At 41.1% G+C, this 69,198-nt stretch overlaps 6 protein-coding genes and 1 long non-coding RNA gene across 11 annotated transcripts; 3 read left to right on the plus strand and 4 right to left on the minus strand.

Moving 5' to 3' along the window:
• Window positions 1-713: 713 nt before the first annotated feature.
• LOC141045697 (uncharacterized) lies at window positions 714-3,097 on the minus strand. Of its 2 annotated transcripts, none has more exons than XR_016504592.1 (3): window positions 2,486-3,097; window positions 2,300-2,349; window positions 714-1,875 (listed from the first exon to the last, which is right to left on the minus strand). It is a non-coding gene; the product is annotated as an uncharacterized LOC141045697 (long non-coding RNA). The 2 variants fall into 2 exon arrangements; XR_012218042.2 differs by having other exon boundaries at window positions 714-1,859; window positions 2,486-2,956.
• A 379-nt stretch (window positions 3,098-3,476) lies between these two features.
• Window positions 3,477-7,350, plus strand: LOC112286150 (phosphoinositide phospholipase C 4). The gene is made up of 9 exons (XM_024527784.3): window positions 3,477-4,030; window positions 4,220-4,413; window positions 4,790-4,925; window positions 5,074-5,412; window positions 5,534-5,790; window positions 5,919-6,036; window positions 6,278-6,430; window positions 6,595-6,681; window positions 6,801-7,350. The coding sequence occupies exons 1-9, from the start codon at window positions 3,722-3,724 to the stop codon at window positions 7,110-7,112; spliced, it is 1,905 nt and encodes a 634-aa protein (XP_024383552.1). The 5' UTR covers window positions 3,477-3,721; the 3' UTR covers window positions 7,113-7,350.
• Window positions 7,351-8,631: 1,281 nt separating this feature from the next.
• LOC112286149 (DNA mismatch repair protein MSH1, mitochondrial) lies at window positions 8,632-14,677 on the plus strand. Of its 2 annotated transcripts, none has more exons than XM_090252699.1 (9): window positions 8,632-9,417; window positions 9,573-9,742; window positions 9,895-10,400; window positions 10,524-10,821; window positions 11,002-11,237; window positions 11,357-12,164; window positions 12,377-12,653; window positions 12,883-14,106; window positions 14,279-14,677. In XM_090252699.1, the coding sequence occupies exons 1-8, from the start codon at window positions 9,001-9,003 to the stop codon at window positions 13,906-13,908; spliced, it is 3,738 nt and encodes a 1,245-aa protein (XP_090108825.1). In that variant the 5' UTR covers window positions 8,632-9,000; the 3' UTR covers window positions 13,909-14,106; window positions 14,279-14,677. The 2 variants fall into 2 exon arrangements, with proteins under 2 accessions (XP_090108825.1, XP_024383551.1); XM_024527783.3 differs by having other exon boundaries at window positions 11,357-12,083.
• A 1,381-nt stretch (window positions 14,678-16,058) lies between these two features.
• LOC112285552 (vacuolar lysine transporter YPQ1) lies at window positions 16,059-19,877 on the minus strand. 2 transcript variants are annotated; one of them, XM_024526467.3, is made up of 11 exons: window positions 19,460-19,877; window positions 19,049-19,353; window positions 18,659-18,701; window positions 18,434-18,494; window positions 18,162-18,272; window positions 17,771-17,937; window positions 17,459-17,657; window positions 17,118-17,339; window positions 16,917-16,996; window positions 16,584-16,677; window positions 16,059-16,452 (listed from the first exon to the last, which is right to left on the minus strand). In XM_024526467.3, exons 3-11 carry the CDS (start codon window positions 18,697-18,699, stop codon window positions 16,360-16,362), a joined length of 1,068 nt encoding a protein of 355 aa, XP_024382235.1. In that variant the 5' UTR covers window positions 18,700-18,701; window positions 19,049-19,353; window positions 19,460-19,877; the 3' UTR covers window positions 16,059-16,359. The 2 variants fall into 2 exon arrangements, with proteins under 2 accessions (XP_024382235.1, XP_024382232.1); XM_024526464.3 differs by having other exon boundaries at window positions 18,434-18,460; window positions 19,460-19,864.
• Window positions 19,878-23,504: 3,627 nt separating this feature from the next.
• Window positions 23,505-28,243, minus strand: LOC112285375 (putative N-acetyl-gamma-glutamyl-phosphate reductase, chloroplastic). 2 transcript variants are annotated; one of them, XM_024526134.3, is made up of 14 exons: window positions 27,987-28,243; window positions 27,777-27,863; window positions 27,209-27,409; window positions 26,993-27,100; window positions 26,798-26,884; window positions 26,475-26,525; window positions 26,086-26,157; window positions 25,552-25,671; window positions 25,346-25,406; window positions 25,142-25,222; window positions 24,871-24,950; window positions 24,609-24,698; window positions 24,279-24,407; window positions 23,505-23,992 (listed from the first exon to the last, which is right to left on the minus strand). In XM_024526134.3, exons 2-14 carry the CDS (start codon window positions 27,831-27,833, stop codon window positions 23,885-23,887), a joined length of 1,245 nt encoding a protein of 414 aa, XP_024381902.1. In that variant the 5' UTR covers window positions 27,834-27,863; window positions 27,987-28,243; the 3' UTR covers window positions 23,505-23,884. The 2 variants fall into 2 exon arrangements, with proteins under 2 accessions (XP_024381902.1, XP_090108826.1); XM_090252700.1 differs by lacking the exon at window positions 27,987-28,243 and having other exon boundaries at window positions 27,777-27,986.
• Window positions 28,244-30,447: 2,204 nt separating this feature from the next.
• On the plus strand, window positions 30,448-51,070 carry LOC112285727 (midasin-like). The gene is made up of 13 exons (XM_024526781.3): window positions 30,448-31,152; window positions 31,460-32,050; window positions 32,218-34,548; window positions 34,750-36,032; window positions 36,401-36,642; window positions 36,845-37,750; window positions 37,982-38,706; window positions 38,927-39,195; window positions 39,440-39,819; window positions 40,218-46,470; window positions 46,566-47,321; window positions 47,578-50,705; window positions 50,829-51,070. The coding sequence occupies exons 1-12, from the start codon at window positions 30,746-30,748 to the stop codon at window positions 50,631-50,633; spliced, it is 17,199 nt and encodes a 5,732-aa protein (XP_024382549.2). The 5' UTR covers window positions 30,448-30,745; the 3' UTR covers window positions 50,634-50,705; window positions 50,829-51,070.
• Window positions 51,071-51,409: 339 nt separating this feature from the next.
• LOC112285541 (uncharacterized) lies at window positions 51,410-55,578 on the minus strand. Its single transcript, XM_024526446.3, has 7 exons — window positions 55,383-55,578; window positions 54,912-55,048; window positions 54,653-54,805; window positions 54,111-54,310; window positions 53,319-53,542; window positions 53,058-53,163; window positions 51,410-52,678 (listed from the first exon to the last, which is right to left on the minus strand). Exons 1-7 carry the CDS (start codon window positions 55,491-55,493, stop codon window positions 52,320-52,322), a joined length of 1,290 nt encoding a protein of 429 aa, XP_024382214.2. The 5' UTR covers window positions 55,494-55,578; the 3' UTR covers window positions 51,410-52,319.
• Window positions 55,579-69,198: the final 13,620 nt, after the last annotated feature.

Here is a 69,198-nt window from a genome sequence, read left to right on the forward strand (position 1 = left end):
GAGATGTTGTTTAACAATATCCGATTTCGTAGTAGGTATTCTGGTTTCCCTAATTAACTAAGCCAGGTTAGTGCTATGTGTACACATGTCATATCCATAGCAGTATTTTTCTCTCCACAACCATCATGTAAAAAGCCGCCAGGTATGTTGACAAACTGCAACACACACAACACAAAAAAAAAAAAAAAAAAAAAAAAAAAAACGAGGCATGAGATTTTTTTTTACTATTATTTTTATTTTTGGGACACTAAGGGTTTTTAGTTCCTGCCAAGAGGCCGAAGTGGAAAGGCATGAGATTTTGTGCTTTCTCCGGATAGGATTCTCCTTTCTTCCTCTCAATGCAAATTGCTATGCTTTAAAGGGATTCTAAGAAGCTGTTCCAGAACGAACACATGTATATGTAAATATACAAATACATATATAGGGCACCGTCCCAAGTGCATTGCGTCATCCTGTTTGGTGGTTCAAGATTCATTTCGGAAGCCTTTTACAAGTCAAGACAAACAATAAAAAAGAATTCAGAAAGCGACACTACGTACCACGGATCGTGACAAATAAAGGTTGTACCGAGTTTGTGTGTGGAAATCTATAGCGAGATGTCATTTCTGAGTCAAAGTTCATCCTCAAGCAAAAAAGATGAATATTATAATAATAATAATAATAATAAGAATAATATATATATATATATATATATATAAAAAAAAAAACATCCATGTCGTGCGAGTTGTGTGCAAAGAGTCGATGTTTCAAGAGATGAGGGCCCACGCATTAGTGATGGGACCCATGACCGGTTTGAAAGGAGCCCAGTCCAGGTGGAGCCGTATCCAACGCTTTTAAAGCGGGTCATGCCGAAACTACATCATTGTAAGTAGCTATTTGTGTTACCTCTGTAAAGCTGAGACACTTCACTGTTGTTAAGAATAAGCTTCAGAAACTTCTTCTCCGGGCTTAGGTCACGGGGTGATTATACTCCCAAGGTTTCGGCATGACTGACAGGCAAGATGAATATCAGTATGTGGCAAGTTTCTAGTAATCGCTGTTTTTCTTTGAGATCTCTGTGAGAAGATGGAGAAATTCTTGTATCTGCAGGAAATACACCATACTTTTTGTTTTTACGTTTTGTGAAGTGGGTTTGTGGTGGCTTCACTGTAAAGTGACACTTCAATATTTTTCCTTTGTTCATGCCATGCCATTTTCGTAATTGATCTAATTCAGGAATTTTTCATTTTCTTCAAAAATCCAGCTCAGATGTGCCACATGATTGGAGGATTGGCGTCATATGGGATAGAAACCTACGTGTCTCCTTTTACTTCCAGTACAGCTGGAGATGCAGCGACAAACCCTTCTCAACCAGAAGTATAAACATATAAATAAAACCCCGAAATAATGTTTGAAGGTAACACTACCTTAAGCTCAGGAAACATGTTTCGTGAATTTCACCAACTGCATTAAGCCTTTGAATATTCTTCACTCATTTGATCTTCACATGCCTTCTGTATTTTCTCCCCCCCCCCCTTTTTCTCTTTTTCTTCCTTTGTAAAATACTTCTTTTAAGGGGAATATTATGTAGCCTTGTTCTGCAACTATGCGTGTGTGGTACAAAGCCATTGTCAGAGTCCCCAATGACAAAGTTGTATGGCTTTTGCATATTATTCTCATTGTCGTTTTCTGAATCCTAAACGATCTTTTGAATTTAGATGATTTTTGTTATTATTATCATTATTATTATGATTCAAGTTTTAAATCGTAAATTGATATGTTGCTTCAGACTTTAAACAAGTACTGTGGGGTTTCAAGTTGTGGATACCCCAAAAGTATTCCAATAGTTTCAATTTCACCAGATGCATATATTTTTATGGCTAAAATAAGCCAGTGCTTGCACAATCAATACAGCAAAAGTTTTAGTTTTTGGAACTATGAAGCACCAAGATGAATAACTGTGAATTACTTACTTCCATTCACAGATCTCTCCCTACCTTCTAGCACACTAAGAAAGATCAAGGACTCCTCTTTCTTTTCACAAGGAGACTATGAATTGCAAGTCTTTAAGATCTTCTAATGGTGTTAAGTTATTTTCATTATATCTGACTCATAACTTTTAATCAATATCTTCAAGGACAAAAACACAATTTAATATTTCAAGCACAAGTAGAAAACAACATGCTGGCAATAGAAATAATTGTAATGTAACATATCAATGTAACAAAAGAATAATGTCAAAAGATTTTAAAAAATCTAAGTTACAAATTAAATAGTACTTAAGGAGAATTGATAAAATATAACTTTGAATTGTGCATACCTTAACTTAAGTACTATTCAAACTTAACTGGGGTCAAAGCTTGGTGTTCACTGTTGAAAAATGCATAGCAGTTTGTTATCTCAAGCCAGATTGAAGGTGTGAAGGCAAAAGAACCCTCCCCCTATTTTTATTATGGGATGTGAGCCCTCAATTTCAGAGCTTGGAGTTGAGTTTCTAAAGCCATACCATAAGAGATGATTTGTTATATTTGCTCCAAATGAAGCATGCAACAATGAAGTGTTCTTGCACGTATTGCTCCTCAATTGCAACCACCTCCTCTGATATGTGGATGTGTTTCTGTTGTGTCTTGATTAGAAAACTTCAATAGGTTCTCGCATACCCTATTAGAAGACCTCCACCTATTGTTGATTTGGTTGAATTAATCTTTGCATGGCCTCCTTGTGTGTGACTCAACAATGTGAGGTCTACTTTGGATGCATCAGTCATAGTCTTGTTTCTCTGGGTATTTGATAATTCACTAGTCATTGCATTACAGTTTGCCCCAATACATGGGGGGGGGGGGGTACATTTGCATAACTGGTTGGACCCATAACACAGTTTGAACCCTAGCCCTAAATAACATGTCTCTGATGACTATTCACATCCTACTCTAGGGTGAATTAAAATGGGGGCTTATCCTCATTAACAATCAAAGCACAGGTTTTTAATTAATGAGAAAGTTTTATCTAAACTATGCCAGAGTTAGCTGGTCGTTCCTATGGCACTAATTAGAGCTTGCAAAACACCATTGATCAGCAACATTGCACTCTCACCAAAAATGCAGAGCTCACTATGTGACCTGCTTGCTACTAATACTGTGCACCTCCAAAGGCCCAACTTCCATGTAGGACTTTCTCCACATAAATAGTAGTAAACAGTGTTTGGATGTGCCTAGGTGGACACAGAAAAATCCACCTCAGGAAGGAGGATGGCTTTTTCCTTTCGAGCCTCTATTCCAAACCTCCTCCTACCCTCGGTTCGGAGTCTCCGACCTGCCTATCTCCGACCTAGTAACGGACCCACCCACTCCGGCAGGGGACCCGCCTGTAGCGTGAGGGGACGCGGGAACATTCATCCACGGCGGGGGTCCTGAGCAGCGAGTGAGCGAGCGAGGGTTTTGATCGCGTTTGCCTACACCTCTAGTTGCGCCTCGGTCTCTACTCCTGGATCAGTGCGTTGGTCTCACTCCGCCCTCCCTCCCTCCCTCGCATCGGCAATCGTCGGGTGACATTCCTGTTCCTACTGCTGTTTGGCCCATTCGTCCACTCGGCCCATCTCCACTGACTTCCCCAATTGAGATCAGATGGTCTTGTAAGGCAGAGAGCGAGCGAGAGAGAGAGAGAGAGAGAGAGAGAGATTGGGAGTTGAGGCGAAGGGGAGGTGTCGGAGGGGATTTATTGTGCCGTAGCTGGGTTTGCAAAAATGTGTTCTATTCCGTTCGGTCGGAAGAAGTCCAAGAAGGGGGATTTGGCGCAGGATCTATTGGGGGATGTGTTCTCGACTTACAGCGAGAATGGGAAGCTGGACGCCGAGGGGTTGCTGAAGTTCTTGCAGACAGAGCAAGGGGATAGCAAGTCCTCTCTAGATGACGCCAAGCATTTAGTGGAGTTGATTCGGAATGAGAGACATAAGTCGAAATTCCCTGGGTTCATCGTCAGCTCGGACCTGTCGAAGGGTGATTTTAAAAACTATGTACTGAGCCCGGATTTGAATGGGGTTCTTGAAAGCACTGTACGTCTCTTTTTTCTCTCTCCTTTCTGATCACCTTTGTAATCGTCATGGCAATGCACTCGCACTCACCACCCATGCATGAGTGGCCGGTAATGTTGTGATCTGATAAATTTCCCACATTCTGCTCTAGTTTCTTTTTTCTCGTGCGAGGGTGAGTATGATAGCCGTCGGTTACACTGTGTTCTACAGGTGCATCAAGACATGACGCAGCCGTTATCGCACTACTTCATATTCACTGGTCACAACTCGTACTTGACGGGTAACCAGCTTAGCAGCGACAGTAGCGACGTTCCCATTGCTGCTGCACTGCAACGTGGCGTGCGGGTGGTGGAACTGGATTTGTGGCCTGACGATAAAGGCGGCATCAAGGTCACTCACGGGAAGTAAGTGTTGCCCCATTTAGTGTCTGGTGTTTTATTCAGTACTATTCCGAAAGTAGTGTTTTTCAGAGTCAGGATATTGGTGATATTATATGGCTATTGCAACGAATGGCCCTAGAATTCCCACTTCTATGACTGGTTTGCCAAATTAAACTGTAGGAACTTTATCACTTTGACAACTATCAAAGTTGGGAATAGCTGATCGTGTCGGCACTCTATAAACTGTTGAAGGTATCAGTAATCCGAATGCCAAGTTATATTGTAGGCTATTCATTATCGTATTGTGTTGGACTGGCTTAGAGCTGTTGTTTTTCGTAATTTTGAAAAATTTCACGGAAACTCTTGGATACGTCTAACATACTAGTAATTTTTTGTTCAGCACACTCACCAGTCCAGTTGCTTTCGAGAAGTGCATAAAAGCCATCAAGGCCAACGCGTTCGTCTCCTCGAAATATCCTGTAGTTATCACTCTTGAGGATCATCTTTCAAGTCCTTTACAGGCCCTTGCTGCAGAGGTTTGTAATTTTCCTCAACATGGCTTTTTCCCTCAATTTTGGATGGTGGATGTTACTCCGATAGTATTACCCCTTGCGTGTGGGACGACGACAGGCAAAGTTAATTGAGGAAGTCATAATCTGACAGTGCGGCATCTCATTTCTACAGACTTTGACGAACATTTTGGGAGAGGACTTGTACTATCCACCCTCATCCGATGGGTTTAAAGAACTGCCTTCTCCGGAATCATTGAAAGGGAAAATTCTAATATCTACCAAACCGCCGAAAGAATACCTTGAAGCCGCTGTCGCACAGAAGTCGGCGTTGAAAGATGAAAAGATTTTGAATGAGCTCAAGAAGGCAGATAAGTTGCAGGAGCAGTCAACTGCTCCTGTTAAAAGCCCCGTTGAGAAAAAGATTGCAGTTCCACCATCAGAGAAGACAAAATCCATTTCCGAAGAGAAGGACTTGAGTGAAAAAGTTGGAAATTTACGTGTTGATTCAGAGGTACTGTAATCCGACTTTTATGGCATGTCTATTTACCCATTTCTTGGAAGAGTTAAGTTTCTACCGCCTCTAATAGCTTCCAATGCGGTACCTAAAGAGATTTCCTAATTGTTTTCATCAGGGTGAATCAGCTGATCCTGCCCCTGCAAGTTCCCCCGACGGTAAGAAAGCAACATTGACAGCGGATAGTGAAAGTGACGATGACGACAATAAGAAGAATCCTGAGTATGCTCGGCTTATCACTATCCACCAATCGAAGCCTTCGAAAGGAACTACCGTGGAAGACAGACTGAAAGTTGAAGGGACAGTGGTACGGATTAGTCTTTCAGAGACTAAGCTGGAGAAGGTCACTGAAGAGTTTCCTGAACTTGTGGTCAAGTAAGGCAGCAGCTTCTCTTTCTTTCTCAATTTTGTTTTCACTTTGAACTGTGGCACATGTTCAATGATAGTGAGAACAACACCAAGCTAGTTGTTGCTGTTTCTAAGATGATTACACTGTTCTATAGGTTCACGCAGAGGAACATTCTACGTGTGTATCCTGCTGGTAACCGAGTAAACTCGTCCAACTATGATCCTACTGCGGCTTGGATTCACGGAGCTCAAATGGTGGCTCAAAATATGCAAGTAAGGCCTGTTGTTGAGTTAGGGGGGAAGTTTGTTGGATAGTTTGGTGGTTGTATGCTAAGTAGAACGTGTCTTTTGCGTTATACATATTGGTATTTGATCTTCAATTTTTTTGAGTAAATAATTGCCATGAATATTCATAATTTAGAACCAAAGTGAACAACCACTGGAAGGAGCTACTTAGTGATCAGAAACTGACTCTGGATTCTGATCAACGTGTGCTTATTGTGACATAATCCAGGGTTATGGCAAAGAGCTCTGGCAAGCCCACGGCAAGTTCAGGGGAAATGGTGGCTGTGGATACATCCTTAAGCCAAAGTATCTATTGGAAGATTTGCCCAATGGTAAACCTTTTAACCCTTCAGCTCCTGGAGATACGAAGATGATCTTGAAGGTAAGCTTTTCTTGACCACTTTCTGGATATCGTCGATGACAACAGTCATGAGTTATTTGGAGTTCAATCTTTGACGCGTGCTTGTTAAGTTTCCCTACCCGATCAAACTTCTTTTGATAGTTGATGGTACTTCCTGGACCTTATTTAGTTTTGCTGGGTTACAGGTAAAGGTAATGACAACCATGGGATGGGACAAAGCGTTCCCCAAATACCATTTCGACCTTTTCTCGCCTCCAGATTTCTTCACTAGGGTGAGACTCACAATTCAAAAGTTTATGCCTTATTTGTCATATTTCCATGACTTCTTCATAGTGCCTTCTAGGTGACTTTTCCTCCGACACGTTCTCACGATTTACATTAAACCTTGCAGCTGCTTGTGACTGGAGTGCCTGCCGATGTGGCAAAGTGGAAAACTTCCGTTATAGATGACGTTTGGGAACCCCACTGGAACGAGGATCACGAGTTTTACCTTAAATGCCCTGAACTTGCACTGCTCCGAATTGAAGTTAGAGATCACGACGAGGAAAGTCAAGATGAGTTCGAAGGGCAGGCGTGCCTTCCAATGCATGAAATTAAAGACGGCTATCGATGCGTGCAGATGTATGACAAAAAGGGCAGTGTGTTGAAGGGCGTGAAAATGTTGTTCCATTTTCAAAAACGTTCGTTTTCTCCGGTCCAGTAATTCATCGTTTTCAAAAACATTTCTGTCTCAATCCTGCAACGAGTAATTTTAGAGAAGGAAGGCTAACGCACTCGAGATGTCTGAAAGGTGAAGAGTTGGAGGGAAGAAGGGTAGCTCGCTGTATCACCGAGCTCTAGTGAACTTCAGGTGTCATTCTTTGAGGGCAGCTCATCTTTCTCATGCATGTGGAACGCTGAGGTGTTGGAAATTAAATTAGTCTATGACAGAGCATTGATCACGTTCATAGAGCAATGTACCAACTAGTAAGATGTCTTGTTGATGGCCTTAGCAAAATTCATAATCAATTAATATTAAAAATTGTATAAAAGCAGTGCAAAACATTCAAAAATCCAAAACTGTGCATGTCTCTTCCACCAAAAAGTAGCAACTGTGAGCGATTTGTGGAAGATGTATCTTGTGCCCCCGACGGTACATGAAGGTACCTAATATCAGGAGTAGTTCAACAGCGTAGATAGCAATTTCCATTTGCGATGTCAGTATAATTCCAGTTGACTTGAATGATGTGAAATAATGAATAGTCCCCTTGATCTGGTTAAGAAATTTTGTAAAAAAATGATTACACATTCAACACATCATCAGATTCAGTGCAGTTCTAAATTGGATTTTGATTACTACCTGGAGAGAATTTGAGATAAACTTGTAAGCACCCAATTGTTCTCTCTGCTCCATTCCATGTAGTGGACGTTCTCTACTTGTGAGTGTTACTATTCGTCATCACGAAGGTTTTTATTTTCTTATCTCAGCAGCTTGGCGGTATTGACTGGAGTGGATATTGACTTAGCGGTATTGACTTAGTGGTCGTTGGTATCAGCGACAGTGTCCTGCTTGTATTTTTTTGATGGCATGGAGCCTAGCGCCATTGTATGTAACCTTACAAAAGCAACATGATAAACACACAGTCATATTTGAAGATTTCGTTAGTGATAGAGCACACGCTTTGTTCATCGTTCCTGTTAGATAATTGATTATCTAACGCTGATTGTACACTTTCTTTGTCACGGGATGACGATACTGGTGAAGTGACAGAAAAATTGTTTCTGGTGTCAGATGCCCGAAGAGGACACAACTCTCAAAGCGAATTCCTTCACTTGATTTTTCTTCATCAGTAGGAGATGCATCTTTTGTTTGTTTTTTTTTTGGTTTTTTTGTTTTATGTTCGAAATACGAAATTTTTCGGTGTTTGCTTCCACGATGATATATTCTTAGATTGTGAGAATATTCACTCCGATACCCAAAAACTGCGGAGCTCTGTTTAGAACACCGAAATCGTGTATTTCAATTTCTAATCATTTGCTTCTGTTTAAATTATCATAGCTAGACAACATTTCTCACTAACGGAACGAAAAAAGGTGCATAATCCGAATGATGACACAGCCAGCTTGAAATATCTTGACCTTGCCACGGAGGACTCAAACCTTGAACGTATTCAATCCACATGCACCTCATATTTCGATCTATAAACAGACGCCTTAAACCCTAAACCCTCCTCTCGGTATGCTTCTGTGAACTGGCCATACCCAGCCGGATGCGTCTCACCGCTTTGCGGTACGCAACTCCAGGATCCACATGAATGGGAATTTGAACAGTTTATGCGGTGCGGGTCTGTGCAATTGAGGGCAGGAGGCTGAGAGAGATCTCAAAACAATGTAGCATCTGCGAGGTGTAGAATTTGTGCTGCCTGGGTGCACGTCATTGCTTTTGGATGTGCATGGACTCGGAAGTAGTGGGCCGGTGATTAGAAAATAGGAAAAACATGGAGGAGTTAAGGGATAATCGAGTTTCTTTGTGCGGAAAATTGTAGCATTGTTTGCGATGAAGCGAAGATTTTCTCCTTTCTGATTCTTGGAGAGTATCGAGAGGGGGAAGTATGCGTGGAGTTATTGCGGGTTTAAGTGCAACTCCTGGCCAGCGGTCAACGATGGCTGCGCGGGCTGTGCATTCGTGGATGTCTCCAAGAAGGGATGACGGTCTTCATGATACGCACGCTCTTGGTGCGTTCAGAAGTAGCCTATACTCTCCGTTGGTGAATTGCAGTCCCTCGAATAGGGCAAGACTTTCCAGTTTTAGAGAGAGAACTTCGGTGAACCCGTGGCCTATGGGATTCCTTTCCCCTCGCTATCAAGTTTATATGCATCAAACGTCTTCTTCGCGGCAACTTTGTCCTCGTAGTTTTCAGGCTGCGAAGAAGACTCCAGTCAGATCTATCTCTAAAGGGCGTAAATCCAAGGAATTTAAGACTTTGCAGAGCTCTGATTTGAAGTACATAGAATGGTGGCGGCTCAAGGTAATGTAATGACCTCCCTTCTTTCAATTACCCTTCTCATTAAGCGGCTATCTTGAGAGCCGTGTCTTCCACCTATCCACACTGAAATCATTTCACTGAAGAGCCAGTTTATGTGTTACCCATGTTTACAAATTGTGGAAACTATTGATTGGAAGGTGGAGAACTGTACTAAACCTGTAACGAGGGAGTTGATGAAGAAATTGAAGTACTCCAATCTTCTTGGTTTGGACGAGAACCTCCGCAATGGGAACTTGAAGACTGGGAAGATGAATGCAGAAATACTAGAGACGAAAAGGCAGTTTCCTCATGAAATCCTTATGTACAGGTACGGGACTTGAAGTATCTGAGAACTTGAGTCTAGTCAGTTGGGGCATTTGGCAGATAGAAAACCTTCTATGTCTTTCGTCAACATGAAACACTTGTTAAGCCCTTTACAAACGGCACTCGTATATTTATTTTTATGACCCGTACGTGTAGGTGTGGGGAGTTCTACGAAGCCGTTGGGTTCGATGCATGCATGTTAGTAGAATATGCGAATCTGAATCCCATGGCACCGAGGTCCGACACAGTTCCAAGAGCAGGTTGTCCAATTATGAATCTTCGGCAAACTCTGGATCAGCTTACTTACCAGGGCTTCTCAGTGTGTATAGTGGAGGAGGTCCAAGGCCCCCAAGCCAAAGGCCATCTAAAGGAAAGGTTTGTTGCAGGGCATGCTCACCCAGGAAGTCCCTACGTATATGGCTTAGTTAGTGCCGATGTGGACTTAGAATTTCCCGAGCCCGTGCCTGTCATGGGAATCTCACGCTCCCGGCGAGGTTACTGCCTGATTTCTGTGCTAGAGATGATGCACTCTTTCTCTGTAGAAGATGCACTTACTGAGGAGGCTGTGGTTGCAAAGCTGCGCTCTCGACAATGTCAGCAGCTTTTCATGCATCGCTCCCTCAGAAGGGACACAGCAGGCATTGCCCAGTGGGGTGAAGGAGGTAACGTATGGTATCAATAATTATTTTCCTAATGCTATTTTTGTTCATACGTCAAGGAATGCGAAATAGTTGTAGCATCCGTGTTAAATCACCTTAGTAGCAGTTCGGGTACGGGTATTGCAGGTTTGTTGTATGGGGAGTGCCAGAAAAAGCAACAAGAGTGGTATGACGACGATCCGGTAGATGGCCTAATTTCGAAGGTTAGGGAGCTTTTCGATCTTGACGACGACCAAGAATTTCGGGAAATAGTTGTGCCTCCTGGAGAAAGGCCTCGACCTCTCTACGTGAGCACAGCTTCACAGATTGGGATCCTCCCAACAGCAGGTGTTCCCAGTTTGTTGATGGTATTATTACCACCAGAAGCGAACTCTCTTTGTACTTCTTATGTAAGAAACTTGCTTCTGCATCCCCCCCCTCACAGGTGAGCAAGGTACCTTACATTAAACGGTAATGCATGTACATCGTCCTATGAATTATTGGGAACTCTTCCTTCTTCGATGAGGGGTTTTGAAGTTCTTTTTCTTAGTTGAATGCGTACCTGAAACCATGTTTGTACATCATGTATAATAGCTAAATGCTCATGGATTTCTCTTTCGTGCAGGGTGGCCGATTGCATACAAGCTGCATGTCGGAAATTGGCAGAAACAACAAGCTCTATTCCTGATTTCACGTGTGTTTCAGCCGCTAAACTTATGAAGCTGATAGAGACACATGAAGCGAACCATATTGAATTTGCTCGTATGCGAAACGTAGCGGAAGATATTCTCCTGATGGCAAATGACCCTCAGCTTAGCGATGTCTTGGACCTCCTTTTGGATCCAACGTGGCTTGCCACAGGTATATTTTCATGTGAAACATATGGCTTAATTTGTGCAATCTTTCACCAGTACAAGTTGTTAAGGTAAGTTGTTGAAATTTCTAAAAAGTTGAATCTGAATTGTTTGGTGCCCTTTTAGGTATCCACATTGAGCAAAAGCAATTAGTGGATGATTGCACATTCTTGACAAGTAGGATTGGCAATGTGCTTGCCAGCGACAGTGACATTGACCAAACTGTAAGCAGTGACGAGAATATTCCCGATGATTTTTTCCGGGATCTGGAGGAGTCTTGGAGGGGTAGAGTGAAGCGACCACATTTTGAGAAAGAATTTGTTGAAGTAAATGAAGCAGCAACTGAGCTTATAGACGCTGTATTTTCTGATTTTCTCCCCATAGTTAATTGTGTGAAAGCGTACCAGAAGCCACTTGGGGGAGGACTAGGGAGCCGGAAAGGAGAAATCTGCTACAGTCGTGACAGTCAAGCTGTGTGGTTCAAAGGTAAGAACTTTCGACCCGCCGTGTGGGGCGACTCTCCAGGAGAATTAGAAATGAAGAAGTTGACCCCAGCTTACGATGGGAAGGGGAAAAAGATGGGTGAAGAATGGTGGACAACCACTCGGGTAGAAGATGCGCTGATCAGGTACAGGGCGGCCGTTGAGAAAGCAAGTAATGCGGTTGTGCAGCTTCTCCGGGACTTGGCCGCAGAGGTGAAGGTGAAACTGAATGCGCTCATTTTTATATCCGTGCTGTCGGTCATCGCCAAGTCTCTGTGCTTGCATGTGAGCGAAGGAAAGAGACGGAGCTGGGTGTTCCCCACACTAGACTTGTCATCGGAAAATTCCAACAACCAGGATGTAGGCCCAGGGTATTCTATCTTTTGTTCCACTTATTGGTCATTTCAACTGTTTAAGGGTTCAAGTTGTGCCCAGGCTGTTGTCGCCAATAGGTTTGTATGCTCTTATCACATTGGAGTAGTTCGAGGGTAATGCTTACTTTTATATTGAACATAATGCAGTATGTCCGAGATTCCTCCTACAGTCGCGCATTATCATTGCAACCGAACATAATTTATCTGGAGTTGAATTGTTCGGCTGAATTTGTTCTCTATTTACTGTAATTTTATTTTCTTTTGTTTTTTGGTTGTCTGGGATGTTACAGGCATATGGTGCTTGAGGATCTGATTCCTTACTGGAAAGACCCAGTCTGCGAGCAAGCGGAGCCAAATACAATTGAATTAAACTCCATGTTCTTGCTTACGGGTCCAAATGGTGGTGGAAAATCGAGCATCTTGCGTTCAATTTGTGCAGCTGCTTTGTTGTCAGTGTGCGGTCTAATGGTTCCAGCCCGCAACGCGGTGGTGCCTAGGTTGGACGCTGTTATGCTTCGAATGATGTCCACGGACAGTCCAGCGGACAACAAGAGTTCTTTCCAGATGGTAAGTAGAGAATTTTATCCGGAGCCCTATCCTTGAATCACAAATTTGTAGGCTTGTCGATTTATACCTACAAAACACCTCTTGTTCTCTTGACATTTTGTGCAATCAATATTGAATCAATTTTTCTACATGGACGAAATCTTGTGTGACTTCTATTGAATGAATTGAACCAAAGGCATTGAGCTACTTATGTTAATTGTTGCTATTCCACGGGTTGATATGTTTTCAGGAAATGTCAGAGCTACGAACGATTTTAGCCGAGGCAACGTCTAGAAGTTTGGTCTTGATCGATGAGTTGTGTAGGGGAACGGAGGTCCAAAAGGGCACCGCAATCGCTGCCAGCGTAATCGAATCTCTTGATCACATTGGGTGCCGTGGCGTGCTCTCAACTCATTTACATGACCTTCTGGATATGAAGCTACGAGTACGCAATGTTGTCCAAAAATCCATGGGCGTCAAACAAATTGACGGACGCATTGAACCCACATGGAAGCTAGTGGACGGTGCTTGTCGTGAGAGTCTGGCATTTGAAGTGGCAAAGAAAGAAGGTGTTCCTGAAAGTGTTGTACAGCGAGCCATGGAGCTTTACAAAGAAGCTTTAGAGTCCAGGAATAGTTTATCGAAGGAGTCAACACTTACAAGCACTTCACCGCGCTGCAGCAACTTGGTGAATGGGGCTACAAATGGAGCAGTTGATGGCTTAGACAACGTAACGACTGGAGTGCTTACCTTTCAGGCTCAAAGTCTCAACGTTGAAGGAGCAACTGAGCCAAATGAATCTGATGAGGAAAGTCGTGACCGATCACGAGCTGTGGGGAATGGATCTCATCCTGCTGCCAAGTCCAAAAAGGATTTATTGGATTGCATGGATGCTTTTAGTAGAATTTGCGAGAAGAAGCTGCAGGAGCTGGGAGATGCAAACTCTTATAGTAGTGCTTGCTCGTTCATCGGTCCTCGGCAACTGCCTCCTCCCGCGACCACGATGCACTCATGTATTTATATGTTGCAGAGACCAGATGGTAGATTTTACGTGGGTCAGTCCGATAATCTCACAAGTAGGGTGCGACGGCATCGGACAATTTTAATTGATGCTCCATTTTTATATCTAATTGTGGCCAACAAAAGTGTGGCCTCTGAGTTGGAAACGACTTTAATACATCAACTGCCTTCATTCGGAATAATGCTTGTCAACAAAGGGGATCAGAACCATCGGCACTTTGGAACGGCCCCCCTTGCAGATGCTCCTCCTTTCTAGATTGATTCGAGGAGCATATTAAGATTTTGAAACCTATGACCACTGTCGGCTTCCGGTTATGCAGCAGTTTCGATTTGTGGGTGCAGTAACGTTGGAGAAGATAATCCGTTACTCAATTTTGGCTTTCAAGACGCTTCTATTTTGGAGACAGGTGTGCTGAAGGCAATCTTACAGCATGGGCGGCCGGACATATCTAAGGTACAATCGACTGGCGTTTTAGTTTATAATTGCGTTGCACTTTGTTGAAATCATGAGTGTACAAAAGATGCCTAAGAATCATTTTGTATGCGTATGTTTTTTTTCTTTTCGTGATGGTAGAATGTATGCTTGAATTTATGAGGGTTGATTTGGGGGGGGGGGGGGGGGACAGGTGCTACGAAGTGGCAGTGTTGTTGAACAATCACCCTGCAATATCACATCAGCACATTTAAACTAGCTCGTTTCAGGGTGCAATCGGCTTCTGTTCATGTAGCATATTTTGATCATGCCCTAAATGCACCGCGGTTTTAACTGTTGAAGTTTTTCAGGGTTCAATGGATCAGCCCTTTGAACTTGATTCAGAGTTCAAGTAATTTACCTTCACAAGTGCAGCAGTTTTTTCATACCACCAGCTTTTGATCATTTACATGCATAGGATCCGTGCTAAGAAGAGTGTCCGAAGTGAATTGAGATTTCCTTGTAGCCCAGATTTGCTTATTGACACTCTTCCTGACTCTGCTCCTACTCGAGTGAAAATGACAGTAAAGAGAATGAATGCTATTTTTGCTTACGTCTTTTCATGGTGAAGATACTAGCAATTAGTATGCATGAACTTATTTTCCTACGCAGTGTACCTGACTTTAGTACCCGGCGTTACCAGAATCATCCACAGCTTGCACGTACGCTTTTCTATTGGCGTTGCAGATGTTTCCACAAATTGTTTCATTTCGAAAATAATTACTGAAATTCTGTTAGACCTAAATTATAAACAACAAATGTTAGTCCCCGACTCTGCTTGGAGATATGTGTGCCACACTATTTTGACCATGAAATCAAACTATGATTGATAAATGAATAGTTGTCTACAATTGATAAATGATTAGTTGTCTACAATTGATAAATTGTTGGAGTTATTTAAAATATTTTTACGTATTATATAACAATAAATTAGGCAATAATGCTTTTTTCCTAAAATTCCTAGAATATATTTATTGGTTAAAAAATATTATGAAAAATCTTTGGAAGATTAAAGAGTATGTCTCTTTTTGAAGCTTCTTCAAAACAAGTCTTCAAATAAATGTATCGATAGGAAGCACTTTTAAGAAGCATGGATTAAAACAAAAATAAAAATCTTATACATCGAACATCAAATAAGTTGGACTAGAAAAATTATGTAATATTTGTTGGATAATTTAAAGAAGCAATCCTATTTTAGTCATATAAGATACATGATATACTTAAATTAGAAAAAAGATAACGGTAGTGGATGGTGTGTAGAGAAGTGATAAACAGTGAGTTTAGTTGATAACAAAATTAGAAACTACCGCATGTGGTGAAGTGTTAATCTTGTACATATAGCAATCAGAAATGATGTGTAAACGACAATCTTTAATGTAAATTTCCTTTATGGTATCAGAGCAAGTAGAAGAGAGGTCGTCATTCACTGATGGTGACATGTTTTTGAGAAACACAGGAGAGTCACGTAGGAACTATTCCGCAGTACCTCTATAGCTTTGTTTCGAGAGTAAAGATTGAAAAACTAGGGTTGAGGGAGAGTGTTGGATAATATAAAGAAGCAACCCTATTTTACTCAAGTCGACTGTAAGATACATTGTAGACTTCAAATAGAAAAAAGGAGATTGCAATACTGGATAGCATGTATAGAAGTGAAAAACAGTGAGTTTAGTTGATAACAAAATTAGAAACTATCGCATGCGGTGAAGTGTTAATCTTGTATGTATAGCGATCGTAAAATGATGTATAAACAATAATCTTTAATGTAAATTTCCTTTAATATTAGGTTGTTTGCATTTTTTTATCTAATTTTATTCTAATAATTGGTACACGGGAACTTTTACACTGTGTGCAGAGTGGACTGCCTTCGAAACATAAGTATTTCAGAGGTCCGATCACAATTCTAGCTTACACTCTAATAAATGAAAATTAGAAAGTACAGAACTCTTTTAAGAGATTACGCTTCAGAAAAAAGCCCAGTTTACAGAAGAGCAAAATTTTCAAGTGTTTGTGGTAAAGATCTGGCATTTCAAAAAACATGAGCTATACAAGCCGTTGCTCTGAGTGCAGATCAAAAGATATTCGTCAACAGGTCATCTGAACTTCACTCGATGTCATTGATCTCTATGCTCTAGAAATCTAATATTAAGAGTTTCAAGTTCTACACCTCATTTCATATTGAATTTATTCTACTAAAGCAAAAACTTTGAGTCGTTACAAAGCTGCAACATAATTGAGCTAGTTGAGGGGCTTGTAGGGCCATGACTCTTCTTCTGATGATGATTTATCATCCTCCATCTTCGAGTAATAGTATATGAATTGGCACAATATCTGAGTTTTCGATCGATCAAAGCCACCATCCAAAAAAATTATGTGGAAAGAGTTTGGTAATGAACGAGTAATTTGAAGAGAAATACAAAGACAGACTCAAGTTTTTCACAGAAGCACTGAAATGAGGATACAAAAATGTCAAGGATGACACACACAGCAGCATCCACAAGCCACGCCAAGTTGGGCTTCAACGCCTGTTGCCAATCCATGCTCCGAACCAGAATGCTACACCAGGGACTCATAAAAATTAGAACGCACAAGATGGACAAAGAACAAGTGATTTCAACCCAAAACAGAATAGATAGCAGTGTGAGGAGAGGCTCATAGAGACAGCTGCTGAAACATGAAATGGGATTTTCGCACTATGAATGAGAAATTATTTGAACGTTGTCATTAACGACTTTGCGTCGTGCAAGCAGAAGCTCAGAAAAGAGCAAAAAATCTACTGGATTGTGGCTTCATACCTTCCCACATACGTTGCATTGCCCAACAGTGCAAACGCAAACATGAGCGGGTTTAGACCCTCTACTGTGCCCCTCTTGATCTGCCAGGGAACAGGAACATCAGCGTGATTGAAACCATAGCCACTTCAGAACACACCTTCTTTTGTTTTTGTGAAGAGATAAGATTCAAGGACAGTTCAGGAGTGAGTCTAGAGGTTGTACATTAAGCCAGATTTGAGGGAGACGACCGCCCATGTAGATACATGCCATGATCCAGCCAAACACTTCACCAAGAGGAGAAGGCTCCTCTCCGAGAAAATGATCACCAAAACTGTGAGCGTTATGGCTAATGTGGGTTGTGCCGATAGTGGGGCCACCAGTCACGCGGCGAGTTGTGTACAGGCTCAATCCCAAGGTGCCAACCATCAGCACACCCGAGGTCATCTGCAGAGATCAAATGGAACTCATACTAAGTAAATCAAATGTGGTAATTCAGTGTTTTGGATGCTACGTCTTGATGATATGGCATAGAACTCATCAACCAATTGCAGTTATTTTCTCACCGTTCGCAGCGTCGAAGACGAGAGTGAAACTGGAGAAGCTCGGCGGGGATGAGATCCAGCCAAAGCTGGCGTCTCGGTGAAGTCTTCCTGCGTGAGCAAGTAGCTGTGATGACCATGGCGGCCTGTAGACCCTCTTGACCCTGAGAGCTTGTATGAGCCGATTGGTTGGGCGTGGCTGCTGGCTAGAGACCTTGCAGATCTGCACACAGCGGAAATAGTTAAACTCCTTACGAGAACGTTTTCACACCATGCTTTCAGATGAATTGGTGATGGTGAATCAGAGCTAGTGGTTTTGAAAAAAGAGGAACGCACTGAAGGTATAAGTGGTCTCTGCTTCCAGGGGAGGTTGCACGGTGATGGTGGTGAGGCACACCGATGGATGCTGGCTGGCTGGAAGCTGGCGTTGAAGCGGATTCAGGACCTTCGTTTGCACACTCTGAGATTGGAATCGGTTTCTGCGCCTCCAAGTCTTTCTTGAGCTGGTTTTTAACTCCACACGTTTTAGGATGTGAGCAAATGGTGATGAATGAGCAGCGCGTCTAGTGTGATATTCAATTATTGGAGTGTGAAAACATAGAATTACTTTCAAGGTCAATCCGTTGCTCTAAGTGAGTCCCTCGCCCTCAAAAGATATTGCAAGTTTATTCAGAAAATAACTTTTTCCCCAAATCAGAGCGATGGACAATGCTGTGGCTGAACTTACCTCTGGAAAGAGGTCGTCCACGGACCGCACCCGATCTCGTCTCCACAAGGCATTGAGACGATCGTAATAGATCGTTTGCAGCACCAGAATAATCGTCGTCAATGTGTAGAGCTGAATTGCAGCAGGTACGCACACATTCAGCACCAGATGCAACAATAAATTCCAGCAGAACATTCAATGCGTTGAGCACAACCGAATGAAAACTAGAAAATGCTGCTTTTTCGACGATTTTGATTTGACAAAATGGAAGACAATCAGAGTTGAAAGCTCACAATGGCCATGTAAAGTTGAGTTGGTAGCTGCATCGTCCCATACAAACAGATCATCAAGGCCCTTGTAATCATCATAAATACCGCGTGGTTTAGCTCTTAATTAACCACGCAAACTCCATGTCTCGAGGCGAATGACAATGTGGTGGAGCTCTCAACAAGCAACTGAGCAGAGCAACTTAACTTCTTTAAACATGAGTGAGGCTAAGTCATGCGAATTTTACTCACCGTGGCTGGCTCCAAATAGCAACCCATGAAGTTGAAGACATCTCTGTACATTTACGAATTAGAAAATGGTTCAATGCACGACGAACTTCTGACGATAACACAACATTTTTCACACAATTTCCAAAATCATTCCAACACCGTGACCCTGCATTAGAAGGAGCTCCAGGTAGAGCATAAAAACAAGTGATGCCACCGTGCTTGATCTTTGGCTGGCACTCAGTGGTTCACAAAGCCATTTCTGATCTAGATGCATGGAGCGATAAGCACACGTAGCAAATTGGTGGTGAACATATGAGGATTTAGAAAGGAGTGTTAGTTTCGGTCTCGGCTGCTGCAAGATGACGAGGATTGATGAGGTAAAGATTTGTGGAGCGAGGAAGATCGTCTCACCCAATGACCCACGTCATCAAGAAGGCCAATGAGACTCCCTCAGTGGACTTCTCTCGGAAGTTTGTGAGTATCTGTGGCACTTCAGCCACGCCCCAGCTGAACACACTCATCAAGCCGAGGGCCAGAGAAAATCTGTCCCGGGTGCTGCACACGCAATCCAAGAGGTACTTTTGCACCCATTTCAAGCACGCCTTCTCCGCAGGGCACTGAGGCATCGGCCCGATTAGGCCATCCATCTCAGAAGACGACGTTCACAAGCTCCTCTTCCAGGGACCGATCGCCAAGTTACACACATGAGCTGGCCGCTGCAAGCGATGGATGAGAGCGTTAAGAAACAATCGATCAACTCAAGGGTGTTCATGTATACTGAGAGCAGACCAGAAATCCTTCAAAGTAGCTTGTGGGTAATACCGATTGCCGACCACCTCCCTCTCAGCGTCTGAAACTGAACCGCACGCAAGATGCCCATGCACGTCACTATAAATCTAATCGATCGTCACAACTGTTCTGCAACGTTCGAAAAATTCCTGTGTAATTTTTTGAAAAGCAACCATTAATATCTCCAAGTCGATTTTTATCGTAAGGTAATGTCTGATGACAGGATAGCAGGTCCAGCTTGTTTCTGACACCCAGACCGCATTGCCCCGCTCTCATAACACACCATCGCTGAGCACCTGATAGACTCGACTCCAGTGACCAGCTACGCGAAATCCAAACTAATCTGCAACTTGTACACTCACGATGGGTATCCACCACTGCTGGCAACTACACTCTGAACGATGTGATAATGCCGATGACGAAGACGAATCACCTATCGAAGGATCCAGGAAGAAAACCGGATAACAAGAGGAATGGGCTCTTCCGAGGTGACGAAGGACGGGGATCATAAAAAAAATTTCTACGGTCGAAGGTCGCTGCTAGGTCCTGCAGGTGTGGCCCCACCTGGATTGCTAAACGCATGAAGAGTGGACTGCGAAGTGGCTACAGAGACGGTGTCGATGCGATCAGGGTGAGGGGGAGAGGATCATCAGTAGTACAGATGAGCTTGATTATGCTGGAATTGTTGACATGCACCAGGGAGTATCGATGATCAGACTGTGGTGCTTCGAGGTAAGAGCCAAGTGCCCGCGAAACAGACGAAAACCACGCGATGGGTGCCACGGGAGGCCACGATGGTCCTCGACGTCGCCACCCTATGCTTTCGATCCACGACGACGCGCTCCAGTCCATTTCTCATATCCCTCTGATGTGGGGTCTGACTCATTGGATCTATCATTTGTCTGGCATTTGGCACCAATTCCTGCTTAATCTCTTGTGCTTCCACAGAGCTCCCGCGAATGCGTCGGGTATTGTTTGGCAGGATGGAGCAAGGGAGGGCTCTTCTCCGAAGACACTCTGTGGTCTCATCGTTGCTTGCACTCAGACTAGCAATTTAAAAAGAAAGCTTAATTTGATGAGGTTTTGTGAACAGCTTCGTAGTTTGTAAATTACACATGGAAAGTCTCAATCCTTGAGTTTAAAGGAGAGGTGAATTCGAATGAGTTGATTCGGAACTGTACATCTTACTTTCTATGGTGTTTGTTATTATGACTGTGCTATGTTCTGTGTGATGTTCCCAACGCTGTGTATTTACTGCCTGTTGGTGTCCTCCATGATCTTTGTATTACTTCGATCATAGCAAAAAATATTAAATTTTAAAAAGAAGTAAAAACTGCACTGTCAACAGATTTCGTTGTTGAAGTCTTGAAATTAACAATGCAACCAACATCTGAGATTTGGGTCCTTCAACATTTGGGCTATAAATCTCCTTTGAAAGAGAGCAAACAACATTAGTGGAAGCCTTTTTTTCTTTTCTATTCCCACAAGAATGAAGGTTTTTTAGTCTCAAAATCCTTGATTAGCAGTGTCATTGACAAGGGTTTATGTTCTCATTCCTCCTTCTTCCATCTACATGGGTGAGGCAGGAGTGTAGTATCTATCTCTTGGGAGGGTCTAGATGGTTACTGCATACACATGGTTTTAAATTTAGGTGGATTGGATGCTACATTCCAAAATTGTTTTTAGATTTGGCCAATGTTGATCCACTTTTTAAGAATGGGTCCTTCATTCTTAGCTTTCCATTATATAGATTATCATTTTTCATCTACACTTAACTCTAAGTGAGTGTTTGATGTTGCTTTTCCATGGAATCTCTTACATGGTTTTGAAAGAAGTGAGAACCCAAGGTAATTCAGAGGCTGCAGAACTTGTTCATGCACTTGGAATGGGTTCCACCTGTTCTTCTACAGAATCAGGGTTTTGTTGTTTTGTCAAATAGACTTTTTTTAACTTCTATTTATTTATTTCTTTATTGCTTCTTCTACAGTTTTCAATTGGGTTCAATTTTAGCAGGTACATGAAGTGAGCACCATGCCACAAAATTGCGATGATAGGAAGCTGTGACCAAGGACATCCATTTAGTCCCTTGAGATAGGGCAGGCCCAAAGCCCAACATAATTTTTTATTCTCGTTACTATTTCAATGCATTGGGCAGAGGGCCTTGAAAATCAAAAGGATGGTGTGGCACTAAGATTCATGTCCTCTCTCCACAAAAACTGAAATTTGTCAGAGAGTGAGAAGACAATTGAGGATTAGGGTTCCACAGCAAGCCAATCTACCATGTTGAGCTATCTGTGGGACCTTGGTACATGCCCAAGCCCATACAGATAATAGGTTGATATTGGGCAAGCTACATATGAAAATATCATGAATTGGCCAGAATCATGCCACCACAAAGATTGGCCTTGTGGGGATTTTACATGAAAAGCTGCTTATAGAGCTATGTTTAGCCTCAGCCAGTGTGTGTATTAGTCCTTGAATCTGGGACCAGTGAAGATTGAATGTAGGTGGGCAATAGAAATTGTGTTTGTCCAAGCTTCAGGGTTGATCTTTATAGCCAAAATGTGTTTTGTAATCCTACATTTGTGGGCATTGTTGGCTCATGGTCTGGACTGTTCATTCTCTAAGAACACATGTGTACCATTTAGATTGTATTGAATTTGGGGCTTAGTGATAGTTTGTTGTGTCATTAGGAAAATGGGGTTTGTGTGTTCCTTGCTATGGAGATTTTGTTTGTTTTTAAATTTTGTATAATTTAGATGGATGAAGTTTTGGGCAAGATTAATGTGTCTGTTCATGGGATGGGTTTTAAAGCTGAAACTTAGTTTATTCTGCACAGAGAATGAGCTCTAATGGGCCATGATTAATCTTTGAACCCTCTTTCTATTTCATTTTTTAGGAACAGATAAGTTGATAGCCTTGATTTATCTGAGTTTGAAAAGAGTTGAAAGTCTTAATTAGTCTATAGTTAGGTAGTATTTATGGTTTATGGTTAGATCTTTCATTATCCCCTCTTCAAATGCTTCCACTGACCACATGTTGATAAAGTCACAAACAGAGAAATCAATCTCACTACAATTAAACACTGGTTCTACTTTCTTCTTTTATTTTTTTATTTTTTTATTTTTTATAATTTGATGTGATCAACACCTTAGTTGGAAAGAAGAGAAAATTTGAGTCTGCCTAGGTAGTGAATTTTAATTTTAAAACCAAGTGACTGTTAACTTCAAAAATTAGAACCTAAAAAGTAACATGAATACATTATTGTGTTTATGTTATTGGAACATGTTTTTATTAACAGTTTAAGTAATGAACATAGTGAATTAACTATGTTTCATTTCAACATTTCAAAATTTGACTGAAAATTATAAGATTTGATATATAATTAATGAAATTTATGGAATGTATGTTTTATTTATGATTTTAATAATTCCACCACCCTTTGGTAGTTTTAGCACCTTTCTACTTTTTTTTTTCTAAAAAACATTATCTTGTAAAACAAAATGGAAAAATATGGGTGTGCAGAGTAAATCTTTTTGAAAAGCAGTTTGTTCTTTGTTTCAATATTCTTTATGATATAAATGAAACAGTACAGTGCCCTGTCCTGCAGCCTGAATGGCCAACCATCCAAAATGGAGGCCAAATGCACTTCATCTGGCGAAAAACAAGTCCAGGTGCATGCCCCTCAGGCCACCACCAGTGATGACACATATTGGGACGTCGCGGCACTCAGAAGTGTGCTCTGGTTTGAAGTCACAATAGAAGACGACTTTGGGTGTGCGTTAAAAGATCTGAGCAATTCTGTTTTCGCACCATGCCTGCGAAGTACTGTTTTTGGTTCTTTTCTAAGCAAAAAAATCGAATAAGGGCAACTTTTGGTCGGCTGACAAGCTCAAACACTTACCTCTTCAACCAAAGAATTAGATTCAACTTCCATTGTACAGCCTACCGAAGACTAGTTTTCGTAACATCAACATAGACAATACACTTTTTAATGCACATTGTATTGATACTTGTTTTAACTGCGACAAACAGAGGAAGTACTCAAACCCCTCCTTAGTAAGCGTTTAACAAAAAAAAACGCAGTTAGGAACTCAGATTCATTAGATTGGAACTCTGTTATTGTAAGATTTTTCGAAATAATTAAGCTTCTCCAATTAAAGTGTACTAGCTGTTAATCTTGGGACCCAGAGAAATGAATTTGACAACTTTGACCACTTCTGACGATCTTTATATGTGACCCGATCCGCAACCTCACAAATGTGCTCCTATCTTCTGCTATCAGGTAAAAGATTCAACGCTTCACTCTTTAATGACGGTAGAAGGTCAGGAGCTGTAAGACCTAATTTCTCTTCACAAAACTTTAAGGGTCATCAAAACCTGATTATCAAAACAGTATATTTTACAGCAACACATATCATACTATGAAGTGTGCTCATTCTATCTGTCGGCAAAAGATCAAGGGAACATGGGTTGCTGAAGGAGCCCACAATTCTCCGGGCAGCCCATCATCAGGTTCAAGTTCTGCAGGGCTTGACCTGATGCACCCTTGACAAGATTGTCGATCTGTACAACCAAAATGCGTCAGTATGATGTGTGACGGGTAACAAAATAACGTTCACCCATATACAAGAAAGCTCTGTTGAAGAATCTTTCTGTTGTAGATGGTTATTTAGTAATTAACTGGAAAAAATAATAAAGAAAGAAAGAAAAAAGAAAAGTCTAACGTAAACGCAACACATTCAACCACACAACTAAATCATCCACTATTTCACTGGAGAAAGCTTGAAACCTAATGTAGGTTTCTACGTCAGGAATGTTTTACATTCAAATCTGTAAGAAGTTAGCCTACCGCAGAGATGATGATTGCTCTGCCAGGTATGCGATCCTCAAAAACGTTCAACAAGCAGTAGTTTGACCCCCGTACGTGCCGTGTATGAGGCGCGATGTCCTTTTCTAGCACCACAACAAACTCTTCATCCTGTCAAACAACCGTCGTCGTAGATCAGAGGCTTAGTAAGGAAATCTGTGTACCAAATAAAGCAAGAAATCGTTATGAAATCACAGGCCGTCGACAGATTGTGAGGAATTGAATATTGACCACATTTACTCCCTATGGTTGCGAAGCACTGTCTGAAACGCAAGTGAAAACAAACACAGAAATCTTAGATTGGAAACTTACAGAAAATCGCTCAACAAGGTGATTCCTCAAATCATCCACTGTCACCCCTTGCTTCCTTTGGACAAACATGGTAGACATCATTCCACGACTCTGCAAGGCAGTATCGGAATAGCACACGGTTACGAAAGGAAATTGAGTGTTAAGAAAAATGGTTCTTCCTTGTACAATTACATGTTCACAAACCACCTATATCAATACGAATAGTGTGAAGCAGTAGAAAACAAGAATTCGAAGAAACTTACAAACAGACGCGGATTATTACCATGGGCATAAGGTTTGGAGTGAAGCTGATCGTAACGTCAGAGCCAACCGCATCGGAGAGTCCTTGTTCGATTTCAGGCACTGCAATGTAACAGATTAACGTGTGAGGGACAACAACCACCTCTAGACCGATCCGATATTTATTAGAATTTCAAAATTACAGGGTTATACTGTCATGGAACATTCATGACATTCTGTTGCAACAATAAACCTAGTTGTTTCTGATGCCTCAATCAGTTAGATATGAGATGCGTAAGCAAAGGGAAATTTACCGTGACGATGTTTCGTGATTCCGTAAGGGTGAATTCCCTCACAAATCTCCGTGTACAAATTTGCTTCCTTTGCAGATCGACCTAAACATGAGAAGACTCAGGTTCAAGTACTCGTGCCATATGTAATAACCATTCATACCTGTCAAGCGCTCAAATATATCAGTTATGGAGACTAAGGCTCAAGGCAAAGAACATTTAATGTACCTGCGCCGCTGACCCCGGAGTTGGAATTTATAATAATGTTGTCCTTCTCGATTAGTCCAGCCTGAAAAGGGAAGTTAAAGAAAATATGTAATGTTCATCCACTGTTACTAGCAGCGTTGGCGATGCTACATCGTAATGCTATTGAGAGAAATGGAAACGAAGGATTCTAGATTTCAGTGAATCACTCGGAAAGTTGAGCGCAGCACCTTCAGTAAAGGAATCAAGGGAAGCTGAATTGAAGTTGGGTAGCATCCAGGATTTGCAACCAAACGAGCCGCTCGGACCTCTTCTCTACACAACTCTGTCAATCCATACACTGCTTCAGGCTGCAAATTCAACAGAGGCTGTTAAAAAGAAAGCCAATACATTCTCCACCCAATTAGTTCTCTTAAGACTTGCTGAATAAACTTTTAGATCTACAGCGAACTCTACATCCATTTTACACAAATTGAAAGAATAGAGGCTAAGATCTAAAGCGTACCAAAAAACTCCATACATATAAATTGATTTTTCTACAAAATGCATGGGACAACATGTATTCACTAATCGACGCCTATGAATAAATTAAATGAGGACACTTTTGTTTCTAATTAGGAGTAAACTGAAGTCAAAATTAGATGAACAAAGCACAAATTCATAAGACACTCAAAAGTGTTCACTCCCATTCGGTGGAAAAAAGCTTTAGCATCAATCACTGAAGGACTAAAAAGAAACAGGGTCATAAGGTTTGAGGTACTAACCTGTAGCTCAGGAGCACGATGGGGTCCGTTATACCACTCTTCATAAGTGGCTGTATTCCGCAGACGGAAATCCTGCACCAATTACTCATCACAAGTTCATCATCTAGAGACTCCAATCGTCACTTTTTGACATAACTTTTCAATATTATGGACAGACGAACATGGTAAAAGAGATTCAGGACTGGTTCGGTGAAGCCACTTTCTGCCCAGTCAAGCGAATGGAAAACTTAGCGGAGCCTCAAGATTTTTAGTGCATTAGTCGAGATAGATGAAAGTTTCACAAATTTTAAGACATTAGTCATAAGTGATGCAAAAGCTGCACAAGAGAATCAACAAAGCAATAAGTATTGCGAAGCCACGAATGACTTTAGTCATAGCTCTAAGCTTACCGCTGATAAATCTACCACCTTCAAGTTTTTCGGGAGAGCAGCAATTATCTCCTGCAGTACACACGATCAATTATATAATACAAAATGTCGAGGAGAAAACTCAAGATTTGAGTATCGACGGTAAAATACCAAGGTGCAAAAGTCTACCACTCTCCAATGCTCGAACTATGAGAGCAGCAGTACTGGTCCACGAAACCTCAATAACCTCATAATTCTCAAAAAGTTGCCTGATAGAAAACCACTAGAAAATCTCAGCATTTAGTCAGGACCTACATCTACAGTGACACTCAGACGATTGAGAAAAGGTAGACTGTCATTCGTACCTGAGTTGTCCCGTGAGGAAGGCAGCAAAACACAGCATCAACGTTCAGGAAATCGGCATCCTTGACTGCAACCATGTTCGGCAAATCCTGTAATGAACAATTACTACCTAAGTCAAGTTTTGGACAAAACTAGAATCTAGGCCACGGCACACTAAAATGTGTTATACACTTCTGCAAGCCTGCCTCGATTCAAACCTGTGTGATCAACTGGGGGAAGACCGATGCTAAGGACTGGCCTGCCTTCCGATCGGCTGTCATCACTGTCACTTTGAAGACCGGATGTGTCGCCAGCAAGCGAATGATCTTTCCAATAAACCCACTATTAGAACCATAAGTAAGAATCTTAGCTAGCTGATTTGTAATGGCAGATTCAAACGTTACAATTCTCAAGAAAGTTCGCCGAATGCGTACCTCTGATCCAGTGTACCCACTGGCACCGAGAACACCCACCCGTACAGTCTCGCTCTGATCAAAATCGGAGGACTTGGTAATCTCTCGGTTCTTGGGAGCTGACGTTACAGCCATCCTAGTCCTGGCGCCTCTGTTGACAACCAGTAACTCGCTACCCACCGCATTTCCTAAGAACGAGGACTTCGTAGAGGCTCCACAGTCCTAGAACCAGAACCCGTCTGTTCAGCACACTTCTAAAAACTAAAATATATCACGCAACACCTCGACCATCGAGTCGATTCTAACTTCGTCCGTTCCAGGCATCACAAACCTAACGGCTTACCAATACAATATACAATTCTGAATTACCTTTGATTGAAGGTCTACAGTAAATCCTATGTCGCCGATCAGTAAGAAGTTCACGTTCAAGTAAACACCAAACATTAATGCCATCACTATTTCGAAATACATTAACTCTCGTCCTGTATCACAACACGCACCCACCCCAACCATACAGGCAAGGCGGAGCAACGTGTGCACAGCTGGAAGCGAGTTTACAAGAGTCAAACACTTCGCAGACGGTATGTACCTCGATGAAGGTAGAACGAGGAAACAAAGCCATTCCAGCTTGTGAGAAAGTCGCCATAGCCTAAAACCTCCAGAAACCTCGAAAAACCTGCAACAGCTCCGCAACCATAACCCAAGTTGACAGCATTCACAAGATCTATCTACTCAGAATCACTCAATGGAGGCAACTCAACTGTGAGACGGTACAAAAAAATCCGGATTCCGTCGTTACCTGACGATTTGAAGGACCAGGCGATTGGGCAGATTAATATAGCAACGATCTGGGTGGCACTTTCAACCTCCGAGAAGATGCTGACGGACAAACCGTGGTCCAGTGGATGGGAGGGGGGAGATGGATGTGATGCAGCGAGCCTGCAAAGTTGGTTGAAGTCAGTGTGTGTGTCACAAGGGAATTGGGGAACAACCACGAGGGCCAGGAGGAGGCGAATTGGGGGGGCGTGCAATGTAATGAAATGCCATGGCATGCCAGATGGGGATGAAGACAACGCACCCCCCACAACACAACCAACAAAACGGTGGGGACGACGACGGATCAGCCTCCTCGACCCACAAATCCACAGTAGAATGAAGGGGAACGAACGAACGAACAGATCGGACGGACGGATGTCAAAAGCAGAAAACAAAATAATTACAGAAAAACAACTAAAGTCATTTTGTACTTGTAGGTGAGAAACTTTACAACATTACATGTTTTGGAATTTTTCAAATTTTCTGGCGATAAATACTATGAAGGAATCATCACCGATTTTCTAGAAACCATTTTTTTAATGAATCATTGCACAAAGATTATGATTTAATATTGTCTAACTTAAATCAAATCAATGCTGTAGCATTCTGTGATTGAACTCCTATGAAAATTAGTTTTCAGTTTGGTTGAAAATAGTTTCAAAAAATAAGAAGAAAAAAAAAATTGTACATGTAAGATGCTGAATTGGAGGATAGTACTTGTTCAAAATTTTTAACTTTGAAAAAAAGTATGAAAGGCATTTTTGTAAAAAAAGAAAAAGAAAAAGAAAAAGAAAAATGAGGCTTCAATAAATAAAACCTTTCAGATGTTTTAATTATAAAATAATTTCTAAAAATTTAAATGATTACTCTTCAATTTAGTGCAAAATAAAACATAAATGTATATATGTACTAGAAAAAAGGTTGTCATTTTGACAAATTATTGACTTAAAATTAATTTTTTTATTTACTCTATTATGATTTATTCCTCATGTGACAACCTATTCTCATATATATATATATATATATATACACACATATACATACATATAAACACACACACACACACACACATATATATATATATATATATATATAGGATGTTGCTTATGCCACCACAACTTTTGTTATTGACACCCCAACTTTTCATTTTTTGTTAGGAAATTTAAAAAAACTATATATATATATATATATATATATATTTATATATGTATATATACACATATACATACATATGTACACACACACACACACACATATATATATATATATATATATATATAGGATGTTGCTTATGCCACCACAATTTTTGTTATTGACACCCCAACTTTTCATTTTTTGTTGGGAAATTTAAAAAAACTATATATATTTATATATGTATATATAAGCAAAAAAATTGATTGGAGTAAAAAAAAATAAAGAAATATGTTAAATGAATAGTGGTTAATCATTGGGCTACTTAATATGAAAACATTACAGCAATATTCTATTATTAATCACAAGTGTATCAAAATACAGTTAATAAATCAAGTCTGATATTGTTTGTGGTTATTAAACCAAAAACTGTTCTACAATCAATCGTAAGTGTATCAAAAAGGGTCAGTAAAGAATAAAATTACAAAAAAGAAGAGTTTAATTTCATGTCATGTACTTTAACATTTTGTGTATTCTTATAAACTTTCATAATTTTTATTTTTTATTTTTAACCTCCAAAATTGCATGTATAAGTCTGTGAATTGGCATTAGGATTGCATGAATGTGCACTGCATACTTAGTAATTTAAAGACCCAAACTCTAGCTTCAAATTTGTTGTTCACATTGTTTAAATAAAAGTTTTTGAAAACTTTATGTGTTGTGACATAAACTACAACCAAACGTACTTCTGAATTGCAAATATGCACACACATTAATATCATAATAAAGAATATCCTAAAACATCAATGATTAAATAAAGTTTAAAAATTATTCCCATGAATCAATCGAATATATGATATGAGTAAATGTGCTTAATAAGAAGAACAAATAATTGTTGTAGAATGAGCTATCATAACACATAAGTCTCAGTAACTGATTTATTTATTTCATTTATTTTCAATGACGTGAAAATTTACAGATTCAGCATTTACCAGATACTTGAGAAGGATAAAATTCAGAATTCTCACCCATGATTTGAAAGCTTGTTTCTAAGCAACAATACACAATACCACATTATCATACACAAACCAAAGAGCAGGCAACATTTTGAGATTCTCCTTTAAGGAGAAACTTTTGCTTTTTGAGGAGATTGGGCGGTGGAAAACGGCCAGGCGCGACAAGGAGAGGACTCCTGGCGGCCGGACCAAATCAGGAGCTCGTGGGGTGCTGTTCACACTGCCAGCGGCCGCCAAGTAGGGCTCAAGTAGAACCTAATTGCAGAGCCTCCCTTAAACCCTGAACCCTACTCGCCACCGGCTGTTGTGCAGTTTCTTATTCCCCAGCCTGGCCTGGGAGGGAGGCTGCCGCTGTCTGCTGGATTGTTGTAGTCCCAGGGTTTTGTGGCGTTGCTTTGGTTTGTTTTGCGGTGCTTATGCAGGTTCAGGGAAGGCTCGATTGGATTGAGGTCGAGGACGAGGATAAGGACAAGGGAGGAAGAGCTTCAGCTTTCAGAAGAAGAGCCAAGGAAAGGAAGGAGAACAAAACAAGGGGAAGTTAAAAGAACAGAACAGAACAGCGGGAGGTTAGGGGTTGCAGGAAGTGGCTGCAAGGATGAAGCACGATGACTATTTTGATTGCGGGGATGCGTTGGAGAGATTGGTAGCTAGGTGTCCAGGTCTACGCGAAGATCCCGACGTTGCTGTGGTATTGGCGCAGAAGAGTAGTGGAATTGACGAGGGTGGTGTTTTAGAGGTGGTGCAAGATCTTGTTATTCAGCCTGACGTTGGGCTAGCCGTGTTGGGATGCTTTCGGCCAATTCTTCCTAGGGTTCTAGATAATTTAGTGTACTCGTTGCGGCAATTGTGGGGGCAGGGGAGAGGCTCTCCTGGGCGAGAGGGTGAGGGGTTTGTTAGAATTTCGAGGCGGTTGCGAAATGGAGGTGGATGGGACCTCGGGTTGCATGAGCACACGTGCATTCTGTTCTGTAGGCTGCTGGACTTGGCGCCTTACTTACTTAGGTATGTGGAGAAACCGGACAGTCCCCACCGAAATACAACGATAAGAAAAAAAAGAGAAAAGAACAAAGAAACCAAAAGAGGACAAAATAATGAACGAAGAAGCAGAGGCAGGAATTGTTACTATCAGCGTGTAGGGCTTACTACTTTTTGCTGGTAGAGAGTGTCACTGACAGTATCCTCTCGAAGAACAGAACTGGTCAAATTGTTGGGATTTTAAAGCTGTAGTTGTTATTATGGTTACAGAGAAAACTCATTTTCGCGACTGATTTTGATTGTTTGTGATGTGTTGATGTTGGCCTGTGATCAGTTCACTGCTTCAGTACTTTGAATTTGCTCCATCTCCGTTTGAGCGCCTTCTGCATGGAGGCGCAGTTGACTATCAGTCTATGCTATCTACTAGTGATGGGTTTCAATCCACGTCAGGGGCACCTGTATTCAGCGAAGTCTTGTACGCATCCTATCGGCTTCTACAATTGGAGCCAACAGTATTTCGGGAAATTTGGGACTGGAGCCCTTTCTTAGATTTATTACGATCACTGCCTAAGACTTTAGATGAATCAAGTCTAGACGTCCGATGGTGCGCAGCACAAATTCTCTCACAAGTTTTGCAAATGAGTGATAATGCCACTCTAAAATTCAACAGCTCAGTTGCAGGGCTGACGGACGAGCAAATTTTTGGTTGTCATCTTCGGTGGAAATGTTTTTGTCAGCAAGCGGCCGTTGAAAAATTAGGAATGTATTTAGAAAAACCTGAATCATCGAAAGACTCAATGTTAGTTGAAGATACTCGCTCTGACTTGAGTATGAGCAGCATCAAAAGCTGGAAAGGGACGAATAGCTTCCATTTGCGAATTTGTGGAATTGACCTCCCGGTTCGGCAAGATATGAGAGAGGGCAGGTTCGTGTTTTTATCTCACGCTACACTTTCTATGTGAGAGGATAGTGTTGACAAGGTCCGATTTTGAAATAGTGACGTTTCTTTAATAGTATATTTTTCAATTTGAGCTGGCATTGTTTCTGCAACGGCGAAGTGGTCATTCTCTGATGGATTGCTTCATTTTTCAGGTCGACGCTGTGTTCTAGTCAATCATTAGTTTTGACACCAACAGTTAAACGGAACTTGGAAGCTGTAGTGCTGGCATTGAGCCAACGGAGCCCAGTGCTTTTAGAAGGACCTATAGGATCTGGGAAGTCTTCTTTGATTCAGGAACTGGCTTACGTTACCGGGAACCTGGATCTTCTTTTTATTCACTTGGATGATCAGATGGATAGTAAGACTTTGCTGGGGAATTATGCCTGCACTGAAATTCCGGGAGAGTTCAAGTGGCAACCGGGGGCTCTTACTCAAGCAGTTGTGAGAGGGATGTGGGTGGTGTTTGAGGATATTGACAGGGCCCCTTTCGAGATTTTTTCTGCTCTTATTCCATTACTTGAGGATCGAAAGTTGTACATACCAGGCCGTGGAGAGATGGTACCTGCTGCTGATAACTTTCGAATTTTCTCAACTGTTACCCGAAGCAGGCATGGTGGGGCTTTCGCAGGAGGGAAGAAGGAAATGCTGGGAAATCTTTGGAGGAAAGTATTGTTTGATGCTCCTAATGATGAAGAACTCGCTGATATTATTCGCATCCGGTTCCCTGTTCTTGCACCTGTGGTTTCTAAAGTGATTGGTACTTTTAATCTAGTCAAGCACATTGCTTCACAGTCTGAAACTTCCGCCAATGGCCTACCTGATGTTTCTGTATATGTAGGTCGTCAGTTTTCTACTCGGGACCTATTTAAATGGTGCACTAGGATTTCTTGTCTGGGGTCTCAAGTGCTAGGAGCTTCGTCTTTTTCGAGTTCCGCTCGAGAACGCATTTTTGTAGAAGCTGCTGACTGCTTTTGTGCCTCAATAGCGTGTGTCGCGGACCGCCAAATGGCTCTGTCAGTTATTGCGCAATTTTGGAATATTCCTTTGGACCGCGTCACATTTTACTCTTCACTTAACAAGCCTTCCATTCAAATGAGTATGTCACATTTACAAATAGGAAGGGCTAATCTTTCTATCCAGCCAAGAACAGGGAAGCCTTTGTCCACTCGTCTTTTCGCAAACACTGGACAAGCTGTACGTGCCTTGGAAGCTGTAGCTTCGTGTGTGCAGCAGCAGGAACCAGTTCTTCTTGTTGGTGAGACTGGTACTGGTAAGACTAGCGTCGTCCAACACCTTGCTTGGCAGTTAGGAGTGCCTCTCATCGTACTGAACATGAGCCAGCAAACGGATAGTGCAGACTTCCTTGGCGGGTACAAGCCAGTTGAAGCACAAGGCGTTTGTATGCCTCTGCTCGAGAACTTCAACACTCTTTTCCGAGAGACCTTTCCAAAGAAGAAGAATGCTGAATTGCTAGAGCATGTACTTCGATTTGCAGAGAAGAGGAAATGGGATAGGCTGCTGAAATCTTTTCGTACTGTAATTGGGACTGTTTCGACGCTGTTGGGTGCATCTTTTGAGGCTAATGGAAATGTGACGACTTCAGAAGTAAAGGATTCGGACAATGGGCATTGTGTGGAGAAGCAGAGCCCCAAAAGAAGGCGTCCTCTTAACAACAGACTCCTAAGTCGATGGCGAGCTTTCACATCTGAATTACGAAAGGCTGAACGGCAGGTGGAGGCTGCAAATACAGGATTTGCTTTCTCATTTGTTGAGGGAGTACTTGTGAAGGCTATTCGGGAGGGTCATTGGCTTTTGCTGGACGAAGTGAATCTAGCCCCAGCTGAGACATTGGAGAGACTAACGGGCGTTTTGGAAGGGACATCTGGCACATTATCGCTCACAGAGCGCGGTGATGTTGAAAATGTGTCTCGCCACCCCAATTTCCGTATTTTTGGATGTATGAATCCAGCAACAGATTTTGGGAAACGTGACTTACCAATCGCGCTTCGAAATCGTTTTACAGAGTTGTATATTGATGAATTGACACAGAAAGAGGATTTGCAAGCCTTGGTGTTTCAGTATCTTGAGAATTCAATTCCCTCTCCACCTGTGGAAGATATTGTTAACTTTTACCTGCAAGCGCGTCATGAGGCTGGAATTAGGCTCTTGGATGGAGCCAACCAGAAGCCGCAATATAGTTTAAGGTCCCTTACAAGAGCACTTGAATACACGTGTGCTGCTATGTCTACATATGGTTTTTTGAGATCATTGTATGATGGTATCTGTATGTCTTTTCTGACTCTTCTCGATCAACCAAGTGCTACAATTATGGAGCAACTTATTAATGCTGCTTTGTTCAAGACTACGGGGCTTGGTGCGACGAAAGCTTTGAAGGCTCTACTTAAAGTCCCACCAAAGCCCAGTCCCACCCATGTTTTGGTTGAGCATATTTGGGTGGAGAGTGGTAATGCTCAGCCGTCAAGGTTAGATTTCTTCAATTTTTTTCTAAATAGATTTGAGGTGGTACAGCCTCAGCTTTCATCAGTAGCCAAGTCTGTTCTTTTCGACTTGTAGTAGTTTTTAAACTTGCAACTCAATATTTTGTTTTTTCTTCGATTTTGTAAGTTGAATATCTAAGTATATCTTCTACTTTTAATTCCTTTCCTGACTGTTTTCGCTGGCAGGTTGTCTTTGGAATCTCGAGATCGGTATGTGCTCACAAAGACTATCACAGAGCATCTTAAGAATTTGGCAAGGGCAGTATTTGTTCGCAAGTATCCTGTTTTATTACAGGGGCCAACTTCAAGTGGGAAGACAAGTTTGGTTGAATATCTGGCTACCATAACAGGTCATCGGTTCGTCCGTATCAACAACCATGAACATACAGATCTTCAAGAGTACCTTGGCTCCTATGTAACTGATTCTTCAGGAAAGCTGGTCTTTCAGGAAGGAGCTCTTGTTGAAGCTGTGCGAAACGGTTTCTGGATTGTCCTGGATGAATTGAATTTAGCCCCTTCTGATGTGTTGGAGGCTCTTAATCGCCTACTGGATGATAACAGAGAGCTGTTTATTCCTGAGATTCAGCAGACAATAAAGCCGCATCCGCATTTCATGTTATTTGCGACACAAAACCCCCCTGGTATTTATGGAGGTCGGAAGGTTCTCTCAAGAGCATTTCGTAATCGGTTTATGGAACTGCATGTTGATGATATTCCTGATGATGAGTTATGTATGATACTGGAGAAACGGTGCCAGATTCCCGGAAGCTATGCCGCTAAGATGATTGAGGTTATGAAGGACTTGCAGAGACATAGACAAGGTAGCAAGGTGTTTGCTGGGAAGCACGGATTCATAACTGCTCGCGACCTGTTTCGATGGGCTGAACGACATGGCAATGGATATGTAGAGCTAGCCAGGGATGGTTACTTGCTGTTAGCAGAGAGACTGCGGAATTTAGATGAGAAGGAAGTGGTGCAAAGAGTACTCGAAAAACATATGCGTGTGAATTTGGATGTGGACCAGCTTCATGAGATGGATTCATCTGAATCATTTAAGGCCATCAAGAAGCTGGCAGAGTCACCAGAGCATGTGTCGACTTTTGGTAGGATTGTTTGGACGAAGAGTATGAAGCGGCTTTTTAACTTAGTTGAGCATTGTGTGAAGCATTGTGAGCCTGTTCTGTTAGTAGGGGAGACCGGGTGTGGAAAGACAATGGTATGTCAGCTGCTGTCTTTGCTCTACAACCAACGTCTGCATATTTTAAATTGTCACCAGCATTCAGAGACTTCGGACTTTCTTGGTGGCCTACGTCCAGTTCGGGATCGAGACAGCCTTGCAATTAAGTTCCAGAAAGCTGCTGAGAAGATTATCTCTGTGGACTTGTTCCGAGAAGTTTGTTCTGATGAGCTTCCTGTGAAGATAGAGGAGTCTGGAACGGCATTGACCATTGTAAAAAATGCTCTTTCAGGTGTGTTAATTTGCTCTTGTCATTACATTATCGACTGCTCTGGGCTCCCCGTACTTCACATCTATTTCTTCAGTAGGATTAATTAACGTTACTTTGAATTTGTAATCGATTACTATGTTTTACTCGCTAGCACTCATTGATGTGTCTCAGTCAAGTGCTTTTAGCCGTAGCTGACTTTTTTTTTTTTTTTTTTTTTTCTTTGGAAGCACTATTTGGGGATGCGGCCTGGATTTGACACTCTAATTTTTGTTATTTTAAGCTCCTGGGTCCTTTGTTCTGATCTTTATGTGTACTGCGGAGATTTATAGATGCCCGAGTTTTTATTCGACAAATTAACTCTTTTCTGCAACATTTGGTGCATTTTGCAGATCTGAAGAAAAGAAAACAGGATAAGAAAGGCAAAGTAGCCAAAGCAGTAATGCTTCTGGAAGAAGCTTTGAAGGAACTTTCAAATTGCCACAAAGAATGGCAATCTCTCTTTGTGTGGCATGACGGTCCACTCGTTCAGGCTATGCGCAATGGTGATATGTTTCTTGTGGATGAGATATCTCTTGCGGAAGACAGTGTTTTGGAGAGACTCAACAGTGTGCTTGAGCCCAAGCGCCTATTGGTATTCAACACATTTTCACCTTGGCAATGATTTGTGCTGACGTTTTGTTTGCTTTTGTGGACTGGCTTGACATCTTGTCACTGGTTGGTGTTATTGACTAGCGTACTGGAGATTCATTTATATATATTTATATTTTGAAAAAATGGTTTCTAGACTTAATGCTTTTTCAAAATAACGTTAATTTTACAATATCATTTTACAGGTCTTAGCAGAAAAAGGAGGTGCTGATGTAGAGGAGTTGATAGCCAACTCAAGTTTTCGTATCTTGGCTACAATGAACCCCGGAGGAGACTTTGGCAAAAAAGAACTGTCTCCTGCTCTGAGAAATCGTTTCACTGAGATTTGGGTTCCTCCAATCAACGATATAAGCGATCTAAGAAGCATTTCTGTGGACAGATTTTCAAGGCCTGGTCTTGTTAAGTTAGTGGACCCCATGCTTGAATTTTGGCAGTGGTTTCAACATTATCATGAAGGCGGAAGGTCGCTTTCAGTGCGAGATCTCTTGTCATGGATTACTTACATCAATGCCGCTGAATCGGAAATCGGCGAAATTCCTGCATTTATTCATGGTGCTTTCCTGGTTCTTCTGGATGGAATCGGTTTTGGACTGGGGCTTTCTAATTCAGCTGCTCAGCAGCTGCAAACTGAGTGCGCAAAACATTTGTTTGAGCGGTTACCCGAACATCAGCGGCACGATGCAGTTGAAACGACGAAATTGGGTGATCACACATTTGGACCTGTTAAAACAGACCCGATGGAGGTTGAAACGGACTCTAGGGGCAACTTATTTGGAATACATCCTTTCTACATTGTTAGAGGTGATTACAGATCACCAAACATTAGCTTTGCATTGGATGCACCTACTACGAAGCGCAATGCGTGGCGAATACTGCGTGCCCTGCAGCTGAATAAACCGGTTCTTATAGAAGGAAGTCCAGGTGTTGGTAAAACAAGCCTGGTGGCAGCTCTAGCAGCTGCCTCGGGTCACGCTTTAGTGAGAATCAATCTTTCTGAGCAGACAGATATCATGGATTTGCTGGGATCAGATATGCCAGTTGAAGGAGGAACTGGTGCAGAATTTCAGTGGTCGGATGGTGTATTTCTTCAGGTTATCATTCTATACCTTGTTTTGTCATGGTGCTCCCCAACTTGTATATAGCTTTTTGAAGTCGCTGGGTGATGGCTACTTGCCCAGCATGTCCGAATTTCTCTAGGAAGTGTTCAGCGCATCTTGAGGGAGTTTCGTTTCTTGTTTCTTTTTGATTGGTACTCCTTTGAGTACATATCTTCTGTTCATCTACTTTCCGTGGCACTTATTTCACAGATTGTTTTCTGACAGGCTCTCAAAGCTGGACACTGGGTGCTTCTTGACGAACTCAACCTTGCATCACAATCAGTGCTAGAAGGTTTGAATGCATGTCTTGATCATCGAGGGGAGCTGTTCATACCCGAGCTTGGTCGCTACTTTAAATGTCCTTCCTCATTCCGCGTGTTTGCCTGCCAAAATCCATTATCTCAAGGAGGAGGTCGCAAAGGTCTACCAAAGTCTTTTTTGAATCGGTTCACTAAAGTCTATGTTGAATCCCTCTCTGAAGATGATTTCTTGGAAGTTGCAAGCATCTTACACCCTTCTCTTTCAAGATCAATTCTGAAAAACATGGTTGAGTTCAATTCTCGGTTGTATCATGACACAATGGTCCTTCACAAATATGGACACTCTGGCTCTCCTTGGGAGTTTAATCTTAGAGATGTACTAAGGTGGTGTGAGCTTATGGAAAATTCCAAGGTCGAGCTACCAGATGGTGATTCACATACTGGCGCACCAGATCATTTTCTTGATGTCATGTATCTCCAGCGCATGCGAACAGTTGGTGACAGGCGCCAAGTCCTCAGTCTCTATCAGGAAGTTTTTGGTATATGTATTGATATCGAGACTTTTCCAGCAATTTCAGTTCATCCCGAGAGGTTACAGGTAGGTTTAGCATCTCTTCCTCGCAGAAGTGGACCTCGTCTACAAGGCGATTTTGACAGGCAGTTGCAAGTTTTGCCAGGTTTAGCGAACAGGTTAGTCTTTCGCAATCATTCTTCTACCCTTTTTTATTTTTTATTTTTTATTTATTTTTTATTATTTTAATCTTTGATTGTCAATTTGTATTATCTCAGATATTTTAGAGAACCATCGATTTATACCTAGTCGATATCGTGGATTTGTATTGATTCATAGATGCAGTAATTCATATTACTTTTTCCTATTTTGTATCTTGAAAGGAATGTTTGGGTGCAGGTTAGAAGCCGCCATGCACTGCGTCTCCAGAGGCTGGATGTGTATTCTAGTTGGGCCTCCTGCATCAGGAAAAACTTCCCTTGTGCGCTTGCTGGCCACCCTTACAGGTAATTCTTTACATGAATTTACCTTATCCAGCGCGACAGATACCACAGAGCTGCTCGGTTGCTTCGAACAACATGATTTCTTTCGACATTGGCAGGAAATCGTGAAGTTGGCTCATGATTCGCTGAAGTCTGTCTGCAGCTTCTGCTTGTCTGTCAATGAAGGTATTCTTCCTTCTCTTTCTTGACTAGAATAGTATATTGAGTATCTTTGTAATATTATTGCCTTGGAAACATTGCGTAGTTCTGTAAATCAAACCCTCTGAAGCTTGAGCTGGAAAGAGCTGTTATGCACTATTAGAAGCATAAGCATGACATTTCGTTTATTTTATTTTAAAATTTTATGATATTTTTTAATTGAATTTTATGTTTCGAGAACCCAGTTCTAATTCAGGTGTTCCTGTCTCAGAGGGTTCTTTGGAGACCAACCTTAAACTGAATATGGTAAAGAGTCTCTTTGGGTCTTGGGCTGCCTTTCAGAAGACAATCAATAGCCATGCAACCAATATGGAGCAGGACATTGATCAAGGTGTTATAGATGTAGTGGCTGTCAATATGCTTCTACAGACCTTGGACCAGATGCGCCAAACAGTTGCGTTATGTGGAATGATTATGGATGATCCTGTGCTAGACCCACGTAATTTACATCAAAGAGTGGCCCACGTGAAGTCTAGTCTTGGGCAGCTGGGTACTGCTGGTCGTTTCGAATGGGTCGATGGAGGACTGCTGAAAGCTATTGAGCGTGGGGAATGGGTAGTACTTGAGAATGCCAACTTTTGCAATCCTACGGTACGTTATTGTTTACAAACCTATGAGCATGAAACAGCTAGTAGAACTGGATCTGCTGTGGGCAAGATCGCGGATAGAGTTTCAAGAAAGTGAATGTGATGAGTCGATGCTGATATATTTTAGTTGCTTCACGACAGTCCCTACTGTGTAGCACTGTAATATCTTCTCTTTTATAAAACTAGTGTGGATCTACGATGAAAAGTCCTCGTGGCACTCAAAAACGAAATGTCATCAGACTCAGATTGACTCCGCTAGACATCAATTTTCGCATGTTTATACACAATTGTTTCGACTTTTTATCCATCGATATAGTGCACATCTTTTTCTCTGCACATAAAAAGCAGTTGCATATCTGAGTTCACCATCGTGTTCATAATTTTCTGGATGTGTTTTGACAGGTTCTTGACCGACTGAATCCTCTACTTGAACCTGGAGGTAGCATCATGGTTAATGAGCGTGGTCTTGTGGAGGGTGAAGCCATGGTTGTTCATGCTCATCCCAACTTCCGCCTCTTTCTCACAGTGGACCCTGCACATGGTGACGTCTCAAGAGCCATGCGCAACCGTGGAGTTGAACTGTTTATGCTACAACCTGATTGGCCTCAGTCAGCTGCAAAAGAATCTCCAATTTTGGAAGAAATTTTGGGAGGAACCCTCGCTTCTGACCTTGATACTTTGAAAGTTCTCACTCAAGCTGGAATCCCTGGTCCTAGTTTTATGCAAGGCATGTGTAAAGTACATATTGACACTCGTATCCTTATAGAGGTCACTCAAAGTGGGTTGCCTGTGTCTTTACGAGAGCTTAATGAATGGGTGTCGTTGCTCCAGCAGCTTCTTGAAAGGGGTGGCAGTTTATCGTGGTCTTTGTCATGCAGTTGGGAACAAGTTTATGCTCGTCGTCTTAATACTGTAGAGGCTAGGCAAGAAGCCATGGAGAAATTTCAATCCACGGTAGGATCTTTGAATCTTTTGAGTGCTGGTACCTGGAGACAGATTGGGTGCAGTATCCCTGGAGGTTGGCCATCTCCTTTGACTTTCGCGGAGTACTGCCTTACGTCCAAGGAGGCAATGATTATGCGTGACAGTGCACTTCTAGAGTACCTTGGTGCCCATTTTTTTGCTCTCAAAGCATCGAGAGAGTGGACGCCAATGGATTCTGAGCACAGCGAGCCGTTGAAGCGCATTCAAGACTCCAGAACTATAGCTTCACGGCTTCCTTCAAATATGCTTTACTACCTCTTAAACCCTAAGCAAGAACGAACTAACAGCATTCCCCTACTTGATGTCAAAGCACAAGATTTAGATCTTCAACTGCTTTTTGCCAGCTTGTGGATGTTGGAACAAGGAAGCTATGTAGACATCAATTTTCGGATCCAATGGCTTGGTTACTTAACGGATTATTTACAGGGTTCTTCTGGTAGCCTGAAACGTATGGTTACTGCTGTCCAACGTGAGATTGCCCATCCTTTCTCTCGGGAGCTGTCGTGTATGTGGGAGAGGTACTTGCGGGAGGGAAAATATAATTACGGTACTGTAGCCTCCGTCGTCTCACGTTTCGTCAGCCAGATGACCGAACGGCCAGCTACACTGAGAAATTTGGAATACTTAGAGAATAAGAGCACTTTGGGAACGTTGATCTTTATGGCGACTAGATCACACATCTTTAGACGATGTTTGCTTCAATGGGAAGAAGAAGATGATCAGTATAGAATGGTGGAGAAGCAAGGTCCCAACTCCTCAAGTAGCCCAGTCGTGCTGTCTTACTGGCATCGTATCCACCGGGCAGATCATTCTCGTCTTGTGTCTGCTCAACATCCAAGAGCTATGTTGATCTACTTGTATCCGTTGTTTTCTGCCTTACGTGAATTGGAGAATAGTGTGCTAGTGTCAAGCACTCTTGAATGGTGGAAAATTATGATGGGGTCTTGCCTGGGCGTACTCGAGTGGCATGAAGCTCTTTGGAATCACTTGAGAAGACCGAAGTTCGATGTTGAATGCTTTCTCTTTCACTGGAGCTCATTGAAACGTAGTCTACAGGCTCTTTACGCAGTAACAGACAGGTCCTCTGAATCTGTTGTGAAGGCGGAAGATGATGTGAAGGGGCTTGTCAAGTTAATAGACGAACCGTTTTCTTTAGGGGATAATCCTCTTGCAAAGCCTCTTTTGTGGAAAAATTCTGGTCATCCTAGCCTACCTCACTCGAGAGAGATTTACGATTTGGAAGTTAAGGTTATGAAGATATGTGAAGATTTATGGCAGGATGGAGTTAATGATGTTACCATTATCAGTACAGATGGTAATATTCGTCAACTGACGACAACAGGGCTGAGTATCATACGCTGGCTGGGTCAGGACACTACGCAGGGGACTGTAGAAAGAAGCATTTTTGTTGAACAATTCACTCCTAATGGTGAGTCCTCTGCCAGTACGAGCTACTCTGACGCTTCTTCAGTCCATGAGATGCTGAAGGAAAGAGTAGAACTTGAAAAGGCGAATTTATCTCCTGTGGGCGACCATGATATCATTCCACTGCTGAAATCATCTGCTCCGTGTCCTGCTCCTAAAAGTTCTAGAAGTGAACTTCAGAACACTTCGTGTCCTGTGTTTCCAAAAGAGTTGCTGCGATGGCGAAGTGCTTGGACTCTCTTTGCTGAACTTTTACCTTGGCTTAGCAATGTAAGCATATGTCAAGATACAAGACTGATAGCTGAAGTCTCACTTCTGGCTGGAACTGAATGTGGGTCAGAGGAAAGTTTTCTGTCGATTCTCAAAGACAGTGTCTCGGTGGTTGCTTTGAAGAAAATGATTGACTTTGCCATTTTCTGTTCTGCAAGATCTCCAGCTGATCTGGTCCCTCACCAACACCTTCTATGGCTACTGGAAGGAACACATCCTAAAAAGTATGGAATATGGTCTTCATTTCGAGAGATAAGTCATGAGTTGTTGTATAGATGGCATTCAGCCTTGTGGACGAACATGCTAACCGCGTCAAGTGCACCGGAAGACTGGTGTCGAGTAGTGGGTCCTGCAAGGATTTTCTATGCTGGACAGACTGTACATTTTTCCAATTTACTTGGTCGAACTGGCGCTGTACGGGACCATTATGCGAAGCTTACCCAACTCAGATTGGCATCAGTTCACGTCTGGACTCAGGCGAAGCTGGAGGTTAGTGATATATTTGTGTCAAGCGTGTGCAGTGCGAGTGCCATTTTTCAGCAGATTATATTCTCCCATAGGAAATCTTTTCAGGAAGATGATTACAAGATGCTGGTCAGCATGCTTTCTGTACTACACTCAGGTATTATGGGAAATAAGTCCGAGTTGTCGAGAAACGAGAATGAAATACTTGAGAGACTTTCTACCTTATTAAAGCAATCTCAGCATACCGAGTTTTTGAAATTTCTTGGGCCTTTGTTACTTCCTTGTATGAATCTCTTATATTCCACTGCTTGGAAAGATACGAGTTTCAGCCAGTATCTTATGAACCTTGGAAGACTATGGCTCTATATGGGGGAACTCCGACTACATTTGATGTTGCCGTCAGATGGATGTGATCCAGTTGCTAAGTATATTCATAAATATGCCCATCTTTCAACGCAACTCACACGGCTGGAATTAGATATAAAAGTGAGGCAGGAGAGTGAGTTTTGGGTTAGAGGTAGCCGAAACTCACCAAAGACTAATGAGCTTCTTCTGAAGCTTGAAGACATGAAACAAGAATTGACTTCTTTGTCTTTGAAGTTGGTTCCACGTCCTGATCCTCCACAATTTAGGAGCGTCTTAAGTGAAGTTCTTAATTTTTTGAAGTCCTCTGTTTATAAAGAAAGGTTGTTTATTCTGGCAGCCGATTTATCGTTGGATTCAGGAAGTTCACGAATTATGCACGAGGTTTCTACATGGCAGGAGAACGCAATGCAATTTATTAATCGGTTGGCTTCACAGTTTCCTGCATACAGAGATGTGGTACAGCCAGTCTTACTGGCGGTATATGAGCTAAAATTTGGACTATCTCTTTTACAAGCTGGCCGTGTTCAAAGAGACCTCTTTGATAAGAATGATGTGAGCATCGGAGAGAATGGATTTGAAGAACTTGTCTGTAGGCTCATGCAGTTTCCTACTTCGAGAAGCGACTTGGGTCACAAGATCTCGGCATCGTGCACAGAGCTAGTGACGAATACCACAGAAGCAATTATCAGGAAGGTGACCAGCTCCCTTTTGTCTGGCTCTATCCATGGAGAGGTTCTGGATCTGGAGCTGAAAGTGATGGTAATGCGGGTTGCCATTTTGCGTTGTGGAATTGATACACAGCAAGCAAGAGTCAGGACGAAGGATGTTGTCAAGGCTGTAAACAACATATTTAATACCTTGGCCTCCTTGTGGTCCGAGATTCGAGAAAGACAAAAAGCCAGAGAAAAGCAAGAGGAGTTTATACGTTTTACTACTCGAACGCACACTTTGGAAACTGAAGATGAAATAGAAGAAGCATCTTTTCGAGAGATGTTCGTAGACTTCAGAGATGAATTCCCCGGTTACGATGACGACACTGGGATGCTTACTGCTGAATTGGATGATAGAAGGGCTGAAGCAGCATTAAAAGAGAAAGAAAAAGCCGCCGAGGATGCGAAACTAAGATCTGATAAAGCATGGTTGAAAATACAGGAGCCTCTCATTGAGAATGTTGTGTCAGTTCACAAACATATTTTTGGTCAGATATCTACACTCTTGATAACTAAGCGTGGAACTAGAGACGAGCTGGTTTCAGATTGGGAGAGAGAAAATGCACTGTCACTGGCGTATCAGACTGGAGTACGTTTACTTGGAGCTGTTGGCTATAGAGCATCTGCCAAGGTAGAAGATATACTCATGACATCACACATGATGCAAGTGAGTGTTGAGCATAAACGAATTGGTGATTTGTATCAATCCTCCGAGATTAAAACCACCAAGTACAGCATTTACAAGGATCCTAATCCCCCGGAGATGGCACTGATGTTAGAACCCTTGAGACAGTTTTTAGAACGCGTCAGTGGTCTATTAGTCGAATGGCCAGATCACCCTATTTTGATACAATTTTTGACTATCGCTAAGGCTCTTGTGGGAATATCTGTAGAAGCCCCAATCATGAAAGCACTCACTGGGGTAGAGCTGTTACTTTCGAAAGCCCAAATCTGGGAAGAAACTGCTGCCAAACATGTCTCATTGGCGAGAGAGATGGGTGAATTGATGAAATTGGTGAGAAGATGGCGAAAGCTGGAACTTGAAAGTTGGCCTGCTTTGCTTGAATGCACTTTAGAGAAGCATGAAAAGAGTGCTGAGAAATTGTGGTTTTTCCTTTATGGATTACTCCACAGAGAATTTGGTGAGAATTTAAATAAGGAAATGGAAGCCACAATTTCTAGTTTAGAAGAGTTCATGCAAACCTCGCCCCTTGGAGAGTTCCAAAGACGTCTCGACTTGCTAAGTTCTTTTCATGGACAGTTTTTATTGGAAGATATGTATGATGATCCTCATGTTGGGTCATCTAAAGCTGCTGTGCAGAAGCTTTGTAACGCTTTGTACAATGTCGGGGAGTACTACTCTCAGTTCCTGCCTGCAGTAGAGGAAGCTTTGACGGCTGGGAAGGCCCCTATTGAGAAAGAATTGAAGGGATTTGTGAAGTTGACGAAATGGGAGGATCGAGGTTATTATGCACTGGCCATATCTGCAGAGAAAACTCACCGGAAGCTCCACAAGTTGATTCGCAAATATGACGAGCTTTTGAAGAAACCTATCATGGAGGTGTTATCAAAACAATCTTTACGTATGGGTACTCAAACTCTTGCGACCCTAACCACCTCATCAGAGCCTTCTCAAACTGGCGAAGAGCCCTCAGATAAATCTATGCACATGGATGACAAGCCTGTACCTGCTGCTCTTCCTGGAGAAGAGCTCTCCTCAAGTCGAGGAAGTCCCAGCATCACTGCATGGGACCAGTTTTGTGGTACGAAAGTTGCAGATGTAACTTCGTTGACCTCGGAATTTGGTCAAGGACTTCCAGAGTTGAATAAGCGGTTACCGTCTATAACTGCAAGGATGGGTACTTTACTAGGAGTTGGAGTATTTGCATCAGATACTCGGAAGGTTGAAGAAGATTGCGTGAATACCTTGGAAGAGTTCAGTGCTGCCGTCATACAACGGTCAGCTGAGTTGAGGAAGGGGGAAACGAAGGTTGCTGTCAAGAAGAAAGCCCTTATTGACCTTCTTAGAGCATTGAGAGACATTGGACTGTCTCATCACAAGTCAGCTGTGCCTAAAGATGAGAGACATGTTAATGATTGGTTCCAGCAGCCAGGATGTGATCTAGCAGAAGTGCTGATGTTGTGGGTACATCAAGAAGTTGAAGTTGTTGCTGGATTATCTAGCATTGTTTCTATTGAAAATGTCTGCAGTGTGTGGACACGCGCTAAAAAATACTATTTTCAGAACGTTGCACTCCTCCAACGGCTTGGGCAGAATGCCCTTGCCTTTAACAAAGCATTAAGTTTGCGCGAAGTTGAGGTTTCTTCAAAGTACATGGAACATTTACTGTTTCTGCAAAGAAAACAGCGACGTACTGCCTTTGAGTTTTCATCGAAGCTTAGTTCACTTGTTCATTTAACAAGTCTCTTATCAGGTAAATATGTTCTCTGTTCGTTCGCTTTATTGTATTTTGCTGCTGAGATGTTTGATCTTGACGTTTGTGCCTTCTCTAATATTTTCCTCTTCCAGGTTTTGCAGCTAAGGATTCGAAATTTCCTTATCAGAGAAATAGTAGGCAGTGGATGTGGCAACAAAAGGGTCTTCTAGACTCTCTATGTCATGCAAGCTCAGAATTAGTCCTCCTCTATAGGGCAGCTGAAGCATCACAGAAGTCTCCTAATACAGACTGCTCTGAAGCAGCTTTACTTCGCAAAGCTGTTCTGCAAATATCACGTAAACTGGATGTTTGTAAGAACACGTTGGACCATTTCCTGGTTCCTCGAAGTGAGTTGGTGGGCTCCAGACCTTTGGAAGAGTGTTGGCCCTTGTTGATCACACCAGGCATGCAGGAAGTACTCACTGAGAACTTTGTTTCTTTGAGAAGTACAGAAAACCTATTACAAGAAGTACGCAAAGGTTTAACTGGGTCTAAAGTGCCAGGGCTGAGTTGCCTGGAGCTTCTTTTCAGCCGAGCAGTAGATATGTCCAATAAATTTGAGGAAGAGTGTAGCAGAACAAACTGCACCTATTCTATCGAACAGGAAAAGGCAGTGAACATTGCTCCTTTAACAGAGCACTACGATAAGATTGTGACTGAAATTCAATTGGCGGTTCAGAACCTTCGAACATACACAGGAAATACTTCTGCTGCTACCCAAGAATCTGATACTGGAGAGTCCGAGCATGCAGGCACGATTCAGGATGTGGATCAATCTATCAGCAAGAAAATGCTAGCTTTACGTTTTGAGAAGATATACGGAGAATTGCTGAGGTTAATCTGCGCAGGTAAACCAAGTTTCCACATTGTATGATTTCGAGATAGATGTTTACATTTCTTTTTCTATTTCTTTTTGGAAGTCTACCTCTCAAACCTGTGCCTATTTTAATTGGTTTTTAGTGGTATAAGAATCATTTCATTTATTAAATATCTTGTTCTTTGTTTTCTACATAAGAAGCCCTACTAGTAAAATTTATTTTCTTTCAATATAGTTGGTTTTTAGTTGCACTGTTGATGACATCCTCTGAGAAACACTTATTGCAGGTGCAGAGATTATTGATAATGAACATGGCACGGAAGAACATGCTCGTGCGGCTTTAGGGAAGCTCCTTGGTTGTATACATGCTCCGTTACAGATATTAGAGGTGGCTGGGGCCCAGTTGCTTGCAGATTATGTTGTTCTGCAGAAAGCTGTGTCCAAACTCAGCTATGTATTGACCAACTTGTTTTGCTCTCTATACTCGGAAGGATTTTGCTTAACTAAGGAGGAGGAGAGTGAAGCTAGTGGAACGAAATTTGAGGAAGCCGATGGAACCGGCATGGGAGAGGGTGAAGGGCAAAAAGATGTCAGTGATCAAATTGAAGAAGAGGGCCAGCTACTTAACAGCACAGAAAAAAATCAAGATCCTCCAACGGATGATTCTAGAAAGAAGAAGGAGAAGGGTATCGAGATGGAAGAAGACTTTGATGCCGACATGCTTGACCTCAGCGACGATGAATCCGATGATGAGAACGAGGCAGAGGAAGAAAAGGATGAGAAATTGGAGTCACAAATGGGAGAGGAAGGTGAAAAGAGTGAAGTTGTGGATGAACAGCTATGGAATGGTGATGATGACAAGAATGAGCAGCAGCAACAAGGTAAAGAGAAACAAGAAAAAGGCTCAAGTATGTCGGGTGCTGAGGAGGAGGATCTGGAGATGCGAGCTAAAGAAGAAGGTAATGAAGATGGCAAGGGCGACAAAGGGGATGAAAAGGCGGAGAAGGAAGGGCCAACTGATCCTTTAGCCAGCGACCAAGAGCAAGCACAGCAAGCAGAACATGACATGGATGACGATGAGGGTTTGAAAGAAGATGAGGCTTATGAAGATCCTAGTGGTGTTAAACCACGAGTAGAAGAAGAGCTGGAGCTTCCCGATGACCTGAATTTGGGTGGGGGTATGGAAGAAGGCCAGGAGGAGACTGCAGAGGGAGATGACGAAGGTGGACAGGAGGCCGTTAAACAGGAGGACAAAATGAATGAATCAGAGCCAATGGATGTTGATGATAATGCCAACTTGGCTGAAGAAAATGAGACGGGTGAGAATAAGAATGAAGTTGATCAGGGAGATGAGGACAATAACGCAGAAAACAAAAATGATGCAGAACAAGAACAAGAGAATGAACGGGAATCTGGGAAGGCTGAAGTTGAAGATGAGGAGCGTGATTCAAGTATGAACAAAGAAGAAGAAAGCATGCAAGTGGATGGTAATGAGCTACAGGGTGAAGGTCCATCCCATGATGAACCCGAACCTGAACAATCTCAGCCTCCGTTGCCCGAAATGGCAGAAAACATGCCTTCAGATTCTAGAGCAACAGGAGGTGCGGAGGCTGTTCCAGCAGGTGTCTCCGGCAGGCAAGGGGATCCTGTCAAAGTTGGGCAAGATGATGAGGATCATAAGTTGGGGGATGCTGAAACTCAAGTTGATCAGTCTCAGTCTGAACTGCTGTCATCAGCGACTGAAGATCTTCTAGGAAACAAGAGATCTGCAGATAAAAAGTCAGTGTTGTCTGATGACGCAACTAAGAAGCAGGACAGGCCAGAAGCAAATGCTAACAGAAGCCTGGGTGATGCTTTGAAGAAGTGGAAGGAGATGGTTCAGATGCTAGATAATAGCTCTGCGCCTGAAGCAGATATTGCAGAGAAAGATGAAGAGAACTTGAATGAAGAAAGCACGGGTATGGCGTACGAGTACGTGCCTAAGGAGGACACAGGAAGTGCACAAGTACTTGGAGCTGCTACAGATGAACAGTTGACAAATGCTCAGAGCCTTGAGGGTCAGGAATCTGAGGATGAGAAAGAGAAGGATGATACTGATACTGTGCTGCCAAGTATAGAAGAACTGGAGCTTGATGACAGCAAGGAAGGTCAAGATGATATGGAAGGAGTGGAAGCGACTCAACATCCTCTTAAAACAAGGAAGGGACTGGCATCAGATTCGAATCAACCGAACTCTGAAGAACGGCAAGATGATGTTACTGCGCTCCTAGCTCTGGAAGAGGATCCAATCTCAGAGGTAGTTGAGAGAAAAAAAGAAAACGACAGTCTTGTTTCTCTTCGTATGCCACAAGCTTTGGCTTACGAGGGATTGAGGAGGAATGGTGGGCCTGAAGAAAAGCCCCTGACTGAAGAGGAGATGAGGGAAATTAGGAGAGATTTGGAAATTAAGATTCAGAGTGGAGATGGGAGTATGGAGAATGCAAGAGTGGTGTGGCAGAAGCTCGAACAGATGACAGTGCGATTATCACAAGAGCTGGCAGAGCAACTGCGCCTGATTTTGGAGCCTACTCTAGCAGCCAAACTTCAAGGAGATTATCGTTCTGGTAAACGTATCAATATGAAGAAGATCATACCTTATGTTGCAAGTCAATTTAGGAAGGACAAGATATGGCTGCGAAGGACCAAGGCCAGTAAGAGACAATATCAGATAGTGTTGGCTATTGATGATTCTCGCAGTATGTCGGAGAGCCACTGTGGGCACATGGCTTTGGAGGCCCTCTTCACAATTTGCAAGGCTATGTCACAGCTTGAAATTGGGGAGATGGCTGTTGCAAGCTTTGGAGAGAAAGGGAATGTGCGCCTCCTTCACGATTTCGACCAGACGTTTTCATCTGAGTCTGGATTGAACATGATCTCACAATTTACTTTCAAGCAAGACAACACCATTGAGGATGAGCCGATTGTAGACTTGCTCCAATATCTAACCCGTTTGTTAGACTTCAAATCCAGACATTCAACTGCACCTTCGGGAAGGAACGATCTGCAACAGCTGGTACTAGTGATTGCGGATGGCAGATTTCATGAGAAAGAAAGTTTGAAAAGACGTATACGAGAGGCTATGGACAGGAAGCAGCTACTGGCTTTTCTGGTGTTGGATAACCCGCGTGAATCGATTCTTGACATGCAATCGGTTTCTTTCTCTAATGGAGCCCCAACTTTTACCAAGTATCTGGACTCGTTTCCTTTCCCCTACTACATTCTTCTCCAAGATATTGAGTCACTTCCTCGCACTTTGGCGGACCTTTTACGGCAGTGGTTTGAGTTGACTCAGCGCTTATCCTAGTTTCGAAGTATTGCTGCTGTGCACAGCTTCACGCAGTAGTTTTTCTTGCCTCTGGAAAGGGACAGCATGAAGGTTAGATAATTTATCTCGTCGATGAAATTTTTGTTTTGTTATCTACATAATGCTTAATTCTGAACGGTGGATCACCGCTCGTATTGGCATCTGTTAATTAACTAAGAATTTTGATCCTTGCAGAACGATGTTAACATGCTGGAGAGACAGGGGTGCGCGCTCAAGCGTCATCCTCAGGGATCGGATGTTGTAACATAGTTAGGTGGCTAGAAACGTGTTTTCTTTTACAGAGGATTATACTTCTATGGAATGAACCATAATCGGATTTTGCAGTAATGCGTAGTTTTTACCCTCATTTTTGGGAGCTTATGTTTGGCTCCTCTCAATGTTTTGTTTCCGCTGAAATGGAATACATCTTTACACAAGTTGGGTTGGTATCTGTGATTCTGATAAATGCACTAACAAGTAACATGGGGGTAACAGTAAATCATTAGTAAATCATTTCATTTGATGTGTGTTGCAAATTTTGGTTAATTTTTTTCTCTATGCCCAATCCAACCAAAGTCCATCTCTGTTGCAGATCACTGAAAATGGAATTCTGAAGTGCCGAAAACTGATGTCAACCTCCCTTAGGTGGTGGTATCCAAAACCACAGAGCTCAATCTGTAGCGATGTGTGTCCATCAGAAATGTGGTGCCACAATATGAAATTTCTGTTGGGCTGGTACTAAGCCTCATGAGCAAGAGATACAGTTCCAAATATACTCACTGTGGAATAGCAGTTTTGTAATATACTTGTCGGCTAGTCGGTTATTCACAGGTTAATTGACGTTTGCAGAAATGAAAGAAACACTGATCCATCCGTGATGTACTTTTGTTCAGAAATCATTGATCCCATGTTCTGCTTGGGAAATTACCAAAAGGTTTTAGTTTGCTTGGTTGATCGATCAACGGATTCGGGGTTTTCCTGGAATTCAACGACGCCGAGTTGAAGCAGGGAGTGCTGACGCCTCCATACGATGCTGGCCAGACTTGATACAATCTGCCAGATCATACACCTGATCTACTCATTTTATAGCTACAGGAGATCTCAAAGGTAAAGAACTCGTACTTTGACATGTAGGTGGAAATTTGTCACCTAAAATTTGAGCACTTGACTTGACAATTCTCATTAAGAGAAATTCCTGGAAATGGCTTCTACGGAGCCTTGTGCTGCTAGAGCGTCGTTCAAATCGAACGAAATACTACACTCTACACAAAATTACCTGCGTAAAAGGCCGACCCAAACCAAGGATTTTCCAGACAGAAATACTGAATAACCTGCAAAAAGACGGAAGTTGTCGACATTGCCTCGACCAAAAGAATTAGTTGCTCTCGCTGTATCAATAAGGACGGAGGGTTACGATGATGCGAATCTAAATCACCGCATGCCCTGTTCCTTTTAGAATATTGGCCAGAACTGAAATCGCAGAGCTCTGTCCACTTGATGACCTTTCCGTGTCACTTCTCAACCGACACCTTGTGAAAAATCCCGCCATGAAGCAGCAAAGTGCTTGTGTAAAATTATGCAGCACTGGATTCGGGCCAGCTGTTACACACATCCAGGAAGCAGGCGGCATTCTCCTTTGAGACGAATACGCGATGGTTTTGTTTGTGAGAACATGAAGTGGAGGATCTAAGGTTGACGCCATACGTGCCTCAGACCGTCCACTGTCTTCCCATGCATAGGCATGTAGTTTTCGTAATGTTCATCTCGATTTGAAGGGAATATCTTGGCATCGCCACCCAAGTCCAGAGCCCTCTCATTTTGATAAACTTGGGACCCAAGTATAACACTTGTAGAATGTCTGCTCTGAGAAGCAAGGCCACTCTTAAGTCTTGGATTTCCAATTCGTTGTGAAGGTAACCTCGTCTCTGGTTGGGAGCACCAATCCTGTGCAGCATTTCGATTTTGACGCGCGGGGAGCAAATCACCCTCCCTGTGAGTTCTCCACAAATCTCCAAATGTGTTTACCAGATGAGAGTTATCAACACCTGTTCAGCCCCACAAGACACTACCTTGTCAAATGAAGTACTTGGATGCAATAACATCAACTGATCATAATGACGATCAAAGAGACTCGTTAAGAAAACATTCATAAATTCTATGAACGGCTCTCTGTACTGTATACTCTAATATGGCAAACGAAATGACAAATGACGCAATGCTTAACATCATTTCGCATTAAAGATGACCATACAGAACGGCACAAGAGCTCCTTCCCACACAATATCAATAATCAACTGAAGACTCGGAATAACCAATACATGAGCATTAGGTCTGAAAGAAGAAAGGATGCAATCGTTAGACTTTTTTTTTCTTTTTTCTTTTTTCTTTTTTCATATAAAAAACAACACTTCTAGATTTGCACACCACTATGTCCTCCGTTCCTGTAATGATGGGAGGAGTTTCTCGATTCCAGTGGCCTATTTCGAACACCAGGCTCAACATTAGGAGTATTCCTGTGCAAGCTGTGCCCCTGCAGGAATGAAACAGTGCTATCAGAACTAACGGTTGACAGTCCAATTCAACTCAAGAACCGCTGTCCTTAAGTGCTTTAAAACTAAAACACATTTGCAGACTTTGTCAACAGTGAACGGATAATCAATCAACTAAAAACGGAGGTGGTCATACTGTATTTGCAGCTTGATTCGAAGAGAGACGTGTCTCCGATTGCAAGCACCACTCTTGTCCACTGGGGGTTCTCTTGTACCGCAGAAGGGGAGAATCAGCTTGCTTGTCATCAGTTAGAGATTCACTTGCACCAGTCCATGCCGGCCTTACAGTCGGGTTCTTCGGATTCGGCTTCGGCTTCGACTTAGGTAGTCTACATAAGCATAGTGGCAAAGGCTGTGTTGCTGCATCTCCCCCAAATAGTTTGTTTAGACTCCACCGAATCAATATTAGATTGAACTCGAGCTGAAATGAACCCAAGCGCACATGCGACTTACATAAACTAAAATGATAGAAACAAGAGAAATATGACACCGGCTACTGCACGTCGTGGGAGTTCCTTATCCTGATGTTTTATCGGACGGGAAGATACGATAGGGGGATTACAGAAGAGGTTACCACGAGTGCAAGCTTTACTTGGAAGATATGAGTGCCATCTATTCAATTGACTGACGTCCATCAGTATTTGTTGCCGTCACAACCATCCACAGTACGTACCACAAATAAAAACTACCAGAGAACCGACGCGCCCACCAAAGATAGCAAGATGGGAGATAGAACACGGTTAGAGCAGAACCCCTGCATAATGTGAAGCTTCAGCAAAGACGCCAACGTCGGTGAAGAAATGGGGGAAATAAAGTGGAAGACATGAACAACACGCTGTCCTACGACGAAGACGATCACCAAGATCGAGTAAAGCAACAGAGCATGCAATCAAACATTAGTATGTCATGGTAAAATAACAATACCCACTTGCTTTTCCGTGCATGGAACCAGCAACTGCACCAGGGACGAGTCTGTTCGTTAGTGAGTATTTAATAAGGCCTGTGCCAGCGGGTTTGGCAGGTCTTGCTATAGTGCACCCTCTTTGATGCTTATGGAAGGATTTTGGGTTGAAGCGTCGCTGGCAATTAGGGCACTGAGTCAAAGTCTTTTCAAATGCTGCAAAGGCCCTGCATTACAGTTGCCACATGCACTATGGCTTTGCAGAGTTATTACCTGCTTATTCAAAAGACAAATATTGAAGCGTAGCTGTGATCGTACATATGAAAAGCCAAAAATAGACCACATGTTGGCAGCATCACGACATTGTCAGCTAATTATCAACAATGAACATAGTCCTCATTGCTTGATCGAATTCCGGAACATTGCTTTACGGTGCCCAGAATTTCAATCTATTTTTAGATTTGAAAATACCACGGTATTTTTTCGAGGGTATAGAAAACGATCGTTAAGAGGAGATTGTTGCGAGATTGATACAGACTAGTTGAAGTAAGTCACAACTTTGGGCTTACTCGGCATTAAAGTTATCGTATGCTTTACCACCACCACCTCCGATGGCCTTGTCAGCATTCGGTTGACTTGGCAGAGGGCGACGCTCATTCTTAGGCTTACTCTCCTCTTCAAGCAACCATTTCCTTTGACATTGTGGGATGTGGATTGGTAAACTGCACTTTCCGTCAGAAGTGTTAGAGCTTGATCGTGTGTGCACAGTATAGATGCTTATGTCACATTTCCTATGTTCATGTCTTGAATTATATCCGAGTAACGAACCTCCTGCTACCATACTCCCGGCCACATAGATAGCAAATAAGCATGCGGGGTCTATTCGAAGACCGGCACACGGATCCTGATTCCATCTGCGCCTGCTTTCGATCTGACGATAAAAGAAAAAGGATCATACTGCGCCCCTGCGACGAAGTCCACCATGAATTCAACATTTAATTCAACAAATTCAACTTGAGGGATTACACGAGGCAGTGAAGTCCCTAATTCGAATGTATCATCAACGTCCACCGAATCACTATAACAACCACAAATCAAACAGCAAACTAAAAATCCAACAGCTTCAGTATTTGCGCAAAAGCATTAAAAAGGCTAAAGATCGTCTATGTGATTTACAAACTCCCGCAAGTCTAGTAATGGTAAATCCAAACAAAGAGGTCTCGTGCATGTCGACTCCTTGCGACAGCACAACGATAAATTTCAGAACCTGCAAAGCAACAGCAACGACAGAATTCGTACGCGAAATGTGAAACCTAGGATGATCCGATACGCAGGTGCTGCACCCGTTAATGCACAAAATTGCAAAACATACAAGGGAGCAGTGGGGGCTAAATAAATTGATGCTTTCATTACGAAGGGAATTGAGAATGCATGAGAACCGAGAGGTAGAGAGACAAGACACGAATTGGCCAGCACGCTTGCGGCATTAACGGCAACGATGGCAGCAAACCGGTTACACAGTTCGGTGCTGACGATGCCCTAAAAACGAATGTGCTACGGATTGTTGGCCCCTGCACATCCACGACGCCATGGAGCAGTTACAGGCTTTTACTTTTTATATTTACTTTTATGAGGATAGACTTTTTTTGTAAATACTGAGTTTTTGAACCATAGTTTCCTAAAGAGTATTTTTTAGATGATGTTTTTAGATTATGTTTTCTATGATAGTTACAAAACATAAGGTGTAAACATATTTATTAAACAACATAATCTCTAAGAGAGATAGTGGGAAAAAGCCTATCATTGTGTACTTTACTAAAGGACCACTTCTAGTAGCAACTATTCCTATTCATTGTGCATTGTGCTTACTTGAGACAAGCCAATTAGAATAGCCAATTAAAATAGCCAATTAAAATAGCCAATTAAAAGGCCAATTTGTTTCACTGTTTTATCCAATTGATTTATTCCTCTTAATTGAAAGAATAATAAAATGAATGAATAAAATAAAAGGAATTTACTGTCTTATTATGAGATTGTTGATATAGTCTTAAGTATATATATACAGAGATCTGATTATTTGACACAAATGTCAGATCTCATATCATCTATACAAACTTCATTCAATGATGAAGTAAGGATGAATGTTCCAACATCCTCCCTCACTACGACATCATCAATTTGATACTTATTAATAAACTACTTGTACTTTTTAACTCTAGTTTGTGAAGGAATTTGTTTTAGATGTCTAAGGTTCATCTCAAGGATTTGTTATGTAGAAGCAATGGGTGAGAGAGGAAAAAGTAATGATCTATTTTGTATTAAGTTGGATGTGTTAATTTATGCCTATAACTATGAGTTGTAGAGAGAGAAGATGAAAAAAGGAGTAGCTTTATTAGGATTGTGCTTTTCCTATAGAAATGATATTCAATCTTGATCTAAATTTCTCAAATAGACCATGCCTCAAGGATTTGGTGAAGATGTCAACTATTTGCTCAAGAGATGGTACATAGATTAATTTAACCTCTCTCATTTTTTTTTTTTTTTTTTTTTTTTTTTTTTTTTCTTGTGAAATAATAATGTGTAGCTATATGCTTTGTTCTTGGATTGATATCTAAATTTATTGCTATTTTTATACTCTCTTTATTGTTACAATATATTAGAATTGGTTTTTTGATTCAAAGTACAAAATTGCATGCAAGTTTATTCAAGCATGTTGCTTCTCTGGATGTTGTGGATAAGTCCATATATTTTGCTTCTAAAGATGAGAAGGCAATGGTGGCTTGATTTTTTGAGAGTTAGGTAATTAGATTGGCCTTTAATTTAAAAACAAATCTATTATTGATCGATCATGGGTTAGATCTCTTGTCCAATCTATATCCACATAGCCTAATAATATTGTTAGTGAATTTGTATGGTAGAGTATTTTATAATCTATTATTCCTACAATATACCTTAAAATTCTTATTGTTGTTGTTAAATGTCGTATTTGTGGTTTCATCATGAATCGACTAACAATCCCAACAAAGTATGAAATATTGGATCAAGAATGACCTAATTGTATAAGTTTATTAACTATAGATTGATAATAAGTTGGATCAACAATGTCTTCATTCATATCAAGAGTGAGCTTTAGTCTTTCAGCTATGGGAGTTGAAACGAAATGACATCTTTTAAGGCCAAGGTCACAAATTACTTGTAATGCATAATTTTGTTGTGTCATAAAAAATCTTTTTGGTACTTTAATTATTTCAACCTTGAAATAGAATGTCATATCATTTTCTCCTAGTTTTGATATTTCAAATTTTGATTCAAGTTCTGATTTAAACCACATGATCTATTTGATGTAATTTTATGTGAAGAAAAGATCATCTATATAGAGAATTAGAAGTAGCATTTTCCCTTGATGGTTAATAATATAAAGATTGTACTCACCTTCTCTTTTTATAAATCCTTGAGTTTGAAGAAAGGAATCAATTTTAACATACCATGCCTTTGGTGCTTATCTTAGACCATAAAGAGCTTTGTGTAGTTTGTATATTAGGTGTTCATGCTCTTCAACTATAAAACCTTGAGATTGTGTGATTGAGACTTCTTCTTTGAGATCATCATAAAGAAAAGCAATCTTGATGTCCATGTGGTATAGTTGCCATTTATTTTATGCAGATATTATGAGGAACATTCTTATGGCGAGTCATTTAACTACTAGAGCAAATGTTTCTTTGTAGCCAATGTCTTCTTATTGTTCAAAATCACAAACAATTAGTTGTATTTTTTTATTTTTTTATTTTTTTATTTTTTTTTGTAGAGTACCATTAGTTTTTATTTTTGCTTTATACACCCACTTTGTTGATATAGCTTGGTGTCCTAAAGGAAGAATAGCATTTGATCATGTCTTATTATTATGAATAGATTTTATCTCATCAATCATTTAGTTTCTTCATCGTTCATCTTGAATTACTTTGTTATATGATTTTGGTTCAAATCAGGTGAATAAGGTACAAAATTTATTGTTGGTAGTGAATTTTCACCAAGAGACGTCTCTTTTGGATCATGATCTTCTAAAAAAGTATTTGTGTTGTAAAGAATATAAGTTTTAGTTTGGAATGGTTCTTCAATATTAGAGTTTAGGTTGGGTAGAAAAAATTATTGGTCTTGATATGGATTTTGAGTGACAAGATAGATTTTGATGTTACTATACTAATGGTCAATTGGTAATGGTTCAAGGGTGCAAAAAGCATTGACCTATGGTTTAGATTCTTAAGTAAGAAAATTAACTTTGTCAAATGAAATGTCACGTGTGATTTGAATATTTTTTAAATTCTATAAGTAGACTCTATAGCCTTTCAAGATTTCATCTAAGCCCAGATGAATTTCTTAAATAGATTGAACTTCTAGTTTTTATCTTTATATTTGATCTTGATGTACAAAAAAAACACAACTAAAAATCTTGATCTTGCTTAGGTTTGATTGTGTCACGGACATAGAAATACAAACTCGAGATCTAACAAGAAGTTCAAGAAGAACTAACAAGAACTAAATTAATCAGATGAATACAAGAACAACACCAGAGAGGTGAGCTAGAGCTCCAAGAGATGTGTTGTCGAGACTGAAGAACTCTTCAGCCTCGATTCCAATATATACTCCTATTTAGAAAGCTTTTCAAGCAACTTCTACCAATTAGGAAGCTTCTAAAAGGTTCCAAAGACTTGTTTCTAAATGGTTCCAAAGATTTGTTTCTAAAAGGTTCTAGAAACTTGTCTCTAGAAGGTTCTAAGGACTATGTCCCTAACATCTTCTACCAACTAAGAAGCTTTTAGAAGGTTCCAGAGACTTGCTTCTAGAAGGTTCTAGAAACTTGTCCCTAGAAGGTCCTGAGGACTATGTCCCTAACATCACCCCCTCCTTTAGCTTCGAGGTCTCTGAGAAGCAATGTTGTTATTAATCAGTACCAACACAAAAAAATGAAGATTTGTCGCATAACGTCTACTATGAACTCCAACTGTTGTTCACGAGGGTAGTGGTTCATCGACCCTTGAAGCCAACGATAGTAGCCCACTCCTTCAACTTCTGACCAAGCATGAACTTCCGTGTCTTCATTGTGAAATTGTCCTGCAAACACGCCTTTTGGCTGACCATCGTAAGCACGCTCGGACTCAAATACAATCACCAGTGATCGGTTACTCGGTATCCTCCGTCGTCGTCATAGTATAGGCAGTTCTTCATCTTGAGGTCGCCTTCGTGAGCTAGTCGGTTGAGATAATCTGACTGGCATAGTATCTATCTTTGGCTATCCATATCAAAAGACCAAACTATGGCTATTGAAAAAGTTCTATTCTATCTTGGAGAAAATAACTACATCAATTGCGAATTTTGGTGGTGCTCTCTCCCTTTCTTATATTCTTAGGTGAGCAAGCTTTAGAAGGAAGCTATCATCGAACTGGCTTAGGTTTATGAGGATGTTGTTGATGAAACTCTTGTACCTTTTATAGCGCATTGGCGAGATTTTTAGCTGGCTCCCACGTTTGCTCATTAATGTCATAGCTGCTCCAATGAACAAGATACTCTAACTTGCCCACCTTCGCCGTGAATCCAGCACCTTTTCAACCTCGTATTCCTCGTGGTTTTCGATCTCAATACTAGGTGGTGGACATTGCACTCTTCCAGGAAAAGACAACTCTCGATAAGGCTCCAACAGAGAAACATGAAAGACTGGATGTACCTTCATAGAAGCCGGTAATTCCACACGATATCCCACTGGATTGATTTGCTTCTGAATGATAAATGGTCCCAATCTTCGATAGTCCTTGCTACTTTCCAGGTCGATAGGTGATAACACAATCGAACCTAGATAGCGACATAATCCACCGAGCTTGACGTCGATTTAGAACTCGAGCCGACATGAAATACTCCAAATTCTTGTGATCTGTATATACGGTCACTGGATGTGCAACTCCTTCAAAAAAGTGATGCCATTCTTGGAGAGAATCCACTATAGCAAGAAGTTCCTTATCGTAGATCTCATAATTGATTTCAGTGGCAGAGAACTTTCGAGAATAGAATGCAACCAGATGGAGCTTCTTGTCTTCTCCCATTTGTGAAAGTACAGCTCCCAAATCAAAATCCGAAGCATGAGTTTTAAAATAAAAGGCCTTTGTAAAGTCTGGATGTACCAAGATTGGAGCCGTAGTAAATGCGGTCTTCAGGTCTTGAAATGCCTTCTTCACTAGAGGTCCCCATTCCAGCTTAACCTTGCATGTCAATCGAGTGAGAGGAGCAGCAACTTGAGAGTAATTCTTGATGAAGATCCGATAGAAGTTGGCAAAACCAAGAAAACATTGTATGTCTTTAACCGTCTTTGGAACCTCCTAGGACACGATTGCTTCCACCTTCTTGGGTTCCATCTTCAAGCCTTCCATAGTCGCAACAAACTCCAAGAATTCCATCTCTATTTAGTGAAATAAACACTTCTCAACCTTGGAATATAATCCTCGCTTGCGTAGTTTCTCCAAGACCAAACGAACGTGCTTTTCATGCTCTTCCTTGTTTTTGGAGAATATCAGAATATCATCCAAATAGATGACAACAAAATCATCAAGGTGCTCTCGAAAAATGTCATTCATCATATGTTGAAAGACCGTTGGAGCATTGGTAAGACCAAAGGGCATGATATTATACTCAAAATGGCCATACCTTGTACGGAACGCTGTCTTCCACTCATCTCCTTCCTTGATTCGTACGAGGTTATAAGCTCACCTTAGATCAATTTTTGTAAAGATCCTTGCACGTCCAAGTTGTTCTAAGAGACCAAAAATTAAGGGTAACAGGTAACGATTCTTCTTTGTTACCTTGTTGACGCCTCGATAGTCCACGCACATCCGCAACGAGCCATCTTTCTTCTTCACAAATAAGATGGATGCTCCAACTAATGATTTTGAATGACGGATGAAGTTCTTGGCTAGATTCTCGTCCATGTACTTCTGTAACTCTGCCAACTCCGTCTGCGATAGATTGTAGATTGGGCCAAAAGGTGGTTATGCTCCTTCTTGCACAATCATATGGTCGATGTTCTGGTAGCATGTCGACATTCTTCTTTTGAAATACGTCTTTAAAATCCTTATATTTCTCAGGTATACTTGCTATCGAGATCTTCTCCCCAATAGTTGGAGCCGTATAAATGACAAACGGTGTGCCTTCCTTGGACAATCTTATAAACACCCTTGCTCCAATGAATAAGGATTTTTTTATTCGGGATTTTCTACTAGACTTGCTCTTGGGTGGTTTTGTGGGAAAGGTCATCTTCCACAACCTCCAATCTATGGATGGGTTATGCTTTTCCAACCAAGAAAGATGAAGAATAACAAGATTTGATGGAGTTTTAATAATATTGAAAATAATATGACTACTATGGCCCTTAAACGTCACTTCTATAGGTTCTGATTCGTGGGTGACACTACCAAACAATAAAGGTCGTCCATCTATGGCCTCAATGTGAACATGTTTAGATTTTTGTACTAAAGGGATCTTATAACACTTCACAAATTCTTCGTCTAAGAAACAACCAGATGCTCCTAAATCTAATAATGCTAAGGTTCTCAATTTCTGAGGGCCAATAAATAAAGGGATTGTAAAACAAAGGGCAGGTTGAGCAGAAAGAAAGGAACCTGGTTGTTATTGTGATATTTTACTATCCAGTCGCACGGTTCCTATTGTGACTCAGCATCCTCGTTTTTCTGAAAAAACGTGCCCATAGTCCTGACAATACGTCGATTTTGCTTCTTGAGGCAGTTTCCAACTTTGTGGCCTTCTTCACCGCAAAACAAGCATAGACCTTCCTCCATACGCCACTTTTTTTCTTCTAGAGTAAGGGATTTGACACGTACCGCATCAATTTGCATGTCTTCTATCTCTGAATGTGAATTCACGCTGCTTGCCGACATAGTTGGGGCATAGCGAATCGTATATTGTTTTGAACGTTGGTCTTGACAATGTTGGAATAGGCGGTTATCGCACTTCATAGCTTGGCTAATAGCTTTGTTGAGCGTTTACGGATCAAGAAGAGTTAACAGTAAATCCTTCACATCGTCCCTGAAATTCCAATAGAATTGACTCATCAATACTTCTTCGTACCAATTGATGTCGCATGCTAATTGCCTGAAGTCCGATGCATAGACTGATGTAGAGCGCATCCCTTGTCATAGTGATCGGATCTTTGTTGTAGCCCATCCAACCTTATCGTGTTCACCAAATGCTTCCGCAAACGCCTCCAAAAAGGTTTCAAAGTTGTTTAGTATGGACGATCGTTTATCAAACAAAGGAGCAAACCATGATAGAGCTTACCCTGTAAGTAAGGTTCCAACAAGCTCAACACGTGACTCCTCCGTTGGATAGCGTATGGGCTGTAAAACTGTTATCAACTTGATTTGGTTGATGAATCCTCGAAACTTGGAACCTTTACCATCGAATTTGTCCGGAAGGCTAACTAGGGGCTCTTTATGTTGTAGAACTAGCGGTGCTTGTCGAACCTGAGGCAAAGTTGCTTCTCCAAGTGCAGAAGTTTGAGGCTGGTGCAACCTAGATTGTGCCATCCCAGATGCTCCATCATTATGAAGCCTTGCCACGACTCCTTCAATCTCTGCAGTTTTTTGCGATAACGTAGTGAGGGCATTTATGATGGCATCGAACTTGGACTCGGAACTTTTCATCATACTAATGTCTTGGCCTCCAGCCATTCTAAGAGAAGGACAAAAATGACTATACAAGAAGACAATATTGGTTTAGAGGAGGGTACTCCACAACCTCTAAAATGCCTTAAGAGCTTCAAGAAAAGGAGTAATCCACTCTCTCCAAGAAGAATAAGACTCCAATATTGTAATAAAAGAAGTATCCATTTAGAGGAGGATAATCTGCAACCTCTAAAATACTAGTACACTTCCAAGGAGAAGGGTAATCCACACTCTAATGAGGAAGAAACTAGCTCTGATATCTAAGGTGAGTGAAGTCTTGACAAACTATCACGAACACAGAAATATAGACTTGAGATCTAACAAGAAGTTCAAGAAGAACTGACAAGAACTAAATTAATCAGATGAATACAAGAACAACACCAGAGAGGTTAGCTAGAGCTCTAAGAGATGTGTTGTCGAGACTGAAGAACTCTTCAGCCTTGATTCCAATATATACTCTTATTTAAGAAGCTTCTCAAGCAACTTCTACCAACTAGGAAGCTTCTAGAAGGTTCCAGAGACTTGCTTCTAGAAGGTTCTAGAAACTTGTCTCTAGAAGGTTCTAAAGACTATGTCCCTAACATCTTCCACCAACTAAGAAGCTTCTAGAAGGTTCCAGAGACTTACTTCTAGAAGGTTTTAGAAACTTGTCTCTAGAAGGTTCTAAGGACTATGTTCCTAACATGTTGCTTACTTATGAACACTTTGTAAAGAGTCTTTCTATCATTAGACTTAGTAGAACTAGAGTTCATGAACTATATAGCTGTGTGGGTTACTTAAGCCCAAAGAAAAATAGGAATATATCCACCAAAGAATATAGCATGAATTCAATTGAAAACAAAGTGATATTTTCTCTCAAAGAACTTGTTTTGTTGGGTATTTGGACAATACTCAATTGTTGTAGGATTTTATGTATTAGAAGATATCAATCAAATTCTATAGAAGTGAATTCTCTACCACAATTAGATGACACACAAAAGATGTAATGTGAAGTTAGCTTTTCAATCATGTTGTGAAGTTGCTGGAACATGCTCATAATTTGATATTTTATTTTCATAAAATAAATCCAAGAAAAATAACTATAATCATTTATAAGTAGTAAGAAATATTAATTTTATCTAAGAGATTCTATAGAAAGAGGCCCACAAATATCCATATGGATGAAAGCAAGTATGAATGATGCTTGAGTAAGTGATTGTTTTGGTATATTGGTTTTATTTTATTTTGTATCATGACATGTGTAACAATTGAAAGTAGAAATTGAAAACTTGGGAATGCTTATAACTAGATTTTGGAATATTTGGAGATACAAAAATTTACATGAATTAGTCTTTTATGCGATAAGAGTGATTTATTTTTTACAAAAAGAATGTTAATTTTAGAGTGAGTATTAGTATTTATTTAGTGTAAGAGTGATTTCTTGGTTTTATTGGTGAAATAATCAAGTTTGTATAGGATGTTTTTTCTTATCTTGTAATCCTTTTGCCACAATATGATGTAATATCTCAATTGATATAACATTACATTTTGTTGGAATAATTTCACTATTAAGTAGGAATAAATCAACCATTGTCATATTATATGCTTTCCTGCTCGAGAACGCACTGGGCGTCTGGCTGTAGGAGGTAGTATAGAGATTTGCTAATATTCAAGCAGTCTACCAATTTTTGACTGTTGAAATATAAATGATTCTAAGAATATACCATAAATCTATATGGATGCCCTTCGACTGCTCGCCGAAATCTCTTTTTGTCCCAGCCGGTAGGTCTCTAGACATTACAGAGAACCTCCGAACAATCCAATCTGCTAATCTCCGATACCGCTTTATACTCACGACCTTGTATCCACTGACTGTCTTGTTAGATTAATCCAAAAATTTTCATTCACTCCGCATACTCAATCCTATAGACACCCTTTTAATTCTTCAATCACAGACGTAACTTCGATTTTACAAAACAGTCAAGAGTAATCACATCCACTTCATTAAAACCTCGATTCACTAGTACAACACATCGACCTTTTAACATTGATCGCTAGAAGTCCCTTTTCTGACCCCTACCCAAAAACCTTATATCCTCCTTTTTTCTTAACCTCCCTAATTTCCGAATCTCTGAATCCTCTCCTCCACCCTAATCATTTCCGAATATTTTTTTCTCTCCCCTCTCAAATCCTAGCCTCTGAATTTCTTCAATCTTCTGTCTTGGATCCGAAATTGGCTCCGCCGTCAGAGCTTTCTCCTCTATTTTTTGCCTTTTAAAAGGTTCTTTTTTCGGAAACAACGTTCCCTGAAATGGCACAGAGAACAGGACAGCCTGAAACGGAATCGAAACCCTCGTAATCTGGACCACATTGAGTCGCCCGACCAAATCAGGTCTCATATTGGCTAAGAGGCCCATAGTAAGACCTGGATGTTGCCGTAATTGGATCAAATTGGTCCTTCACGTCAAGCTTGCTCAGTCATCGAGTTAGTCCTTTTGATTCTATTGACCCCACTATTAGATTCAAACGGAGCATTTCGTTATAGGTAAGTATGCCCTGACCGACTATGACGGGGTGTTTGAACTGGCCCCTGAATATTGGCACTGGAATCGGTCGTTGCTCCCAATATTCGAGGTAACTGAATATTAATAAAGTCCCCTTTCTTTATATTTTCATGGTATACTCATATTACAACACGACATCCACCTCCTCTGAACCTGTACATCCTCCGATATACACCAATTAACCTACGAACCTCTGTTAAAGAATCACAATCCTCTTTCATCCTTCCAATTGTATCAACTTTAGTCGGATCTGGTTTTCTTCCGTAAGATCCACATAAATGTCCAACAATCACAACCTCTTGTATTCCAAATATAGACTTCATACCCAATAATGTAAGATGAACTTCTCCAAGCCGAGTTAAAATCTTTTCACAATCTTGTATATGATCAACAACATATTTGCAACACCCCTTCTTATTTAAAGTTTCATCCTTATCTCCTTCTCTGCACCCTTTTATACGAACATCATCCAGAAAAGGCATAGTCTTTTCTAGAATACAATCTCTCAATATCTTATTCATCCCATTCATCATATGCGCAACTAAGTTGGTCGCGCTTTGAAGAAGAGTGCACATTCTAACCAATCCAAGTAGTGTCTTCATCGTTGTCATATCTCTACTTCCTTCGCCAAGTTGAAATTGATCATAACCTGAATACAAGTCACCCATTGAATAGATCGCCCTTCCTGCAAATGCTTCAACAAATTCATCCACAATAGGTCCAATTCTTGTATTTCTGACAAGTATTGCATTCACCGGTTGCATATCTTGAATAAACCGTAGTGACCCATTCTTCTTAGGTACCGTAAACCATCGACTAGAATACGGTGCAAATGAGGGTTCCAATATTTTCATCTTCATCTTTTCTTTTAATAGTTCCACCAATTTAGGTAAATGTGCCCTCGGTACTGGAATCGGTCTTAGATTCCAAGGTACATGCGGTGCAGTGAAGATAACCATAGGTGTTATAATATTCAGATCCACACACCCAATTTCATAAGATTCGAAGGCAAATGATCTACTTTGTTTAGCCAACATCTTATTGAAGCAAGTAATTTCATCCGACAATAAAGAACCATCAGAACCAATCTTCAATTCTTCAAAAGTTTCTTTAGTAAACTGATGTCCAATATTCATTGGATCTCTTAAACTTGCTTCTTTTGATGCTTCTCCCATTTGTTTCTTAAAATCTTCTGGTAATGGTCCGGCAACAGGCTTTACCTTCTTATCTGCCATTTTATATCTCGTCTCTACAGTGACTTCTGGTGCTTGAAAAGATTCAAGTATGGTATAAACCTCTCTTGAATGAATCTCAACAATCTTATCATTATCCCCTAACTCAATAGATGTAATCAATTACAATGAATCTTCCAGTCCATTTTCTTCATAAACACCTAAAATCCTCTCATCATCTTGCAATGTACCTAACTTGCATAATTCTTCTTCAATATTATATAATCTTTTTCTTTCTTTTCTTTTAAAATCATCAACTTTCTTATACATAATATTTCCATTTTCCAAAATACTAATAAAACTTGCATCAAAGGCACCTTCATCTTGTAAGAGTACCTCTTCTTTTGTACCTCCATAATCTCGCTTTACAGTGGTACCTCTCCAAAATCCTTAAATCATTCAACAATCTTTGGCAATGGTTTCTCCCTCAACCTATCTCGATTCCGTTCATGGTTAGGAGGTACTGTTAGAAATTGTACAACTTTCCTTCCATCTGCGCTACGTACCCTTGCATAAGCAGAACCATCGTCAAGTACTTTTGTTTCCATCCGTGTTACCATAATTTAAAGTTGTCCTAAAATCAACGGATAAGACGTTGTATCTTAAACAAAGAAATGTTGCTCCATCGCAATATCTCCAATCCGAATTTTGACATCTGGACAAGCTCCGTATAATTTGCCCCATGTGTTATTAGCTGCTCATATTGTCCATCCATGTTCTATATCAATTGGCCATTTTTGTTTCTTATAAAGATCTTTAGACATAAGATTTATTTCAGAACCATGGTCGACTAAAGGAACTATTGGTTCTTCTATATCTCTTACTTTCACCAATACCTCAGTAGTTGCCCTTGTCCAATGCTTTCGAGTATAATGGCTCAAAGTTTCTATTTCCTTATCACTATAATCTTCAAAATATAATCGTTGATTATATCCATTCTTTTCATTTGTTGGTTGCTTGTAACCAATATCAATCTCTTCCTCATCTTTATATATTCTTGCATCAATAGCATGACTCATTCTAGTTTTGCCCATTGCTGAGGTATCCTTTACAGGTAATTCTTATGAAGCTGCCTCCCGAGCCTTGTCTCCTCGAGTTAGCTTCTTAGAAGAATTTCCTTCTCTCCTATCATCAAAATTTTCTCGTCTCTTTTCTTCCATCAAAGCTTCATGTTGGCTCTTAACAATATATGCATGAACTGAAAGAGACTCAACAGGATCCTCCCAACCTGTTGCACCTCGTATTGTAGCTGCAGTCCTCAATAACACTTTTCGAGGTAATTTCCCTTCTTACATTGTAGAAATGGCAGAAGCCCAAAATTCACTAGTTTCCGTACTTCCACCAAAGTCATCATCTACTCTAGCACCATAACTTGCACTTTCTCATGCTGTTGTTTCATGCTCTTTTAAGTAATCTTGAACCAATGCTCTCATTCCTCCCTTGCCAAAATTGGTTTGAAGAAGATCCTCCCTATCTTTTAATGCTATCTTTCCATCTTTCCAACAAATAATTCCTTGCCGTATCATATTATTAAATTCATTGCAATCTTTCCTAGTGTGTGAAGCATCATCAAACCAAATGCATCTTTGTACATATCCTTGTTTTGAAACATTTTTCGAATTATTTTTAGAAGTATTCTCTTCAAGTCTTGCCAATTTGATTTAAAGATCTCGCATTCCTCGTATAATTTCTTCCATCCCCATATCTGCTTTCTTTGATAAGGATGTCGAAGGTTGAACTGTAGGCATTGTTGGTGGTGTTGTATGTATTGGAGCTTTGGGTGCTTGTACTGTTTTCAGAATATTGCTCCTATCCTTCTTCCTTTCTCTTTTTGCAAGCAACTCCACCGCATCTTCAACGTTCTTCCACTTTGTTGTCAATCCTTCATCTTCTTCTTTGTCTTCAAGAAGGAGTTCTAATTTCCCTTGCACTTCTCTATCAGCAGCTTGAAGAAATAGATCAACTTTGTTCGGCTCCAATGTCAATTTTTCTACCTTCGATAATTGAGAGTACTGCCTCTCAAATTCCCTTAGTAGCTCTATTGCTTGCAAATTCTTATTAGGCCATTCAATCCATTCCTGAAACAACTTCTTAGTAACGCGATCAGCATCTTTCAAGAAATATTTGCCTTTCAATGTATGTGAAAAAACCTCCCATGAATTCCCATAACGATCTGTAATCGATATAATATGGTCTCTTATCTCCGGTATCGTGGCAAGTCCAAATAATTCAACCATTCTCTTCTCAGAAACTCGATTTAATTCCATTTCACAAAGATAACATCTTAAATACCTTGAAATATTCCTTCCATCAAATTAATCAATTTTATTGACCACTGCTTGTAATGCTTTGGTTGCCAAAGCTTCTTTTTGATCATTGCTTTGTTGTTGCTGCATTGATAATGAGAAGGCTTGAAACATAGTAGCAATAGACGGATCCATGTGCATACCTTGTGTCAAGGACAAAGACTCGATGAGAGAAAATATACACCAAAAGGCTATCTCGATATAATAAGTCAAAATATAAACAAGTAGGTATATTAAAAGGAAACTGGAATGGCTATTGCCACAAGAGAAGAAACTAAAGACTCTTGAACCTGGACTAGAAGCAAGAAAAG

The sequence above is a fragment of the Physcomitrium patens genome, chromosome 8 (genome assembly GCF_059467195.1).
Source record: "Physcomitrium patens ecotype Gransden chromosome 8, ASM5946719v1, whole genome shotgun sequence".
Taxonomy (NCBI): Eukaryota; Viridiplantae; Streptophyta; class Bryopsida; order Funariales; family Funariaceae; genus Physcomitrium; species Physcomitrium patens.

Coding starts and splice junctions, on each gene's coding strand:
- LOC112286149 (XM_090252699.1), top strand. CDS start 9,001: ATGCGTGGAGTTATTGCGGGTTTAAGTGCAACTCCTGGCCAGCGGTCA. Junction 9,418..9,572: donor TAGAATGGTGGCGGCTCAAG/GTAATGTAATGA, acceptor ATTGATTGGAAG/GTGGAGAACTGTACTAAACC. Junction 10,822..11,001: donor CTGCATCCCCCCCCTCACAG/GTGAGCAAGGTA, acceptor TCTTTCGTGCAG/GGTGGCCGATTGCATACAAG.
- LOC112286150 (XM_024527784.3), top strand. CDS start 3,722: ATGTGTTCTATTCCGTTCGGTCGGAAGAAGTCCAAGAAGGGGGATTTG. Junction 5,791..5,918: donor TTTCCTGAACTTGTGGTCAA/GTAAGGCAGCAG, acceptor ACTGTTCTATAG/GTTCACGCAGAGGAACATTC. Junction 6,682..6,800: donor CTCCAGATTTCTTCACTAGG/GTGAGACTCACA, acceptor TAAACCTTGCAG/CTGCTTGTGACTGGAGTGCC.
- LOC112285727 (XM_024526781.3), top strand. CDS start 30,746: ATGAAGCACGATGACTATTTTGATTGCGGGGATGCGTTGGAGAGATTG. Junction 36,643..36,844: donor TTGAGCCCAAGCGCCTATTG/GTATTCAACACA, acceptor ATCATTTTACAG/GTCTTAGCAGAAAAAGGAGG. Junction 39,820..40,217: donor CCAACTTTTGCAATCCTACG/GTACGTTATTGT, acceptor GTGTTTTGACAG/GTTCTTGACCGACTGAATCC.
- LOC112285375 (XM_024526134.3), bottom strand. CDS start 27,833: ATGGCGACTTTCTCACAAGCTGGAATGGCTTTGTTTCCTCGTTCTACC. Junction 27,101..27,208: donor GTGGGTACACTGGATCAGAG/GTACGCATTCGG, acceptor TTTATTGGAAAG/ATCATTCGCTTGCTGGCGAC. Junction 26,158..26,474: donor AGGTGGTAGATTTATCAGCG/GTAAGCTTAGAG, acceptor TAATTGGTGCAG/GATTTCCGTCTGCGGAATAC.
- LOC112285541 (XM_024526446.3), bottom strand. CDS start 55,493: ATGAAAGCATCAATTTATTTAGCCCCCACTGCTCCCTTGTATGTTTTG. Junction 53,543..54,110: donor TTCCATGCACGGAAAAGCAA/GTGGGTATTGTT, acceptor GGGGAGATGCAG/CAACACAGCCTTTGCCACTA. Junction 53,164..53,318: donor CGAATCAAGCTGCAAATACA/GTATGACCACCT, acceptor TCATTCCTGCAG/GGGCACAGCTTGCACAGGAA.
- LOC112285552 (XM_024526464.3), bottom strand. CDS start 19,284: ATGGATGGCCTAATCGGGCCGATGCCTCAGTGCCCTGCGGAGAAGGCG. Junction 17,938..18,161: donor TGGACGACCTCTTTCCAGAG/GTAAGTTCAGCC, acceptor GTTAAAAACCAG/CTCAAGAAAGACTTGGAGGC. Junction 16,453..16,583: donor GTGTCATCCTTGACATTTTT/GTATCCTCATTT, acceptor TCGAAAACTCAG/ATATTGTGCCAATTCATATA.